The sequence below is a fragment of the Panthera onca genome, chromosome D2, assembly GCF_046562875.1.
Source record: "Panthera onca isolate mPanOnc1 chromosome D2, mPanOnc1 haplotype 2, whole genome shotgun sequence".
NCBI lineage: Eukaryota > Metazoa > Chordata > Mammalia > Carnivora > Felidae > Panthera > Panthera onca.
In genome coordinates this window covers 66,161,561-66,233,649 of record NC_138349.1, presented here as the reverse complement: position 1 = coordinate 66,233,649, position 72,089 = coordinate 66,161,561, and the positions used below count along the sequence as shown (strand labels likewise).

At 39.8% G+C, this 72,089-nt stretch overlaps 1 protein-coding gene across 3 annotated transcripts; it reads right to left on the bottom strand.

Moving 5' to 3' along the window:
* Positions 1 to 16,069: 16,069 nt before the first annotated feature.
* Positions 16,070 to 70,788, bottom strand: SLC16A9 (solute carrier family 16 member 9). 3 transcript variants are annotated; one of them, XM_060642734.3, is made up of 6 exons: positions 70,375 to 70,785; positions 46,145 to 46,377; positions 34,195 to 34,338; positions 22,068 to 22,163; positions 18,601 to 19,518; positions 16,070 to 18,201 (listed from the first exon to the last, which is right to left on the bottom strand). In XM_060642734.3, exons 2-6 carry the CDS (start codon positions 46,338 to 46,340, stop codon positions 18,023 to 18,025), a joined length of 1,533 nt encoding a protein of 510 aa, XP_060498717.1. In that variant the 5' UTR covers positions 46,341 to 46,377; positions 70,375 to 70,785; the 3' UTR covers positions 16,070 to 18,022. The 3 variants fall into 3 exon arrangements, with proteins under 3 accessions (XP_060498717.1, XP_060498719.1, XP_060498720.1); XM_060642736.3 differs by lacking the exon at positions 34,195 to 34,338 and having other exon boundaries at positions 70,375 to 70,786; XM_060642737.3 differs by lacking the exons at positions 22,068 to 22,163; positions 34,195 to 34,338 and having other exon boundaries at positions 70,375 to 70,788.
* Between the last annotated feature and the right edge of the window lie 1,301 nt (positions 70,789 to 72,089).

Below are 72,089 nucleotides of genomic sequence, written 5' to 3'. Positions count from 1 at the left end.
GTGTCACTTATTCCCCATTTGGTACTCCCATTCCCTATTTTTTGTCCTATTCTTTGCCCACCAAGAGGTGGTCCCTGTATACCTCATTACCTAGATTCCCTTGCTGACTGGTTTCCAACTGGGTTTATCCAGTGAGAAACAATGGAAGGGGTTGGAGGGTGGGAGAGAAGTTTGGGTATCTCTTCTTCCTCTGCTTTGGCCCCATATCTCTGGTGGTAGCTGCACTCTTCAACACCTACAGCTCCTGTGTGCAGCCCCTACTCCAGGCTCCAGCACCTTCAGCCTCTTCAGGTCTAGAGATGTACCTTCGACTAGGTTTCCTGGAAACACACTGAGATGGAGAGATGAATGCAGATGGCTTATTGAGGAATGCTCTTTGGATACACACCTATAAGGAAAGGAGGAAAGCAGGAATGGCTAGGAGAAGCTAACATGAAATGCAGTTCAATGAGATCCCAGATGATGCTACAAAGAGCTCTGGAGCTGGGATGGCCCTCCAGAATTGTTCCAAATTGGAAGAGAGGCTGGGCTTTCATGTCCGTATGTCAGATAGTCATTGGCCATGGCCACTCCCAAGAGGGAATATAACCTGAATGAACCCATCCCATATAGAGGGTGAGGGCAGCCAAGTGAAGGACCATTTGTAAGACAACAACCGCTGATATTTTCAGTCTCTGTGAATGGGTGCATCAGCCCTAAAAAGGAGACCTGGGTGGAGAACCTCAGTTTCCACTGTAGGATGGTAGTGATTTCCCACTGGTACTAGTGTCTAAATGCCTCTGACCACACTTCGGTACATGACCCATTCATTTGCCCATCTGGGACAAATTCTGTTCCTTGATGGGATCCTAACACATATACAATATATACATACCACACACACAGACACACACCCTTATCCCCACACTTAATGTGTTCTGAAACACATTCCATCTCAGTCGGTTATTGTCTTTATTGGCTGCAGGGTAACTCACTATATCAATATAATATAATGTAATTAAGTTCCCTTCTTAGACACTGAGGTAGTTTCCTGCTTTGCTCTTACAAACAATACAGCAATGAGCATTTGTGTACATTTTTGCACACATCTACAAGACGAGGATAAATTGTTAATAGGGAAATTGCTGGATCAAAGAGTACATACATTTTAATTTTGATGGATGTTGCCAAATTATTTATGAATATCTGTCATGGTGAGTATGTGAGAGTGCTATATCAGCACTTAGGCATTTTTTTTCCTTTTTTTTTAATATGAAATTTATTGTCAAATTGGTTTCCATGCAACATTCAGTGCTCATCCCAACAGGTGCCCTCTTCAATGGCCATCACCCACTTTCCCCTCCCTCCCACCCCCTATCAACCCTCAGATTGTTCTCAGTTTTTAAGATTCTCTTATGGTTTGGCTCCCTCCCTCTCTAACTTTTTTTTCCCCTTCCCCTCCCCCATGGTCTTCTGTTAAGTTTCTCAGGATCCACATAAGAGTGAAAACAAATGGTATCTGTCTTTCTCTGTATGACTTATTTCACTTAGCATAACACTCTCCAGTTCCATCCACATCGCTACAAAAGGCCATATTTCATTCTTTCTCATTGCCACGTAGTATTCCATTATGTATATAAACCACAATTTCTTTATACATTCATCATTTGATGGACATTTAGGCTCTTTCCATAATTTGGCTATTGTGGAAAGTTCTGCTATAAACATTGTAATACAAGTGCCCCTATGCATCAGCACTTAGGCATTTATGCCTGTTAACTGGATTCATGTTTAGTACTTTCAAAGCAGCCTGTTTGATTTAAGGTCTCCCTAGCACATGCAGTTCTCTTACCCTTCTCTTCCACCTCCCCCCACCCCATCCCATGTGCATGCGCGCGCACGCACACACACACACACACACATATACATACACACGCTTTTCTGGATACAAATTTATTGCTGGACTGGAGGAAGACCTCTCTTAGACTATGTGTGGCTTCACCACCTTATTTTCCTTCTGGTCTTTTTGCCTTTCCTTCACGTAGATTGTCTTATGATACTTGGCCCTCAGGGCTACAGTGGCAGTTGTGATTAGTGGGGGATTTTCTATCTGTTCACTCTCCCTCCTGAGTTCAGGATGTCCTAAGTAATTCCATGAAGTGTCTAGAACTAGAAAACTAGAAGTTAAACCTGTTGTATGTGAATGTTCTTTACTGTGTAATCAGTACTCAGGCCAGTGCCCCCCATTCTGCAGATGTTCAGACACTCATGTGTTTGCTGCTTGAGGATACTAGCAATTTCACCTTGACACCTTTTTAAAGCAATTACAACATCTCAAAGGAGGACCAATCAGCTTTCAGACAAAACTCAGCTTCCTCAATTCTGCCACCTCGGTTCCAAATTTCCCCTTTAATGCCCTCCCATCCAAGCATAACATATAGATATATTTCATTTGTTTTGACTAAGAACATTAGTATGTGGACCACACTTTCTAAAATTAGTTCTGGAACATTCTTGGAAATGGAAGAGAAGTTATATAATTTCAAGAACATAAAATGAAGGCACACCTGTCATTTCATCTAATGCTTTAATCTCTTGGTTTTAAAAGGAGCTGCATTTGATTTTAATAGAAGTGGAGGCCATCCAGCACAATCTTCTAGGCTTGTCACCTCCCATCAAACTGAGTCACAACCTGTGAAAAACAGACAGTCCAAAAGGGCCCAAGAGAGGAGAGCAGAAGTCAGGCCAGAGTCAACTTCCAGAAACTGAGGTGGGGCTGGGCGCTTCTGGCTGTAGAAGTACCATGATGAGGGCTACATGCCATCCTTCTTTCCCTTCCTGTTACCAGGAAGACATGACCCAGGGCAGCAGACCAGCTGCTGCTCACTGGAGCCAAGTGCGGTAGGGCTGAGTTAGCAGCAGAATCTAACTGAATAGGAGATAGGTGGTCAGAAGTTTTATATGTCCATCCCAGCGCTATCCCCTGAAGCAGTCCCTCAGCCAATGGAATCCTCAGTTTCCTCCTCTGTAAAATGGTGATAGCATCATTGTCTGGCCTACAGCATATGGTTGTTATGAGGATCAGATGAGATAGTGGATAAAAATCACTTTGTAAGCCAAGCAGTGCTGTAGAATCAAAAGGGGGTTATTCTGTTCCACACTCACCTATAGCACCTGCCACCCCACAGGCCCAATGGGAATGGCTTGTCCCAATTTGCTCAATGCAGTAGAAATAACTTTTATAGGAAATAAAGCCAGGGATCATCTGTTAGACAAACATTTCAAGTTGTTTTTCCAGGACTGTGGATGAGTTTGTAGTGATCTGTCCACACTCTCTCAGGCCATCCTCAGGGGTGATTATCCTAGATAATCAAAGTCAGTATTTCATTTTTGGCCAGGAGACAAAGCAAAACCAATTGTCCCTGTATTTAAACTTCCCATAGTAACATAAATAATGATTTGGGGCTAATTAGCACCGTCCCAAGTCAGTCAACACAGTTAACAATATTTTCATCACACATAAGAATAAAACTCCTCAGGAGTGATTTGCATTCCTGATCCCCCTCATGTTTCCCCATTCCCTGTTGAACCACTTGAGCAAGACACTCATGTACTGACTGCTCCTCCAGACCACTTATCAAGATCACCAGATGGTGTCCACACTGGGAAAGACGATAACATTTGTGGCCCTCCCCTTACTTGTTACCTCCCCTTACCTGTTACCATCAGTTAGCACAGGTGACTGTCCTTCTTTCCTGAATCACTTTCTCCACTGGGCTTCAGAGATGCCATTCTTTTTCCTCCTATTTATTCACTTGCTTGTTCCTTTTTGGCCTTTTTTCTTGGTTCCATCTTATCTTCCAAATTCCTAAATGATGGAATGCCCAGACCCAGTCTCTGCTCCTCTTCTTTTCTCTCTCTCTACAATGACTTCCTAGTGATCTCACCAGACTTGAGGTTTTACTTTCTATAGGACTGATAATTCCTAAATGCATGGACAGCGACCTTGAACTCCATTCCTGTGTATCAACCATCTGCCCAATATGTCCACTTGGATGTGGAATAGATATCTCAAACAACATTCCGTAGCAGAACTTTGATCTTACAACCTGCAAAATTTCGCTGATTTCAGCAAATGGCAAATCCATCCTTTCAGTTGCTGAAATCAAAAACCTTGGAATCATCCCTGCCTCTCTCTTTAATTCCCCATGTCAAACCTGTCAACAGATCTTCCTGCTCTACCTTCAAAGTATATCCAGAGTATGGTTACTTGTCACCACCCTTGATCAGTTCCAGGTCACCCTCATTTCCCAACTAAATTACTACAATAGCTTCCTGCCTTGTCTCTCTGCTGTTCCTCTAGTCTTCCTATAGTCCATGCTCAACACAAAACCCAGAATAATCCTCTTAAAACATTAATCAGATATCCCTTCCTTGCTACACTCCTTCTTTCCTTCACTCCTTCCTTTCTTTCCTCCTTCTTCCCTTTGTTCCTTCCTTCCTTCCTCCCTCCCTCCCTCATCCTCTCTCCTTCTCTCTGCCTCATCACTAGGTGCTGTCAACCTCATTTAGAGAAGAGCCAACATCCTTGCAATGGCATATAAAGTCCCATATGAAAGCCTATAAGCACCTTCACTCTCTGCTTTCTGGTCTCATGTTCTCACACACTCTACTCCATCCACCAGTGCCAAGCACACTCCTGCCTAAAGGTCTTGGCACTTTGTTCCCTGCCTGGACTGATTTCTCTTAGCCACATAGCTCCCTCTCTTGTTCTCACTATGACTCTATTCACAAGTCACCTAATCAGGGAATACTTTCCAACAATCATATTTTAAAGTTTATTTATTTTTGAGAGAGAGTGAGCAAGCACAAGTGGGGGAGTGGCAGAGAGAGAGGAGACAGAGAATCCCAAGCAGGTTTGCATTGTCAGTGCAGAGCCTATGTGGGGCTCAAACTCACAAACTTGCAAGATCATGACCTGAGCCAAGATCAAGAGCTAGATGCTTGACCGACTGAGCCACCCAGGCAACCCAAACAATCATTTTAAAAACTCCTCATACCCTGGCACTTGCATCCCTCTTAACTGCCTTTCATCCATTGTATGCATGCATATATGTACATGTGCACACACACACATACACACATATGCAGGTAGACACACACATGTGTGCGCATGTGTACCACATGTACCTACACATGTGTACACATATGCACCTACACGTATGTACACATATACATATACACACATATTTACACACAAGATATTTGCTTTTGTCTCTCATCCTTACTTAAAATCTATGCTTCTAAAGGATACTATGTGCCTGGAAGATAGTTGGCATTTGGTTATTTTTATAACAAATAAGACACAAGTATATTTAAGCATTCAATTTTCAACACACAAAAAAAACTGCTAGCATTTCTCACGACTTCTCAGCATTAGATTCATGATTTTTAAGTTGTATTCCATAGTGTTGTCTAGGCTTCAGATGGAAAGAGAAATCACATCTCAGGCTCTCACATGTGGACTTGGTAGGTGTGAGCAATCCAATTTCAAAGTGCCACCTCGCAGGAGTTTACATGAGATCATGAACTTTAAAGACTTGATCAAAAATTCCCATGAGATCAGCAGATTTTTTTCCTCAGTGTTTCCTTTTAGGAACTCTCATAAGAGAGCTGATTAAAAAGATATATTATTTAATAAATAGGACAGTTATTTAGCTGTCCTAGCTGTCCTAATAGCTAGTTATTTAGGAAAAAATAATAAGCTTGATCCCTAGCTCATTGCTTACATCAACATAAATTTTAGGTAGATCAAAGATTTATGTGTAAAAAAAAGAAAAGAAACTGCAAAATTACACACTAGTGATTTCTTCTTTCTCTCTTGCTCACAAAATCCAGAGGATGCTCAGATATGTTGTGATCATTTGCTTCAGGCCCTTCCCAAGTCCCAGGGTTAAATCTTCATTAGTCACTCCTACAGATTTGAGCTCCAAGGCCAGTCATTGCATTGGAAATGAGCGTAAGAGACTGTTCAGACTTGAGACTCACCCTGGGACTTCTGAGAAGTATTTTCCGTATTCTCAAAACCTGAAGTGTGAGGAGGGACCTCCAATGCCTACATCTGTAGTTGTTTGAATGTGATACTTGAAACAGGGGCGACCCTCTGAAGCCAGCCTGAAAGGTCAACTGTTATGATTGGGAAACAAAATGGTAAAAAGATTCTGTGTTTTTGATGACATTCTCGAGCCACAAAATTAATGAATGCTGGGATTTTCATACCTCCAGATTTTTTGCTATGCAAAATAATAAATATTCTTAATATACTCACAACTTTTAGTTTGATATTCTATAGCTTATAGCCAAAAACATCCTGATGCATTTTTCTATCCTCTTGGAGTTGTGAAAGCCTTCCTAAGCATGACACAAAACTCACAAATCAAAGTATTCATTAAGTTCACTCCATAACATAAAACTTTATATTATAATTATAAGAAGTTAATACATGTTTAAAAGCATGCACATAACTAATATCTAAAATGTACAAATTTGTATTTAAAATAAGTTTGGGGCACCTGGGTGGTTTAGATGGTAAGGTGTCCAATTTCAGTTAAGGTCATGATCGCAGTTTATGAGTTTGAGCCCTGTATCGGGTTCTGTGCTGACAGCTCGGAGCCTGGGGCCTTCTTCAAATTCTGTGTCTCCCTCTCTCTCTCTGCCCCTCCCCTGCTCATGCTTTGTCTTTCTGTCTCTTTCAAAAATAAATAAACATCTAAAAAATTTTAAAAATCAATTTGAAAACATTCAATAAAAAAATCTGTCAAATACAAACATAAAAAACTTTCAACAGGACAAAAGATATCATAAAGTACAAAGGCAAATGACAAACTGGGAAAAATCACTTTAAACTTATAGTACAAAGGGCAAAAATCCCTAATATATAAAGAGTTTCTAAAAAATAGAGAATAAAAACACCAATACCCTATAGAAAAACAGTTTACAAAAAAGAAATTTAAATATCCCTTAAATACATGAAAAGATGTTTAACCTCACTCATAATAGGAAGGATGCAAATTAGAATGGCAGAAATAAACCCAACTGAGTAGCAAGTTGGTGACTTCACACAGAGAGGAACTATTTCTTTCTTTTTTTTTTTAACATTTATTTATTTTTGAGAGAGAGCGCACAAGCTGGAGAGGGGCAGAGAGAGAAAGGGAGACACAGAATCTTAAGCAAGCTCCAGGCTCTGAACTGTCAGCACAGAGCCCCTCATGGGGCTCGAACTCACAAACCGTGAGATCATGACCTGAGCCAAAGTTGGACACTTAACCAACTGAGCCACCCAGGCACCCTGAGGAACTATTTCAAAGGACTAAAATATAATAATCTGAGCACACATCTTGAATAGGTTACTTTAGGATGAAATGAACTGAAAAGCAATTTTAAAGTGTTTCAGTAATCATGTTACTAGTAATAATAGTAACATCATTATTTTGAAAATGTTATACACATGATAGGATAGAGCAAATACTATCATTAGAAAATCAGGGTTGTCAACATCAAAGAAAAGAATTTAAGTATAAAATCAATGAAGTTAGGTAAAAAAAAAAAGTGATCCTCAATTTAAATTAGAATTATCAGTATTAACACATGATCCATTTCTGTTGAAAAAACAAAAAAATATCTATTTTGTAGAAACAATCCCCAACCCACTAGCGATGAGAATCCCAAGTGCCCAGATTGTGGTCTAAAAACCATCCCCTTGCTGTCCTTGGAGGAATGGCTAATTCCAGATCTGGGGTAGAAAATGTATGAGTGTGGGGCGCCTGGGTGGCTCAGTCGGTTGGGCGTCCGACTTCAGCTCAGGTCACGATCTCGCGGTCCATGAGTTTGAGCCCTGCGTCGGGCTCTGGGCTGACAGCTCAGAGCCTGGAGCCTGCTTCCGATTCTGTGTCTCCCTCTCTCTCTGTCCCTCCCCTGTTCATGCTCTGTCTCTCTCTGTCTCAAAAATAAATAAACGTTAAAAAAAATTTTTTTAAAAAAGAAAATGTATGAGTGAGCCTAAAACATTTTGTCATATCAGAGGGTAAAGAAACTGGCAAAGACTACTGAGCTTGTGTTGTTAGTGCTTGTCAACTTGATGGGAAAATCTAGGCATCAAAAAACCTCTGTAATTGCTGAAACCTCCCCCTGACACCCCAAAATTTAAAATCCATAAGTTCATAATGATATATTCTCCCAAAGCAGGGAGGGGACTCATTGGTGACATTTGGGGGATGCCAGAAAAAAAACAACTTATTTTTCTGAAACTAATAAAGAGAAAGAATTAAAACAGTAAAATAAGTATCTTGCTCTTCTTGTATCCACTATTCCTTGGGGAAAGTGATAGTTGACAAGAGGAACCTTGTCTTTATAGAAGTAGGTCAGTTAATGAGTGAAGGAATGATGGAATTAGAATATCACCATTTGCAACCTCTAAGTACTAATGGACATAGGTAATGCTAATAACTAGCTACAAAAGTCATTAAATGAAGAAAACATGGGGAAATTTATAATGGATAATCACCCTGCTCAATCTTAACACCAAAAAAAAGAAAGAAAGAAAGACAACCAGACATCTAGTGTGTCTTGATGGAATTACACATCCACCAATTACTTTTTCTTTCCAAAACAATAAAACCTAAATGTGATCAAGCTCTAGATATAACTACTACTTTCCAGGTAATACAGGGTAAATATATTAAATGATACCAGGTGGTTGTAATAAACCAGAATAACTCTGCAGGACAAATAATCTGATTTTTTTCAACAAATAAATCAAAAGAAAATCTTTAAAAGAGACTCAAGATTTATATCAACTAAGTATAATGTGTGTAAAAATGTTTAAATGTGTTTTTGGATAGCAATATCTACAATTGCACTGCCCAATAAATATATAATATGATATATAATCTTAAATTTTCTTATAGCCACATTAAAAAAGTAAAAGAAACAGAGAAAGTTAATTTCATTAATATATTTAACCTAATATATCCCTATTATCATCTAATCATAAAATAATCATTAAATATATAATCAATATTTAAAATTATTCAGTTATTTTACTTTCTTTGTACTAAGGCTGAAATCCAGTATACTGTGTATTTTATACTTAAAACACATCTCAATTCAGACAAATCACAGTTCAAGTACTCAGTAGCCCCACACGTTTCTAGTGCCTACCCCATTGGTAGAAAAAAAAGAAGGTTCTTGCTAATAATAAAGTTCTGGTTACATATGAAATGAATGTTCTAAAGGGACAGGAGTGGTGTCATGAATTTCTGGGTTTAAATAGTGATGCAGAAGAGCTCTGTTCTGGACCCTGGCCCACAGTGTTTTCTTCTGTGAGGTCATGGGGTTGGATCGGATAATTTCCATATGCACAGTCACTTCCCCATCTCCATAAATAGACAGGATCTGGGCCTGGGCCTGAGACACTGGCTGGGTCACCTTGAGCATATTGCTTAGTGTGTTTGATTCCTTGGTTTCCTCATCTGTCTCATGGTGATGGTGACTCCCTCAGCAAAAACCTGCCCATGTAGACTGCCTTCTGAGCAATGTCATTTGCAGCAAGCCTCTGAGCAGACGTTTGCCAGTGGCTCTGACCAGTAGCATGTAGCTGTAGCCTGATTAAATTTAGTAACATATTGGGGAGAGAACAGGGTCACTGTGGTCAGCCACAGTGCATTTGTATGAGGATTGCCATGGGGGCAAATATTGTCTGTGCCCAACTATGCACTGTCTAGAGGCAGTTCCTTAGAGTGGCAAAGTTTGAATGAAGCTGTCTTCTCATGATGCTGTTAAAAACTCATACCACTGAGTGAGCCACCACAGCCTCATCCCAGGAACCTCAAACACCTTCCAATTAGTGGTATTTGGCTTCCTGTGACCTTACCTACAAGGAAAGGGATATGACCAGGTGAACTGGAAAGTCAGGTACTCCTGGCTATTGTATTGCTCATATAAATCAAAATAATTGGCATTTTGGCTTCTATATTCATTCTTTTGGGAATTTTAGCATGAGTCAGAGGTAACAACTCAATTGTGACAACGCTGAAGGGCCATCCCAGCTCCAGAGCTTCCCATAGGAGCTGAGGCTTCTGTTGCAACTAGCTTCAGGCCCCAACAAGCTCCAGGAGGACAGGAACCTTGTCTATCTTATACACAGTTACATATTTGGTGCCTGAGAGAGTGCCCAACACATACTAGGTGCTTGGTTAATGTATGATGGATGAATAAGAAATGAAGTACCTGGACTTCCCACAGGAGAGCCATACCTGAAATGTCCCAAGATAAAATACAGCTTTGTGCCATTTTTGATAGTCAAGCAGCCAGCCTCACCTGATGACATCCAATCTTTGACAGAGTCTGGAAGTTAAATAGGACAATATATAGTTGCGAAGTACCTGAAAGAATACCAGGTATATACAAGCCCTCAAGAATCATGTCTCTGAGGCCCCCATGTGCAGGGCATTATCCCACTGTATTGAAATTACAGGTGTTTTCAGTCAAGTTTCCTTATTAAAAAAAAAAACAAAAAACAAACTATGCAATGGAGTTTGCATGCAGCAAGTTTACTGGGGAGTATTTTCCAGAAAAACACCTGTAAGGAAGTAGGGGAAGTAGCATGGGACAGAGGGAAAAATTGAGATCCTACAGGAAGTTCTAGAGCTGGGATGGCACTCTGGAGTTGTCTCCATTGAGTCAAAGAAGCCATTCATCAGCCAATGAGGCCAGAGTCACTGAAGTCTAGCTTTCCTAGAGGGGGTAGAATAATACCTTCACCTGAAGGCAGTTCCCAGAGCAGGACTCAGCTGTGAGCCCTCAGCAGCCAATCCCAGCCCATGGAGGACAGAGTACCCAGGTCCTGAAGGGCATCTGGGTGGCACGCTACAGTATCTACTATAACAGCAAGCATACATGTATACCTTTTCCTCCCCTAGGACAATCTCATAGAGAGAACTGACCTTAAAGCACAAATACTAGAGTACCATGGGATCTATTTTTTGCTTTAAGAAATCATTGTGGGAACACATGAGTAGCTCACTTGGTTGATCATCTGACTCTTGATTTCAGCTAAGGTCATGATCCCAGGGTTATGGGATCAAGCCCCACACTGGGCTCTGTGTTGAGTATGGAGCCTGCTTGAGATTCTCTCTCTCTCTCTCTCTCTCTCTCTCTCTCCCTCTGCTCATACCCTCTCTGTAAAATAAAAAAAGAAATTAAAAAAAAAGAAATCATTGTGAACAAAAGGACCACATTTGTCTTTCATATCACCATTACCTCAATACCTGTGTATCTGCCACATGGTGTGTGCTAAATGAAAATTTGTTGAATGAATACATAAATTAACAAGCAAATATTTAAAAGTGAGTTCTGCATTTATACTTACTTCAATATCAGTTGGTCCTACTGAACTGTGAGCTTCTCAGGGTAAGAGACTTTCTTATTTATTCTTGTATTTCTGGAATTTAGGACAGCTCCTAGGAGTGATACACTGTTGCCTACCACACCACCACTATGCACACAAATTATTTGCAGAATTGTTTGACAACATGCCCACAACATATACCAGTGAGATTAGAATCCAATCTACCATATATGTTGTGTATCTACTATTTTACCATATGGGATTCACTTTATGGGAGCAGAGGTTAAAAATAATTTCCATTTTTTTTAGAAACACTGGACATTTTGCATCTATTATTTCTAAACCTTCCAGCAATATAGTTCACCAATAACAAAATTGAAGCTCAGAGAATTTAACAAATAAAACTAAGTTTACTCACCTAGTAAGACAGTAGCTAGAGAATCTAGGAAGCCAAGCCTGCTTTGTTGGACTCCAGATCCCATGCTTTCTCCTCTGTGCTGGGCTATTTTCTTGTTAACATCCATCCCTGATGTTCAGCTTATCAGGCCCCAGATAGTTACAACAACCCTTGGTTCTCCACAGATTTCCTGGGGGTATGCTCCTTCTCCCAGAACTGTTCTAGCTGACTAAGCACTGAACTGCTGTCTCCTCCATCACTGAGTCCCAACCCTTCCTGAAGATTTCTCAAGGAGGGTGGAGTTGGGCAAGTTCCCCTAAGGCAAAGTCAAGAACCCACAAAGGAAGTTTACCTCTAGCTTCCTGATGAAGCCCAGCTGAAAGGAGGCTTCCTCTTGCCTAAAAGCAACCTGAAGCTTTTCAATTTTCTGGAAAGACTCGGATGCTTCACATCCTGAAACAGGGCTTCCTGAGATGTTTCATAGCTGTTGCGTCAATGGGTTGTAGGTTGAGGTAATAGGAGAATCTCTCTCTCTGTCTCTCTCTCTCTCTCTCTCTCTGGAACACCCACAGTTTTAGAACTCTCTGTCTCTCTCTCTGTGTCTCTCTCTGTCTCTGTCTCTCTCTCTCTCTCTCTCTCTCACACACACACACACACACACACACACACAAATGCACACAGTTTCTCTCAGGTTTCTCTGGGGCATCCATTCCCAGTTCCATCAGAGCTGCCTCCTGGGGTTCCTTGATGCTTCTGTTGTCACCTTTCCTTGGTTCACACCACTTCCCAGGGCTTTGAGAACAAAGCCCAGGCCCAGCTCTTGTCCCTGCTTATGCCTCTCAGCTAGTGACTGCTAAAATGCCCCTTGGGGATACAGGAGTACTGATGCATAGGGGCACCTGTACCCCAATGTTTATAGCGGCACTCTCAACAATAGCCAAATTATGGAAAGAGCCTAAATGTCCATCAACTGATGAATGGATAAAGAAATTGTGGTTTATATACACAATGGAATACTACGTGGCAATGAGAAAAAATGAAATATGGCCTTTTGTAGCAACATGGATGGAACTGGAGAGTGTGATGCTAAGTGAAATAAGCCATACAGAGAAAGACAGATACCATATGGTTTCACTCTTATGTGGATCCTGAGAAACATAACAGAAACCCATGGGGGAGGGGAAGGAAAAAAAAAAAAAAAAAAAAAAAAAGAGGTTAGAGTGGGAGAGAGCCAAAGCATTAGAGACTGTTAAAAACTGAGAACAAACTGAGGGTTGATGGGGGGTGGGAGGGAGGGCAGGGTGGGTGATGGGTATTGAGGAGGGCACCTTTTGGGATGAGCACTGGGTGTTGTATGGAAACCAATTTGACAGTAAATTTCATATATTAAAAAATAAAAAAAAAAAACAAAACAAAACAAAAAAAAAAAAAAATAAAATAAAATAAAATAAAATGCCCCTTGGAAATTAGAACTGTTTCCAGTCTTGAGCAGAGGAAAGTCCCATATATTATCCCATTTTATCTGACAGTCTATAGTTCCGTCCAGGGACCTGAGCTCATCCTGACTCTGTTTCTCACTGGCAGTCTCAACTGTGCAGCTCAGTCTCAGTGCAGCCCTTGTTCATACTTGAACTTCAGGGAAAATTTCCTTCAGGAGGGGATCCTGCCCAGGAGTTCTCAAAATGGCACCCTCCCAGCAGCCATAGAGACTATATGAAAATGGACTGTTGAGCCTGGCCTGTCATCTTTTAGAGGTTGATATAGCCAGTCGCATCTGTTCTTTGTTGTTATGGTCCTAGAGTCATTTGAGCTACTAAAGCTGTAGGTGGTGAGGGGTTTTCAGATCTAAGCTGGAGGAAAAACAACTTGCCTTAGCACATTAGGCATTTTCCAGGAAGGAAAAACAGTCATGTCCCTGTGACTTTGTAGTTTTAATGTGACCTACAGCAGGACAGCACCTTGACCACAGTTAATTATTCTTTATTGAGAATATGCCATTTACCAATGTTTGTAGACTATCTCTTAGAAAAAAACTATAAAAATTATATATTTTTTTAATTTTTGCAAGGAGAGAGAATAAAAGTAAATGACTCCTTAAAACAAGGAATCCATACAGTAAGAAGCAACTAATGTGACAGACCTACTAGGAACAGAATCCCAGATGAACTGGAATCACACTCTCCCAAGAGTAAGTCTGAAGGATGTCCCGGGAAGGCAGAGGGATGTAAGGGCCCTGAGCCGAGGCCAATTAGCTCTCAGTAAACAAATGAGAGCACTTTGCTTTCTGCCTAATTTTAGGCCCGCCTTCCAAACAGCTCGGGTGATGAGTTCTTAAGGAAATAAATAAAAGTCCAAATTCCCATAGCAATTCAATTTACAAAGTGAGTTCTATTTGATTTGTGGAGGAACAGCTTGTGTTTTGTTTTGTGTCAGAGCCTCTGAATGGCAATTCCAGAAAAAATGTGCTGAGTCATGAATCCCTAAGGATAAAAGATTTTGACAAGAACATGCCTGGGGGAGGGTAATAGCTGTGACAGCTGTACAAGTTAGGGATAACAGAAAGCTCATTCTTCTTCTTCTAAATAAGGCCCTTCAACACAAACATTTAACCCACACCTGTGCCCAGGAACACTTGACACGTCCTTCGGATACTGAGAGGGAGGTGTCACACACTAAGGAACAATGATAACAACAAAAATCATAATAGTTAATATTTACTGAACAGGTGCCAGTAACGTGTATGGGGTTATCTTATTTAATTCCCATAACAGCCCTATGACATGTTTGACAAATGAGGAAAATAAGGCTTTGAGAGGCTAAATGACATGTTCACAATCACCTAGCCACAGGAACTGAGCTAGGATTTGAACCCAGAAACCATAACCTTAACAAGTATATATACTGTATCTCTGAATATTATCCATGTATTCGTACATCTCCGATCACCTTTACTGATTGTGCAAAGGGGCATTTTATTTACCAGCATCCTTCAGCCACAACTGACAGCAGAGCAAAAGGTCCCAGGATTGTTATTAATGAAGGAGAAATTGTGTGGCACTGCTAATGTAAACTGTGTATTTTATGTGTTTAAAATAATACTCCTAAGTAAAAGAAAAAATGAGACATTCTTTCCTTCAAAACAGAGCTCTCCTTTATTTTCCAGAACGTCCTGAGTTAAGATAATCTTAGATTGATTGCTAGAAGTTGAGGCTATCTGAGATCAGAGGACTTTCCAGCCAGCACAACACAACTGACCTACCATGTGGTCATGACCTCCCAGTGCTGCAGCTGCAGGTTCTTGGAAATTGTTCCTCATGGGGCCTTTAAAAGTTGGTGGCTGAAACTTCTCTCTTGATGACATAGTCACCCTCGAGAAAATGAGTTCACCAACTGGCTCCTAGGAGGCTCATCAGAGAGAGAGAGTGAGGCACGAGGGCTGAAAGGAAGAAAGAGGGTCCCTAACAAAGTTTCTTTCCCCAACTCAGCTCCAGCTGCTTGGAGGATCAAGAAATGTCTTTTGAGTCACAAAAGAAAGATTATGTCCTAATCAGTATAATTTCATTATTAAGGATGCTTTTAAAATGCTAATTCTTGGGGCACCTGACAGGCTCAGTGGGAAGAACCTGTGTCTCTTGATGCTGGGATCATGAGTTCGGCCCCTCATGTAAATAAATAAATAATAAATAAATAAATAAATAAATAAATAAATAAAGTTTAAAAAATGCTAATTCTTAGGAAATGGGCAAGCCTTGAATAATTATTCACATACACGTGACTTCTCTATTCACTAAAGGATTGACTCTATAGCAACACATCCTCCTGAGCCCAATTTCCCAGCCATGTTAGAAACCAAAGCATTCACTAGACACTTTTTCATTCGGCTTTTGGAAGTTGCTTATATATTTTGTCCATATCATGACAATTATGTTTTGTACCATACAATGAAGATTAGCATCCTCACCTCACAGAGCTATTATGAAGGATAAATAATATAATGTGCCTAAGAGCATAGTAAGAATTCCACCAATGATTGACAAGATCATCATTAAGGTTTGCAGAGGAATCTGTCCCCTTTTTCCTCAAAAGGATTCTGTAGGAGTGACATGTTAGCTTTTTGGGAGCCAATAGTCAAAATAGTTTAGCAAATTTGACTTTTGAATATGCTGAGGTCCAATCACCAATTCGGGGGTCTGAAGTGAACATGTGATCATTTTTTTTACATTCAAGTGAAATTCACTGTAATTCAGAGAAGGAGGACTCGTTAAGAGAAAAAGCAGCCAAACCAATGCAAAACAAACAAAAAAATATTTTATTGCAACTTAAAATTCATTCCCTAGACAATTGAAAATGCACACGCTGGATGGTATTAGTAGACACGGTGAAGATGCATTTGGACAATTATCAACGTTGATGAACATGGGGATGTCAGGAAAGTTACTTTTTCAGGTTATTGGACTTCCTGAATATAATGTTGGCAAAAAGGAACTTTCAACATAAAAACACTTAGTTTAGCTTTTTAAAATGTCACTTCTTATATTTATTAACCTTGACAGTGACTGAAGAATGAGGTACAGAAAACTTTCCAGAAGTCTGAGTATGGAGAAGTCCAAGGCACTTTGAAGCCCCATTATTGCATTATTAAGTAGGATTAACTCAGTTATGAAATTCCCCCACACTCCAGGTTTATTGCATACAAAAGATCTATTTACGGACCTCACTGAGGTGTTGTGGGGCTTCATGCTTATAAAGTGCTTCAGGCGCCTTTGAAGAAAGGCAACATACAAGTATAAAATCATATATTTCAAAAGAAATGAAGAGACAATTTTGGCACAATAGGAAGAGTGCGTCCTATTTAAAGAACCACAGTTGGCTATTTATAAAAACCCCTCACCTCAATGGTTTATTGTTTTTTTGTTTTTTACTTAAGAGAATGAATGTTTTCTGTTGCCAGTCTTGTAACCCTCATTTTCGACCTGGCTGTGTCGTCAGAATTCCTTGAAGAGTTCGCTAAAAATACAGATGCTTGGCCCATAGCCAAACCTACAGAATTAAAATCTCTAAGAGTAGTACTCAGGCAACCATATTTTTAAAAGGATCTAGAGGATTCTGACACACAGCAAAATTCAAAAAATATTTCTTCAGAAAGATGCCCATTTATTAAACAGTGATTTTCTTTCAAAACATTTTTCTTAAGATTGAATACAGTTGGATCAGAGTATCAATTTCTTATTGCTTTTTTGTCTTCCCATGTCCCACACAGACTCGGAGTTCATCACACACACACGCACGCACGCACGCGCGCACACACACACACATTTTAGTTCTGCCCTTGAATTAAAATCTGATAGTGGTAAAATCTCATAGTAGCAAATAAATGTTTCATCAAGAAGACACACAGGGACTTGCAATTCATCCCCACTGTGCCCAATGCAAATGGATGTTTCCCATTTGCCAGAACGGAATGGTTTACGCATTTCCAATTTGGAAACAGGTAAAATCAGCACTTCCTGGGAAACATCAGCTGAGTGGATGCTGACAGAGAAGAGTGAGTGTGCTTTTGGCAGCCAACCATGAAGCAAGTCTGTGGTGAGTGCTCCAGTTTGGAGACTGCCTGCCTCTAGGCAAACACCTTAGGAATTGAAACGATTTAAGCGCAGTGGATACCAAACATGGGGTGCTGCCTCAAGGTAAATAAAATCAAATAGTGAAAACCAGTGACTGTAATTTAAAATATCTTTGAGGAAAAAAAAAAAAAGATCAGCTTGCTCCACTGCAATTCTTAACGCCATTTTAGTAACCACTTTCATCTCCTGACTGGCCTGAAGTCTTCAACATACTAGCTAGTCTAACATAGAGAAGAGAGTGATTTCGCCCCTGGTGGCCTTCACATATATCTCATCATGCTGCCTACATCAGGTTTAAAATAGAAGAGCTCCCTCTGGGTGCCTTTCAGTGGAACTAATGGATCCTACAGAGAAATTATATTTCTTTACACAGAGAAAGCCTTTCGGGGCTGGCCAAAATGTTTACAATGTCAGGAACTCACGAATAAGGGTAAAACAGAATAGTCCCACTTCTTGGAAAAAGAAAAAAAGGGGGGGGGTTGGTAAATACAGGCGATAGAAGCTACATATACAGTACAAAGAGAATAGGATTTGTAACAAACAAAAAATTCATTCAGAGTCAGCCACAGTGAAATTTCCTATGAGAAAACAGTCTGTAGTTCCTTCCAGTATCCTCTAAACATTAGAGGTAACTTTGTACAGAAAGGTTGTTGGAGCTGGCTTGGGCAGCAGCCTGCTGCATGTATGCCAGGAGGGTAAGGCGGCCAGAAGCAAGATAAAACCTCCCAGCAGGACACAGAAGCCACTGAAATAAAATGCAATGTCATAGGTCTGGGTCCAGTCATAAAACCAACCTGAAAAGAGAGAAAGAAAAAAGTTAATTTGATAGAAATAGTAAGACTTGGAAGCCATCCTCTAATTTTACCAATTTTATATACAGTAAGGATTAGGATAGATAAAACCCCATGTACTCTATAGCAGACTCTTAGGAGTTAGCAGAGGAGACTCTCCCAAATAATCTGGACAAGAATAAGCAGGCATTTTGAGTTTCTCCTGAACACAAAATGAACATAAATCCCTGAGCAAGTATACTGGCCTTTTTATCAAACTGATTATGAGTAAATCATTACCATCAGACATCTATGCAGATTTACTTTGTGCTAATCTGTGCTACTATTGTAATCTGGATTTCTATACCTGGAGATGTTACAAAGAAGAACAGTAAAAATGGGTTGCTTTAAGAAATATCTTACCAACAATTGGTGGTCCAAGGCTATTCCCAAGTCCAGCAAAGAACATTAATATCCCATAGGCATGGGCTAATTTTTCAATTCCCACAGTCTTTGTGGTCACATATGGGAAGATGGACCAGTTACCAGTAAGAAACCCTAGAATCCCAGAAAGTATTGCCAATGTGACATAACTTTTGGCAAATGGAATTGCACACAAGGCCAGGCCCATGATTATTAAGGTAGCTACGTAAAGATATAAGGTATTAATCCACTTGAAGTCAGCCAGTATCCCTAGAAGGAGTTTACCAACTGCTGTCATAATGCCAATAATGGAAATAAGAGGCATAATGAGTTCTTCTTCTTTCACATTTGAACTTCTTGCCACATCTTCCATAAGTAATGAAGGTGGAAATCCTCCAATGTCAAAAAGAAAGATAGCAATGAAAAGTGCTAAAAATACTTTGTTTTTAAAAAGAGCCACAGTCTCTCCACAGTAGTTTTTATATAATTGCCACTTCCTCTTGGCAAGCTGTTTGCAAAAATATGTCTGTTCTGCAACTTTCTTTTTGTACGTTTCAGTCTCTTTTGAATGTGCTATTGTTGTTGGGCTTTTATGAAGTAGGCTCTCCTGTTTCCGGCCACCACTGCCAAAGGTGCTCTTGCATGTTTCCTCAGCACTGTAGCTCTTTCCAAGAATGTTTGTGTTTTCTTCCAGGTCCTTCTCTTTTTCACTGTAAATGGAGTATCTATCTGGTGCACTTTCCAGAGCTGTTTTTTCAGGCAAAGGGCAATCAGAGGGCTGGAGGGGTCTCATCAGGCTGCCACAGGCTAATATATTTAAAGCTAAGGCACCCACAATCAGCAGGCATCCATCCAGCCCATAGAACTCAATCAGCAACCTCTGCAGAGCAGCATATATAAAAAGTCCAACACTTGAACCTAAAAAGAAATGGGAGATGTTCAATCTTAATCTCTTATAATTCAGGGTTCTCAGAACAACCATTATTGATATCAGCCAAAGAAGAATTGCAAAGGAAGGAGCATGGTTATATTCCAATTAACTTTTATTTATGGACATAGAAATTTTTATTTCACATAATTTTCAGATGCCCTGAAATATCCTTTTGATTTTTTTAACTGTACAAAAATGTAAAAATCATCCTTAGCTCATGAGCTCTCTAAAAACAGGCAGTAGACCAGATCTGACCCATGGACATTAGTTCACCAACCCCTGTTAACCATGGAACAAAATTGCTTCCCCCAAAACCTTTGTTTCATGCTCACGTTCCTTTTTTTTTTTTCCAGCAATGTCAGAATATTTCATGTGGGTTTTTTTGTTATTTCTTTTCAATTTTTAAAAAATTCTACTGTGAGGTTTTTTTTTTTTTTTTTTTTTTTTGCTTGTCATCTTTTTCACTGAAGGTGGATGCTATAGGCTGAATGTTCATGTCCTCCCAAATTCACAGGTTGAAATTCTAACCCCCAATATGATGGCATGAGGAAGTGGGGCCTTTGAGAGGCAATTAGGTCATGAGCCCACTGAGCACTCGTGAATGGGATTAGCACCCATATCAAAGAGACCCCTGAGAGCTTCCTTTCCCCTTCCACCATGCACACATGCCACACAGCAAGAAAATGGCAGTCTGCAGCTTGGAAGAAGTCTGTCACCAGAACCGAAGCATGCTGGCATCCTGATATCAGACTTCCAGCCTCCAGAACTGAGAAATACATTTATGTTTTGTGGAAGTCACCTAGTCTATGGTATCTTGTTACAGCAACCCAGAAGGACTAAGTAGATCCACAATTGTCCTTAATTTTGCTTCACCTAGCTCCCTGTGAGTTGAAACTGAAAATTCCTTAATTCTGCCAAATCTTAACTGTCCAGAGTCGATCCATTTTTATTTCAGTGTGCCATGATCCAGTCTCTTATGCCCTCCTTTCTAGGCAGAGTGAAAGCATGTAGCATACAACTTCTGGCATCTTTGGCACACATACAAATTTGGACATTAAGGGAAACCCTAGTTCATAATGATAATATCTCATGCTTTTAGTACCCTGCTATGTGCCTTACATGTATGCTTCTTTAAGATTCCCAATAACTTGATGTGATGAGTACTATTATTATCCCCATTTTACAGTTCAGAAAACTGAGGCTTAACTCAATAGTTAACAGGACTGTTAGAAAGTCTGTCTATTTCCAGACAGCAAGTGAGTGACACAGGCAGGATTCAGACCTAGGTGGTCTGGCTCTGGCGTCTGTGCTTGTTGCTACATTACAATGCCTCTACAAAAATGTAGTGTAGGCAAGACCTATTGTCCTTCAAGCTCATGCCTACCTTCACACTAATGCCTACCTTCGCACTCCATCACACTCACACACCTGTGGGAGATCCTGTAAGGTTCTTTGAACTGCATTCCAACTGCTTTGGATTCTCTATCTCCTGTTTTTGCTATTTCTTCTTCAGTTCTGCCTTAGCCCAGCTGTGTCCTCAAGACTCTGGCCCCATCTCCTCTTAGATCATGATTCCTATTTCCCCCCTGCCAATACTTCCTTAAACCACCTTTGGGAAATATCCAGTTCAACTTAATTCAATCTGGAATCACTTTGTTGCCACTAGATTGATCTCAGGAATAAACATTAGTTTGGCTCCTGCTGCCAGACAAATCATTGTACTTACTCCATTTACCTCGAAGTCTGACCTCCCAGGAACACCGGCTCATTAACAAGTAGCATATGTAAATGTGCCACTTTCACTAAACTTGGCAGCTCTATTTCCTAAGCAAACTGGTAAAATACTGGCCACAGAAAATTTTGATAAGTTCTCTAAGGAAAAGTTTGATAAGTTTGATAAGTTCTCTTAGGAAACAAATCCATCTGAAAAGTGAAATGACACTTTAAAACATCAGAGGAAGTCCAGAAGGCTTTTATATTTACATTTCCCTCAGTGATCATCTCTTGATTATTAAAGGAAGAACAAGAGTGAAGAGTCTGTCGTTTAGATATGCACATGGCCAGGGGAATGCATTCATAAATAAGTACTTTAGAAAAATTGTACATTCCACAGTAAATGGAGATGGCAAGATGCCAACAGCAGGCTTTTCAACAGAGCCCTGGAGTCTCCATTTTCCTGGCATTTCTCCTACCTTTCTCAGGGAGAAGGTGCCTTACATAAGTACAGGCTGCTTCTTTTACTGAAGCTCTCACCAACTTGTGACTCTCAATGTACGGGTCCCATAAGCTTTTCTTTCCTTTAGTATATTGGCCATTGAATGCCCCAGATTTTTTATGTATGCATCCTAGGGTTTTCTGGAAGCACTACTCTTATTTACTGTGGAAAATAAAATTTCCTTCTCAGGCTAGAGTAAAAAAATATGCTACCTAAGTGGTAGCTGGGAAGTGGTTGGTTAAACATATCTGTGTTCAGTAACTTTTAACTTTAATTAGAAAACTGAATAGTGACAATGCTGTACTTATTTTGAAAATGTACCTGTTGAAATTAGGCCAAGAGCAAGGCCTCGGTGGCTGTCAAAATACTGGCACGTAATGGTCACTGTTGCAGTATATAATAAACCACATCCGAGTCCTAAACATAAGAAGACATTACATAAATCAAGACAGGTTATACTACTTCAATGCAAAAAAAAAAAAAAAAAGAAAGAAAGAAAAAGAAAAAATAACATCTCCAGTAGGTTGTTCTGTTACTGATTGGCTATAACTCTTCAGAGTATGGACTCGTAGGTTCTTTGATGTCACTCGTACAGCTCCAATGGACATATCTGTGCAGGCTCAATTTTCACTCCACACCCATAGGGTTGGAATCAAGTGAAAAAAAAGTCCAATTTCTGAAGCATGAATGAATAATGCAAATTTAAATCGCGACATTACAGGGAGATAGAGATAATGGTTAAGTCACCAAATAACACCAAATAGTAAAATTTAATCAAACTTTCCCATTCAGTCTCACTTCCAAGTTCTTGCCCTCAGTTCAGTGTCCTTCCTCCTCAAAGTGCTCTAAATAATTTTAGAAAGTTCCCTTCATTATTCCATGCTATTTTGTGAGAGCTTATAGCTTGCACACCCCCAGTCTGCAAAACAAAGGCCTCTGGGGTTCTCAGGTCATCGCATCACAGTAAAATATATATTTGTAAGTTTCCTCCTTCAGAGATGCAAACTACCTTATTTACAGTAAAATGTATTTGATTTAGTTTGAAATATGTTTGCAAAAAAAAGGAAGCAAATACACTAAAATATTAACAACTGTTAAATTTAAGTGGTGAGCATACAGTTGTTTGCTATACTATCCTCTACTTTTCTGTAGATTTGAAATTCTTTTATAACCCAAAAGAATACCTTACTAAATTTCCTTTTTTTTTTTTAATTTTTTAACATTTATTTATTTTTGAGAGACACAGAGAGATAGACCATGAGTAGGGGCGGAGCAGAGAGAGAGAGAGACAAAGAATCTGAAGCAGGCTCCATGATTTGAGCTGTCAGCACAGAGCCCGACGTGGGGCTAGAACTCAAGGACTGAGAGATCATGACCTGAGCCGAAGTTGGACGCTTAACCGACTGAGCCACCCAGGCGCCCCTAAATTTACCTTTCTTGAGACCCAAGGACTATATTCATCTCCAGATCTTCTCCAAGGCTTTTGTTTGTTAGCTTAATCTTTTCTTCCCTATTTAGCACCTATTAAAGCCAGTTGGTTTTTCATAAAATTTTCCTCTAGCTTCTAACTCATGACTTTTTGCCTTTCTTCTGCAATATCATCTGTTCTTGAGGATCATTCTATAAACAACACATAAACCATAGTCTAAAAACTGGATTTGAAACCACAGCCCATTAAATGAGTTAAGATCATTGTCATTGCCTTTCATTGGCACCTAAACTATGATTAGAAAGAATACATGGGCTTAACAAATATATTACATAAGTGTTTTAGTAAATTAATAATTTAAACAACCTAAGACTCTGAGGATTATGTGTGATTCCATAAAAAGTCTTCTTAAAGAAATGAGATAGACTAAAACAATTATATTTTAAGTAAAAAGATTTTTTTCTCCTTTAAAAAAAATTTTTTTTTAATTTTTTTTTTCAACGTTTTTTATTTATTTTTGGGACAGAGAGAGACAGAGCATGAACGGGGGAGGGGCAGAGAGAGAGAGGGAGACACAGAATCGGAAACAGGCTCCAGGCTCCGAGCCATGAGCCCAGAGCCTGACGTGGGGCTCGAACTCACGGACCGCGAGATCGTGACCTGGCTGAAGTCGGACGCTTAACCGACTGCGCCACCCAGGCGCCCCTAAAAATTTTTTTTTTTTAATTTTAGAGAGAGAGAGAGCATGAACAGGGGAGAGGGGCAGAGTAAGAGAAAGAGAGAGAATTCTAAGCAAGCTCCGTGCTCAGCATGGAACTCAACCCAGGGCTCAATCCCACAACTCTGGGATCATGACCTGAACCAAAATCAAGACTTGGATATTCAACTTACTGAGCCACTCAGGCACCCCTAAATAAAATGCCCTTCATGTTTGATTTAAGGGAAAAAATATTATCTCATGAACTAAAACATGAGTTGCACTGATTTATACAGTTGTCATTACTATTCATATATAGGACTCTTCAAGATATGAAACAAAACTGTTTCTGGGGCACCTGGGTGGCTCAGTTGGTTAAGTGTCCAATTTCAGCTCAGGTCACGATCTCATGGGTTCAAGCCCGGCATGGGGGACTGTGCTGACGGCGCAGAGCCTGGAGCCTGCTTCAGATTCTGTGTCTCCCCCTCTCTCTGTTCCTCTTCATGCTCTTTCTCTCTCTCAAAAATAAATGAACATTAAAAAAAATTTTTAAATGTTTCTGAATAATCAATTTTGAAACCAAAAAATGTCACCCTTGACTAAGACTGTATACCTCAGAAAGCCTTTGGAGGCAGAATGAATTTACTTTTCTGTGATTTGGTTGTCAGGACTCTGTAAAATGTTAGGAATGAGAGACAAAGGGGAAAAAGACATTTCTGATTACTAAATGTCAATGTCAGAAAAGTTGAAACAGCAACTTTTAAATTTTTAGCCTGAAACCAAAAAAAAAAAAAGACATTTTAAAAAATTATTTCAAGGCCCTTCGTTTAATAGTTAATGTTATTTCACTTGTTTTGTTTTTTTTTTTAATGTAGCAGAAATTTGAAATGCTTTCTCCTTAAACTTTTCAAAAAGGTACTACATCTGCATCAGGACAACCTTAAACTGGAAGTTATTAGAGAGGGGTCCCTTGAATCCCCATGATCTCTCACAGAGTCTGTAAATTCAAAACTATTTTCATAATACACTAGTCCCCCACTTTTCTGCAGTTTTGCTTTCCATGGTTTCAGTTACCTGCAATCAACCACGGTCCAGAATGCTCAGATGATCCTCCTCCTGACATATCATCAGAAGGTCAGTAGTAGCCTAATGCTACGTCACATGCCTATGTCATCCATTTTGCTTCATCTTATCACTCAGGCATTCTACCATCTCACATCATCACAGAAGAAGGGTGAGTACAGCACAATAAGATATTTTGAAAGAGAGAGACTACTTTCACATAACTTTTATTGTAGTATGTTATTACTGTACTATTTGATTATTTGTTATTGTTGCTGATTTATTATTGTGCCTAATTTATAAATTAAACTTTATAACAAGTGTGTACATATACATAGGGGGTGTACATATACATAGGGTTCACTATTATGAATGCTTTCAGACATTCATTGGTGGTCTTGAATGGTATCTCCTGTGGATAAATATCCCATGGATACTAATATGTTCTCTGCTTTTTTCACTGTGTTTACAATTATGCTGATGGAGCAAAAGAGATGGTGATAAAACCAGAAGTGCCTTAGCACAAATCAAGGTATTGGTACCAAATTTTGGTATCAAATTATGCTACATAATCATACACTCATAATAAAAACAAACAAAAATATTTTAAAAATTCTTCATTTGGATTACAACAATTGCTGCAAGGAAAACCCTTTACACAATTATTTTAGTAGCCAGCTAAAAGAGCCCCCTTTTTATCTTGTGACCTTATTTTTATTTGAAAGAATATCTGACAGACAAACTAGGGTTACCCAGACTTGGGTATTTGGTAGACACTTTTTTGAAAACAAACTAAGAAGGGAGAAAACTGGCAGTAATTGTTAACAATAATAAAATCCAAAGTTTCCAGAAAAAGAATTTTTGAAAACTGATATCCATTACTATGATTTTGACAGCTTTCCAATAAATAAAGATTTTCTGATGAGTCTGCTGGTGAAAGTAACAAAAGTGATTTTTTGATGTTGTATAATGAAATTTGCCAACATTTAGAATTCTTTCATAACTTAGTGAATCAGTATTTTTCAAATAACCAATTCATGATATTACAAAATTAGGTTTGAATGAAGATCCATTCAAAGTGCAGAATAAACAAATATAAGAGTATGAAAAGTATATTGATGTAGTACCAAGTTCCATATTACAATTAACTTTGGAAAATCATCACTCATCAAGTTTTTGTAAAGTATCGAAGAAGAATATCTACAATTACCTGAAAAGGCTATTAAAACTCCTTTCTTTTCCAACTACATCTTTATGTGTGACAAGATTTACTTCATACATTTCAATTAAAAAAAAAAAAACAGATTGCAATAGATTGTGTACAGAGCAGATACGAGAATCCAGATGTCTTCTATGAAGCCAAACATTAAAGAGATTAGCAAAACTGTAAAATAATGCAACTCTTCTCACAAAAATTTGTTTTTCTTTTGGAAAGTAGAGCTATTTTTCATAATAAGTACATTATTTATGTTAACATATATTAGGTTTGTTATTATCTTTAAATGAATTACTCAAATATTTTCAAATTTCTTAGCTTTTAATAGTTAAACTTAACAGAACAAATATCAGTAAGTATAATCCATATATTCAAAAGCTCCTCGGGGTCCTAAACAAAAGAGTGTAAAGGGTCCCAAGGCTGTAAAGTTGGAAACCACTATCTTAAAGCATCCCTTGACCAAGGGATTTGACCAATCATTTTTGACCATTTTTTTGACCAATCACTTTTTATCAAACACCTATCAGTGGAAAAAATTCTGACCATCAGCCTGCAGTATAAGCATAATGATTATTAAACTAAATACCTATATTACTAACAATTCAAAGCATAAACATTAGTATAATATTATTGTTTCCCTTTACTTAAATAAGTAAAAACTAAATATTTTTACATGTTCTAACATTTCCTTTCCACATCTTATGTTCCATTTCACACATCTCTGGGCAAGATCACAACTTCAGAGGCCACTATTCCCTCATCTCTGCCCATCAAACCAGGCAGAAGCTCTTTATCATACCAACTGCCTAAATTATCAACCTCCCTCCGTCTTTGCACCACCACTGCCTCAGTTCATCTCATGTTTTCTGAGCTGAACTCTGGCTTCCTGATCACTGTCTCAGCTTCCAGTACTTTTTCCAAAAATCTATCTTCTAAGCTGCTGCCATACAATTCTCATCACATCATGCTCCTACAGTAAAGTCCATATAAAAACATTTTGTCATCTGGCCTCTGTTGCATGCCAATCTTTGATGTATTTGCACCTATTCACATGACTTCCTCAGTCCTTAACAAATACCTATAAAAATACTGTTATCAGGGCATCTGCGTGTTCAGTGAGTTAGTGTCCAACTCTTGGTTTTGGCTCAGGTCATGATCTCACGGTTCATGAGTTTGAGCCCTGCATCAGGCTCCGTGCTGACAGCACTGTTATCCATGGCACCTCACACCTCAGAGCATTTGAGCTCCCACAATGTCCCCCTCCCACCCACTCAACTCCCCTTCAAAACCCATTCCCATCTGACCACATCCTACCTGTCCTTCCAGACTCAGCTCAAGCATGAATTCCTGCATGAAGCCTGCTTCAGCACCCCTCTTCCCACAGGTATGTGGTATATCAGCACAGGATGTTGGTTTCATTTTATCAATGCATTTATTTTGCTGTGTTACGTGTTATAAATTTACACGTTTATTCCTCCAACTAAACAGCGAGTTCTGAGGGCAGGTGGCGTCTTATTCATCCAAGTATCCTGGTTCCAGGTCTGAGCCTGGCACAGAGTGAGTGTTCTTAAAAGTCTGTTGAATGAACCTCCCCACAGAAGTTATCCTACTGCCATTCCCCGTAAATCTCATTTGAGTTCTTGCATTTTTCTCTTCCTGTCTATGTCTCTATTCATATAACAAACACAAACACACTTATATGTATGTATGCGTGTGTGTATATATATTTTTAATAATATCTTTATACCTACTCCCCACTTAAATGATGCTAATTTTTTTACTTTTTACTTTAGCCAGAAACTAAATCTTAGCTTTAAAAATATTAAAGATTTTTTAATTTCGTAATAATTTACGAAGATAACATCATTAGAAAGACAGAATTAGAATTATATGGTTTGAAAAAAGATACAACTAATTTACAAATTCTATGCATTATAGGAGGATGCTTTGGGCAAATCACACTAAACTTCCTCATTTTCTCATTTTTTCTCACTCTTTACTGATAAATCAAAAATGCGTAGATCAATTAAACTGGTAAGACAGTTATAAGGAGAAAATGTAACTGAAGTAAAACACTCTGCTATTAAAAAATGCTTCTAATTTAGAATACATAAAGCAAGCATCTCTAAAGAACTAGCATGTGAATAAAAGCATGCAAAGTGGAACTTTGATTTATTTTAGGAAGACAAGCATTAAAACATTTGAAATCGTATACATATTTTTAGATGTCTATGAATTCTTTTAAAATACCCTTTATTATATACATATATTTGTGTGTAAGTGAATAGATATCTATCAAGCTCCTACATCTGTATATGAAACTTCTCCCTGAATATTATTTTTAGGAAAAGGAAACATTTAGTAACAGTGCATCTTAGCATGGCAATCTTAAAAAGCAATATGGGTGAAGCTATAGAATCCAGATTCTGTGTGGGGTGGGGATAGGGTACTGCCCAGGACATTCCCGGTTTGGCCACTAAAAGTATCAGATCCTGGGAAACCTGTTAGCCCTGGGAAAACGAAGACAGTGGTCACTGTAGTGTGGGGACCTGTCTGTCAGTCATTTGGGAGAATTCCCCTTATGTATGTTTTAAAGCAAGTATTTGAATCACCTCTTAGAATAGTTGAGTCAATATGGTTTTTTAACCTAAACTTGGGTTAGGATAAGCTATTACATATAGTATTCCAGAAATATCTACTTCTAGAAATGAAATTGTGGGAAGGTAACTTAGGATGCCAAAAAAAGATAAGTAACTTTAGCATATCCAAATGCAGTTACTTTTATGTTTCTAGCTTCAAACATCTGCGTGGAGAGTTAAGAAGTGCAAGCAATTGGCTAGCTTTTTTAATAAACTGGCTCTGACTTTTGTATGCTTAGCATGAGTACTCATGAGTACTCTGAACATGACATTGACTAGTTAAGAGCACAGGCTTGGAAATCAGGCTTGGATTCAAATCCCAGCTCTATCAGTTACTGGCTAGATGACTTTGGGGATTAGAGAGTTTACTGAAAGTCTCTAATTCTTAGTTTCTTTATCTTTAAAACAATCTCACAAGACAATTGTAAAGATTAAGAGACATAAGTGTGCCTGGGTGGCTCAGTCGGCTAAACGTCCAAGTCTTGATTTTGGCTCAGGTCATGATCCCAAAGTCATTGGATCAAGCCCTGGGTCAGGCTCCATGCTGAGTGTGGAGTCTGCTTGGAATTCTCTACCTCTCCCTCTCCCCCACTCACTCTCCCTCCCTCTCTCTCTCAGAAACAAACAAAAAAAAAAAAAAGATTAAGAGACATAAAAAATGTAAAAGATTTAGTATCTGTGCCTGGAATATAATAAGTACTAAAAAAAAATAACGATTATATTGATATATGTTTTCACTTTTCACCTGAGTATTATGACATTATGTCGATAATAGCTTCAGACTAATTAGAAAATCATAGTTCCTTATTACAATTGAACATCTATGAGAGAAAAAAGACTTTCTTTAATGATATAACCATTAAAAACAAAACAAAACAGGGGCGCCTGGGTGGCGCAGTCGGTTAAGCGTCCGACTTCAGCCAGGTCACGATCTCACGGTCCGTGAGTTCGAGCCCCGCGTCAGGCTCTGGGCTGATGGCTCAGAGCCTGGAGCCTGTTTCCGATTCTGTGTCTCCCTCTCTCTCTGTCCCTCCCCCGTTCATGCTCTGTCTCTCTCTGTCCCAAAAATAAATAAACGTTGAAAAAAAAAAAAATTTAAAACAAAACAAAACAAAACAAAAAGGCTTATAAAACTCTAACTGCTAAAATGAATGCCAGGAAATGACCTTTATCTCATTTGCCATAATTGCAGTAGGAGAATCAGACTCTGCAAATGTGTTTTTTTTCCTCCCAGTCTCAATACACTGTGCAGATTCAGTCCATAGGCAGATATTACCATGAAAACAAAGTTAGAGAAAATTGAACTTTTCCAAAATCCAAAAGGGAATAGCAAGCAAACACTAACCAGGTAGCTAAAGAATAAAGTCTGAAGAAAAGAGAATGTAAGACATTGATCTTGAGTTGTGCTTTCCAGAAAAGCAAAAGGAAATTATTGGGGAGAAGCCTGAGCTCATTAAGCACTGATTTCCTGCTGGCCCCCCTGCACTCCAGCCTCCCACATCATACTTTCTTTTTCCTGATTTGGTAAAGTAGTTGAGAAAATAGAAGCCTGAATTACCAGGATTGGCAGTGTGGCTTACAGTCCCTTGAAAAAGGGGAAACTTCCATTTTATGTTAGCTACAAAAACTGAACAAGATAACATCGTATTTTCAAGATGATACTTTTTAAAATATCAATTAAGGGGTAAAACAGAATTATGCCAATTAATAAACTTTAGTATTCTTTTTGATATTGTGTATTATAACTAAACATACTAAAAAGCTTTAATTTCTCTTTCTATCTTCCCAATCTGTTATACAAATATTGCTGATTCAATAAAGCTTCCTCATTAGCAAAAAACTGCTGCTGTGGTCTTGAACTAAGTGGTCAGCAAGGAATTTAAGGGAAGGGAAAAACATGTATGAAACACCTCTTTGTGCCTCTGTAGATACATTTGCTCATGAATGGGCATGATAGCTCTGTGAAGTCATATTAGTCCCATTTGATAAAAAATAAAAACAGAAGCTCAGAGAGAATAAATAATTTTCCAAGGTCACAAAACTAATAATAATGGTAATGCTAGCTAATATTATTGCATTACTTCATCAATGCACAAAATCCCAAGGTGGATGTCATTATTATATGTAGTTTTAAAAATGAGAAAACAGAGGGGCACCTGGGCGGCTCAGTGAGGTAAGCTATGGGCTCTTGATTTCAGCTCAGGTGATGATCTCACGGTTTGTGAGTTTGAGCCCAGCATCAGGCTCCACAATGAGAGTGCAGAGCCTGCTTGGGATTCTCTCTCTCTCCCTCTCTCCCCCTCCCCCACTCGCACTTTTTCTCTCTCTCTCAAAATAAATAAATAAACTTAAAAAAAAAGGGAAACAGAAGTTAAATAACTTGTCCCTCTGCATATTGTCTATCTTAAGACACCATCTAGTTCATTCTAGACAAATGAAAATGCTTAGTATACAATTCAGCACAGAAGTGGTGCTCAGTGAATGTTATCATCAGACTGAATCTTTCTTGCTATTTCTAAGAAATTCAATACTAAAGAGGAAAATGAGTTTAGACAGTAATAATTTCCTGTCACTTCCTTTTCAACTGGATACTCTAAAATGGTGACAGAATGGAAATATCATTGTTCACTATTATCTCACTTATTTATCCCACAGATATTGTGAGCCCTGTATTATAAGCCGAAAGAAAGATGAGAGAAGAAAGAAAGAAAGAAAGAAAGAAAGAAAGAAAGAAAAAGAAAGAAAGATGACGTCAACCATGGTAATAAGTATTAATTGTCTGCTGGCTAGGAGTAGCTCATGGGGCCCCAATAGATACCAGAGAGAGTGATTTTTTTATTAACTGAAATCCAACTCAACTCTTTTTACTTATTTTTTTTTTATTTTGCTTGACTTCATTTTGTCCTCACAAAACCTGTGTGAGGTAGGTTTCCCAGCCTGCTTTCATAGATGAAGGAACACCATTTGTGATCAAGTGTACTCAGGCTCATAGAATCTATGTCTTCTGACCGTAAGCCCAGCACTCTCTCTTTGAGCTCACAATTTCTTCTCAGCTGCAGGGATTCAGAACCTATGACCAAATCAGAGTCTTCAAGAGCTGAGTCTGTTTTCTGACCTACAATCCACTAAGTGAAGGAGAGGCTGGGATTCCAGGAGGAAGGACAAACACTATGACAAGTATATGGATAACAGTACCCTAAACATTTCCCCAAAGACAACTATGGCCACTTATTTAGGGAAAGTGGGATACCTTTAGAGCACTATTGGACACAGAACATGAGCTGGCATTATTAACTAAGGGCCTGAAGCATTTACATGCCCTTCCCTTAGAGTGGTCATATGGGGGCCAGGTAATATATAGGATCATGCCTCAGGTCTGGCTTACAATGGATCCACTGAGTCCATGGATGCATCCAAGTTCCTGATATTTCATTGGCTCACATATACATGGTGGTTGGTATAACTCCCTACATTGTTCCTTGGCCAGGGTGAGAGTTATCATAGTGGGGAAAGCCAAGTGGAAGGCCTGTAACACCACCACCATCACCACCACCACCACGAGCCAAAAGGGTAAGTCAGACCAATCTCAAATCCTATCTGATTAATTAAAGATCATGGATTCAGGAGGTCAGGAGTCATGGTTAGTTATCAAAAGGTTCCAACAACATAAATCAAATCAAAATTAACTTCACAAGTTGATAAAGCTCCCTCCATTGATACAGAAATTTTGAAACTTAGTTTTGGGAGTTAGTTAATATTGTCTTTTTTTTCTATACATCCTTATTCTTCCAACACAGTCAATTGTATATAAATCCTAGACATTGCAAGCCAAATTTTTCTTCCTAAAAATTCATTTTTATATATAGGTAACGCAAATGCTATATATCACTCACTGCTCATCAATTTTTAAGTCGGTAAAAATTTTGTATGTCTAGATTAACCTTGAAACCAGGTGAAGCAGTAAAATCTTATGCAATTTTAAACATGTAGTCCAGAGTTTGAACTAGATCATATCAATGGCATAATGATTCAATTTTCTATGTAAAAAGGGATTTGTCCTAAAGGGAATAATCCAATATTCATGCATAAACACAGATACCTACATTTTTATTTTTATGATTTTAGACAAGAATGCAAAATGATTATCAAATGAAAACTCTCAAGTTTACACCAGAGATTAATGTGTTTGTACCCACAGGTCCAAAACTGTATTAAGCACCACAGGGAATATAAAATATCAAACATACACTACATGCTCTCAAGGAACTAACATGGGGCTTGCTTATTTAGATTCAGGTCTCAGCAGTATTAGGGTATGTTGTTGCATTTAACAAGACACTTTAAGGGTTCTAAAAGCACCAAAAATAACTACAAAAATGTGAAAGAGTTTGGGATCTGACTCAGGTCAGGTCAGACTGCTCTGACTCAGGATCTGGTGTCAGACTAAGTGCATTCAACCCCAAATCTCCTTTGTAGCTTCAATCCTCTGAGCTTCACTTTCCCCCTCTGTAATATGGGTTCTTGTGAAGATTAAATAAGGTCAGATAAAGCATTTAGCATAGAACCAAGCACATGGTTAAGTATTCAGTGCATATTAGCCACTATTATTTCCATTAGGTATTATTCTGGAAATAGTCCCAAGCGAAAAAGAGGAATATTAATAGCCAACAAAATTAGGTTCTTCCAGACGCTAAGAAAAACTTGGAAAGCTGGAATCATCTGTTTCAAATTCCCCACCAACCGCCCCTAAGAATAGTCTGATCATGTCGAACACCAAACACAATTAGTACAACACATCACAAAGGCCACAAAGGCATCTACCCAGAGCCGTCGGTGCTGTCAGTCACCCTCTACTTTTCCTCTCGTGTAACCAGGATCACCATCAATTATCCCCACCACTCAGTTTTCTTCACCTGTGCCTTATCTTAAAAAAAAAAATAATGATTGTGTGTTTTAAAATCTACTTTTTAATTCTGCTGTAATTTTGTGATGTGGGCCCTAGAAGCACAGGATGTTTAGAACACAAACAACCCAACAGAGCCCTGCTTAGCCAGCCAGAATGAAAAGGACCACTTCTTAAGTCAGAGAGAAGTGACATCAGCCTCAGACTCCCTCCTCTTTCTTTTCCTTTGTGTGCATTAGAGACCAGCACTGAAATGAAAACCCTTCTTATGCCTTGTCGGAGAACTCAGTGTGTGTTGATAAAACATGTTTATCCTTTCAAATATGTTGATTCGCTGGGCAGACATGTTACTAAGGCAATAATTTTTGGTGAAGTGGTCATTGAAAGCAAATTATTTTTTATCATTTTCACACCTTATATTAACTGAATAATAAACCTGACATTGATAAAATGATGTTTAACTCTTGAAGCTTAGAAGAATTTTAGTGACCAGATTTCTTACCTACAACAATGCCATAGGAAAAAAACAGAAAGTAGATATTGGGGGCAAAACTGCTCAACATCAGGCCTCCAGCTACCATGAAGCCACTGAAGATTGTCACAGGTCTTGCTCCAAAAGAGGAGACACAGAGGCTGCAGACAGGACCTAAAATAATAAATGAAACCTTCACTTATTTAACAGTAACCTCCTTCCCACAGTCCTAGGATCCATCCCATCATAAATTTAAAATGATTCTTTCCATCATACAATAACAACACTAACAGTAAACATCTACTGTGTATTTACTATGTGCCAGACACTCTATGAGATACTTCATAGAAACAATCTCATTTCATTTTAATCTCCCTGCAGCCCTGAAAGGGCTATTAACCTCACTTTTTGATAAGGAAATCAAGGTTTCAGGATGGTAAGGCCATGTAGGTAAGAAACAGGCATTCTGGAGTCAGGCTTTATTCAAATTCAAGTTCTACCACTTGCTGGAAGTTCGATCTTAGGCAGCTTATCTGATGTCTCTGGGCTTCAGTTTCCTCATCTGCAGATTGGAATAATAATCATACCACCTTGTGGTGCTACAGGCAGGACAAATGAGAGCACAGGTGTCAAGCTGATCACAAGGCCTGGGACAAGGAAGTCTCTGATCTGGTCCAGCACCTCAGTGACAAGAGCAGCAACAGCAGCCACCAGAGTGGTAACAGAGAGAGAAGTAACAACCCAGGCAGTCTGACTCCTGAGCCCAGCGTCTTAACCACCATACTATTCTGAGGACTTTTCCTCCTGCATTTTCCATGCATATTTCCTCCCCAGCGCTCCTTCTCAGCACGGAGCCGGTCAGGTAATTGATGAGGAAAATAAACTTGATGACTGACTGACCACAACCAGTCGCCACCCTGTAGAGTGATGATGTGGGGGTGGGGTGGGACCAATGGAGGTGGGACCAATGGAGAAGCACCCTACCCATTCCAGCACGGGTCTGTCAGTACCACTGTCCTACATCCTACATGTAATCTGGAATTTGGGGGGTGAAGTGCACTGTTGAGTGGCAGGCTACAGTGACCACTACCTGGATCTGTTCTATGCATACGTGGGCAACTGCCCATGTAACGGGATTTAAGTCATAGTGAAATTCTCTTCCACTAGCAGTGTACCTACAAAGCATGTAACTACAAAGCATGCATATCAGAAACAAAAGGACATTGGGGATTATTCAGCACATTAGTCTCATTTACACGAAGGAAACTGAAGCTCACAGAGGTTGTCCATGCCCACGGTAGAAGGAAGAGCCCAGGTTTCAAAAGCAAAGAGAAACCCTAGTTAAGTTGACAACCTTAAGTTGACAACAACCTTTCAAGGTACAGATTATTATTCCCAATTTTTAAAAAGTATAATCACCAAGATGGCTAAAGGCAGACAACAGTGAGTGTTAGCAAGGATATGGAGCAATCAGAAGTCTCCTAAACTGCTGGTGTTTTCTCCTAAAGCTGAACACAGCACATGGTTCAGAAATTCTGCTTCCATGTATACACTCAATAGAAATACCTGTACCAAAAGTACATAAATGTTCGCAGCAGAACTACTCATGGTAGCCTAGAACCCCAGACGTTCATCAGCAATACAATGTGTAAGTGAATTCTGGTGTAGTCACACAGTGGACTATTGAGAATGAAGGATCTATTGCTACACATATAGAAGTGTCTCATAAACCTACGTGGAGTGAAAGACAACATGAGAAAGTATACATTACATAATTGCAATTATAAAAAGTAAAAAAACAGGCAAAATTAATCTATGATTAGAAGTCAGAATAATGGTTATCTTTAGTAATGGGTAGGGAGTTGTAACCAGAGGGAGCCCAGCCCAACTTCCTAGGTAGTGCCAATGTTCTGTTTCTTGATGTGAGTGTGCTTAGTACATGGGTATAATCTGGTTTGTGAAAAATTCATCAAGTAATACTCATGATATGTACACTTTTATGTATATATCTTTTTTAATGTTTATTTTTGAGAGTGAGGGAATGAGCACACACATGCGTGAGTGGGGGTGGACAGGGGCGGGGTGCGGGGGGGAAGAGGATCCCAAAGTAGGGCTCAAACTCACGAACCATGAGATCATGTCCTGAGCTGAAACCAGAAGCTCAACTGACTGAGCCACCCAGGCACTACTGTATATATCTTTTATTTAGATTTTAAAACATTTTAAGTAACCTCAAACTGAGAAATTAGTTAGTAAGTGATAGAACCAGGATCTAACCACCCAAGTCCAACTTTCCTGCCAGGACCAGAGAAACTCTCAAGTGCATTCTTAAGACCAGGTTATGACCACTAAGATACTACATAGCTCTCAACATGCACAGCTCTCCCACATTTCTCCCTGGTCATGAACTGGCCCCTGACATTTCAGGCCTTCTATGTGAGCCAATACAGAAGAGCAGGCTGATATATTTACATGATAAACAGAGGGGAATATTCTGTGCCAGTGTTTTAAAAGGAAAATAAATTTGAAAGACCAAACTTATCATCCAAGAGTTGAGCTGCCTATATACCCAATTAGAAATACTTAGATACTTCAAAAATATAAGTGATTTTAAGGGCCAAATTTCATAAATGGATATCTGACATCATAAAGGCATGACCCTTCTGTGTTGTTTACCAAACTGCACTGACAGAGAATCAGCGTCAACAAATTTAACAGGCACAATAGAATTAAAACAGAGATTATTGCTGGCATACCTGAAAAGTTTCAAGTTTCACCCTCAAAGTAGGACTTTAAATTTATGCTCCTTAATGTATAATTATTCCACAAGGAGACGCAGAGTTTGGGAAGCTAGGGGTAGGGATGGAGGGTCATAATTTTCATAGCATGTACAATAACACTGTAACTATTACATGCTAAAAAGTACATAATTATTATCAATTACATGATAAGTTCATAAATTATTTTGTGTAATACACAATTCACAGAAAACAATCAAGCTTAAAGAAGAAATGAGCAGAAATTCTTTGACCAATAAAAACAGTAAATTGAAAACTCTTTTTAAAAAATTCTCTACTTTCATACTGCCATCTGCTGCTTACTTAGAGAAAAATATCTTGATGTCAGAGATTGAAAACAAAGAATTTTAGAGGAAAGAGGCCTTGGAGAGGGTCCAAACACCTCATTTTAAAAAGATAAAACTGGAAGTCAGAAAGATCCTGCTATTTGACCAAACATTCATAGCCAATCAATGACAGGGCTAAGGCCAAAGTCAGCTTAGCATTCTTCCGAATAAGAACTATTTCAATTGATGCCTTAATTTTTTCCTAAAAATCAAAATATTAGTAAAGAACACCAATGTACTTTTGTTAATATGTTACAACTTAAGCAGTTTTATGAATTGATAGCAAATGAAAGTATAACATTCAAGCTCATCTTCGTGTTTAAAAGTTTAGGGAAAATAATTTTTTTCCCATCCTCGGAACCAGAGTATTTCCAGATTGTATTTACATAGATTCAAACCACATTAGCCCCATATTTCATCAATAACAATTACGGCAAAGTATAACTGGAATTGACCATTAAGTCACATCCGTAAAACGTGACACATTCACATGTTTAGCTCTTTGTAATAACAGGCAAGTTTTCCAAGATGATAAACCATGGAGTACTGGACTAGTTTCAAGAGATAAATTCAATAAAAAGACTGCTCTCAGAGGAGATTTCATATAATGCTTCAGGTCTTATGCTTTGCAGAAGGGGCTTTTGGAACAAACATTAGTTAACTCATAATAAGCCAGTGATTCCACTTCTTGAAAGCTGTAAAATTTTAGAAAAAAAAAAGCAGAGAGAAAGCTTCACCATCTGGTTGCCAGGTTTTTGTTTTAACAAGTAAGGTCATTCTTTGAATGTAACAACTCTACAATATCGCTGCCGTTTCATTAAAGAGCAAGAAGGAATATTTTAATAAGGAAGTAATGAGCAAGATATAATTTCAGAATAAAATGTAAGATAGTAAGAAGATAGTGGGAACTTTATACACACACACACACACACACACACACACACACAGTATCATTGCCTTTATATTAATTTCGCCTTCAGTGAAAACTTTTCTTGAAATTACAGTTGTAAGTATATTGGTGTTTGGGAGCCATTATTACTATTACTACATTCTGTTGAGAGATTAATATTGACTGGTTGGTTGAACTGAAAGTCCTCAGCTGAGTGTTAAGTAGCAAAGCTTGCAATAAGCACAGAAGAAAGCTCTAAGGATGGTTAGATGGCAATGTGGGGCACTAATTGCTGAACAGCTCTACCCTTTCCAGGTTATGGTATGCAGACCTCTTAAGAGATATTCTGTTCTCTTGCACGGGGGCCCTGGCAACATTTTTGGCACAATGGGGACACATTCACTCAAAAAATGTAAGAACCTGTGTGTTAGGGAATAACTCTACAAACCAAAAGAAGGAGCAAAGAAAGAAAGGAAGATAAGAATACGATTTTGAGAACTGCAACCTCTTAAATACAAAATGAAAAAAAATATGAAATAGTTTCTTAATAATCATCTGCACATCAGACTGATTGGGGTAATTTTCATCCAATGAAGGGAATAAAAAGGGAAATGAAAATGAACATTCTAACTGAAAAAGTGTTTTGTTATGATCATGGGTAAATTTAAAAAATGAGAAGAATGAGTTGTTACAAGGAAGTCAGAATGATCCACAAGTAAGTGATGAACTTGTTTCCTTGAGCCCTCAGGGTACTATAGGAAGAAACAACAGAACTAAATTGTTGCTGGCTCTTAAAATTAGCATGGAGGAAGAATATACTTCTTAAAATTTAGAAGTATGTTAGTAACGTTCTCTTTAGGTCTGCATTAATCAAACAAAAAACAAAATATTTGATCACTGTCATTCCTTCACTATTGACCAAGTGTCCAGTAAAGCAACACTCCACAATAGAAATACAAGGAGTTACACATGTGATCCACATATGGAATTCTAAACTCTCTAGTAGGCACATTAGAAGAATAAAACAGGTAAAATTAATTTCAGTGATACATTTTATCTGACTCAATAAGCCCAAACATTATCATTTCAATATCATTAATGAGATATTTTACATTCTTTTGTGAATGAATCCAGTATGAATTTGTTGCACTTCTAGCATGCCTGAACTTGAACTAGCCACACTTCAAGTGCTCAATAACCACATGTGACTGGTGGCTGCTGGTGGGACAACATAGCACTAGAGTCTCACTCATATTGTGGTAGAAGACAGAGGGCACACAATCCAATACCTAAATCGCAAGGCAAAATAAACACACAAGAGTTAAATTAAAACCCAAGGTCACGGGCAAGAGGCACCAAAAGAAAGGTTCAAATCATATGTTTTGAGATTTCAGAAAAGGGAGAGCACCATGGGTCAAGAAACTGCACCTTGACCTGATGGACCATAAAGGGTGGTTATATCAGTGAAAGGAATGGAAATACATTCTAAATGGAAACAGAAACATAATGTGGTTTTCCCCAATTTATAATTATTATAAGATAGCTTTGGGTAATTATTATAAGATAGCTTTGGGTAAGAAATGATGGAAGGGGCATGCCCCTTCATGCACTTATTTCCCCTAAAAAGTTTCAGAATCCCAAGAGTGGTAGGATGGCCAGGCCTACTGCACTGAAACCATAAATAGGCTGACAGTACAGTGAGAAATAAAATATAGCAGTAACCAGGTTGTATGCCTGCAGCACAGCAAGAATTTCCTAATAGAGCAGATGATGGGGCCCATGAGAGTCTTAACTCTCTACCCACAATGCATAGAGCCCAGCGAACCCTTGTAGATTCCTCACTCCTTGCTCTTGCTGAGACCAGAATTTTAAGTTCATCTCCCTACGGGAAGAGAAAGGCCACACCCACTCAGTCCTTGATCTCATGAATATTGACTAGCTTGCTTGTTGGTTGGTTTGGTGAGATATAGAGAGTAGGGAAAGCTTAACCAAAACCCAGAGTTATTCTCACCAATCCTGGAAAAGCCTACCACACTGGGAACTAGCCAATATGCAACAGAATCCTTGTAGGAGGCAGAAATTCAGTCCTACTTGCAGGAGTTAACAGGACTTGAGAGTAAAATTGTACAGATATCCTCAAATACAATTCTGCCAGCACTCACAACTCACCCAGCAAGCCCAACTGGCTATAGTGACCTACTCCATCAGCCTGGGGATAGATTTATTGACTCATTATCAATTTGAAGAACTTTGGAGGAATTAAGGAGAAGGGGGGCACTGTTAAGTCTGCTTATAGTACAAAAATATAGAACAAAAGGTCTGCTTGTTTCAGCAACTCTGTTATCTGAAAAAACAGCCCCACCTTTCTTGAATTTGAAGAATGACATCTAACTGTGCTTTAGCTCAGCTGAAAACAATGCAAGGCCACGACAGCCTGTGAGTTCACTTAAGTTCCATCCCTCCTGTATCAGTCACATTTCAACCAGAGAAACAGACCCAGAAGTTTTGTGTTAAAAGATTTATTGCAAGGAATTGGCTTCTGCGATTATGAGACCTGGCTAGGCAAGTATAAAACCCACAATGCAGCCTATCAGGAAGGGCAGGTTGAAACTCTCTGGCACGGGCTGACCATACAGCCAAAACATGGAATTTCTTCTGGGAAAGCTCAGTTCCGCTCTTAAGGCATTTTAAAGGATTGAATCAAGTTCACCCAAATTGTCTAGGATAATCTCCCTTATTTAAAGTCAGTTGATTATGGACCTTGAGCACATCTATAAAATATCTTTACAGCAACACCTACACTAGTGTTTGACTAACTGGGGAACATAGCCTAGCCAGGTTGACACTGACCATCACATCTCCCAAAGCAATGCCTCCTTCTCCAGCCAGATATACTCTTCCAGAATGCAACCCTGTGGTGCAGGCTCCAGGCCTTTGCATGGTGCCTGTTCCCTGATGGTCTACCTTGCACAGCCCATCCTCCCATCTAGCCCACCTCACAACCTATCTCTATAAAACTCCAGACATTGCTTTCCCCTTGCCTTTGTGAAGTCTCAAATTATCAGTAAGTCTTCTTTCTGTCTCTTCCCTGAAACTAAAATCCCTTGTAAGCACAGATGATGTCTTCTGTGTTGGAATCCCAAGCACAAAGGACACTCTATGGATGTATGTAATGTTAACTTATATAATGATAGTGAGCTTGTATAACCCAAATTCCCAGCTTTATTCATCCCAAAGATCAGCTGTATAAGCAAATAATTCAGACAGAGGAAGAAGTATTTTCTCTTCAATTATTCCAGTTTCAAAGAGAAGGAATGAAGAATTAAGATTATGAAGACTATAAAGTGAACATATGCATGTCTTGCATTGTTTGCACGTTACTGTGAGCTACCATTCAAATCTCAGTTTGCCAGAGACCAGGGGTGTGCCTTTAAATTCGAGATGCTTAGGCACAATCTCAGTAAAGTTCTAGTTTTCCCTCCAGCCCATCCCCCTAGAAGTATCTTTGTCTTTCATTCTGAAAGGTCTCATTTTTTTGTGGATTCCACAGTTTGGTTGCAACTGCTTGGGAAAGTAATTTTATTTGTGGGTGATTCTTGTTCTTTAATAGCTAAGGTTTGTTGAGCACCTACCATATAGCAAACACCATCTCAATTACTTTATACAACAATCATATAAGGTAGTACTTTTATTGTCTCCAATTTAAAGATGAAGAAACAGGCTTCTCAGGTTAGAGAAACTGGAGCTTGGGTGCCACTTCTCCTCTTAGAGAATGTGCTTTATCTTGGGCTGCGTCTTCATGTGGGCATCCTGGGCACTAAACTTGAGGACAGTAATGCCTACCTCAGTGCACTGTTGTAAGGACCATACAATCTGTATGCTGCTTGGCAAATAGACTTACTCTTCCATGCCTTGCTCAGTTATAAAGCTCCAGAGTTTGGATCACAGAACTGAGACTCCTACTACGTCTTCTGTGAACAAAACTGGGTAAAGACAATAACTCATGTTTCTCAGATATAATACAGCCTACCTGCATCATAGTCATCTGGGCAGCCAGTTAAAATGAAGACCCCCCCCATCCCCACCCCACTGCACTGATAGGTAGGAAATTGTCTTTTTAGACAACCTTGAGTAATTCGTATATAGTCCTGAATGTAAGAGCAAATACACACATGCACACACACACGCACATATACATCTATATGTGTATATACGTATGTATAGGGTATATACATATGTATATATTTATATATGTATGTATGTATACATATAAAGCTGATCTTTATCAAAAAGATGTATGAATATAGATATATATACACATATGTATAAACTATATTTTATCAAAAAGATGCAAAGATGTCCACTTATGTGGTTTTTTTCCACCAGAATCAGAGTCACTGGACACTATTTTTCATGTTTTACATGGCACGAGCAGTGCTACAACCAAGCCAAAAAAACCTACAGCAGTCCCTTTTACAAGTGAGTCAAAGCAAATCACACATTGGAGAATTATCGACAAGTGCAAGATTAAAATCTAAGTCAAGAGGTAAGCCAGTGGTGGTTCCCAACTGAAAATCACTTTTTGGGCTTTAAAAAAATTTACATATGTGGGCCTCTTCATAGACCAACTGAATTAGAATGTCTGGGGTCAAATAGAGGCCTTTAGATGCTGAACTGTTTCTATAGATGATTCTAACTATCTTCCCAGTTAAGAATTGCTGATAACCATTTGGGTCACCAACATGAGACCTACTTTTCCCATTTCCAAGGTAATATTAATCTGTTTATTTCTCTGCAGAACAAAGTTGTCAACAAAGGGCTGATGTGGCTCACACATGCTAGACACATCTTGCGAATACTTCATTACCATTGTTTTCAGGATCTGTCTTTTAATTTATGCTATGAAGAGCATAGCATATGGGAGGCCAACATCACACGTGTCCAGCACACACATGCGCGCGCACACACACACACAAACACCTGTAAGTGGTAGCTGTTCAGCCATCATTTCTTTCCTATCACTTTCTCCTTGTTTAGCCCTCTGTCTCTTTATTCTATGGTTATCTTCACAAAGGGTTTCATTAGCTGGGTGCAAGTGCCTCCTCATCTAGCAGATGAAACTGAAGTTAAGTGACTTATACAAGGTAACTCAGCTAACTAATCTTGATGCCAGGACTTAAATTAGCCTCTAACTTCAACCCAATGCTCCCCCCCCCCAGTACTTGTTCTCCCCCCTGAACTTTGGTGAGATGCTCTATTTTCCCAGCCCCTGCAAGCAGAGCTGGTTTCAGGGCTTGAGTGCCACACACTTGATTTACTGCTCTGCTGTCTCTGTCTTAAAATTCTTAAGTTTTAACAAGGGTCCTTGCATTTTTATTTTGCATTGGGACCTGCAAATTATGTAACTGGTCCTGCTACAAGTTAAGGGGGAAGCTCCTGGTCCTTGAAGCAGTGGGAACTTGGAGAAAGTGCAAGCTGCTGTTCAGACCACCAATGTCCCATCCATCCCGAAGGAGCTCTCAGCTTCTCTGAACCCTCAATGCCCACCTGGACGGACTTAGTGATAAAATTTGTTCTCTGAATATGTGCTATCATTTCAAATGTCCTTTGACTCTTGCTGGAAGACAGGGTAATTACCTTTCTGTTTAAGTATTTGCTAATAGAAATGGTGACTAATTGGAGGACATTTAAAAAGATGCTGTCTTCTTTGTACCACATCATTTTGTAGAAATCAATGCTTGCAAACTCCTATATTAACATATCAATTATCCATTTGTACTTTGACAGCTTTGGAAACAATCCACATTTTGAAACACTCTTTGAAATAAGTCTTGAGCAAACTTTTCCTGTTTCTCCTGAGTTCCTAATGACAGTATTATTTTCATTTGTTTAGTTATGTTACTTATCTTATCTGACATGGCCACAGTATCCACTATTGTGTTTTCAAGTCTTGCTTTTAATTCAGCAAGATAATACATCAACTGCACATGAAAAGATGCTCAACATCGCTCCTCATCAGGGAAATACAAATCAAAACCACACTCAGATATCACCTCACGCCAGTCAGAGTGGCCAAAATGAACAAATCAGGAGACTATAGATGCTGGCGAGGATGTGGAGAAACGGGAACCCTCTTGCACTGTCGGTGGGAATGCAAATTGGTGCAGCCACTCTGGAAAGCAGTGTGGAGGTTCCTCAGAAAATTAAAAATAGACCTACCCTATGACCCAGAAATAGCACTGCTAGGAATTTACCCAAGGGATACAGGAGTACTGATGCATAGGGGCACTTGTATCCCAATGTTTATAGCAGCACTCTCAACAATAGCCAAATTATGGAAAGAGCCTAAATGTCCATCAACTGATGAATGGATAAAGAAATTGTGGTTTATATACACAATGGAGTACTACGTGGCAATGAGAAAGAACGAAATATGGCCCTTTGTAGCAACATGGATGGAACTGGAGAGTGTGATGCTAAGTGAAATAAGCCATACAGAGAAAGACAGATACCATATGTTTTCACTCTTATGTGGATCCTGAGAAACTTAACAGAAACCCATGGAGGAGGGGAAGGAAAAAAAAAAAAAAAGAGGTTAGAGTGGGAGAGAGCCAAAGCATAAGAGACTGTTAAAAACTGAGAACAAACTGAGGGTTGATGCGGGGTGGGAGGGAGGGGAGGGTGCGTGATGGGTATTGAGGAGGGCACCTTTTGGGATGAGCACTGGGTGTTGTATGGAAACCAATTTGACAACAAATATCATATATTGAAAAAAAAAAGATAATACATCAATTGGAAACAAATGATTTTGTTTTGTCTTAAGAAGTCCCCTTTAGATATCAAGAAAAGACAGCATACTTAAAAGAAGGAACAGCTAATGTATTTTGTGTTCATGAAATCATTTCAGAGCTGAAAATTACCTTTCAAATCATCACATTCAATGTCCTTATTTTCTCCTTATGTTCCTACGATGTCTGTATATCCCCACAGAATAGAGATTGTGATTTTCTCAATGAAGCAAGCCAACCTCATAGCATACAGGAAAAGACCCCAGGGATACTGACCCTAAGAAGTCACCATCTTAGCACACCTGTGCTTAAATAGTTTCAAGTAAATCAGATTGATGGTCACTAAACATTACTGCAGATTTCAAACTATTACTCCAGAAATTGAAGTGCCATAATGATTTTCATCCTTTAAAGGTAAATGAAAACCCCTCTACTCTTCTTTCTAAAGATGAATCTAAGATTTCATTCTAGATTCATTCTAAAGATTCTTTCTAAAGAATGAATCCCTACTCCATCATATGTAAACATTTATCAAGAATATTACTTATGGAGATATTATACAAAGGCCACACAAAATTCATCACATCTATACTATACATAACACTGCATTAAAATTCTAAATAGTGTCATCATTGTGAGATGGGACTACCTTTGCCATGTCAAATTTTCCTCATGAAGGTGACACAAATGTAGTTCATGCAATTTGATCACAGTGGACCTGAATCAAAGAGGAGTAATTTCGAATCGAATAGAAACTACTTACAGGACAGTGAACATCGTGTGGTCCTTTGCTCACCAGCATACACTGGACATGCCTGGTTGGATGCCTTCATCTCCCTGTATCAATCTTACTCATGGAAGCATGGGTGTCTCTCACTAGACTGTGAGTCTCTTAAGGCAGGTACAGCGTGTTTACTGCTCATCTCTTTATATCTAGCATCTAGCACACTGCCTGGCACACAATGGCAAATAAATGCATCAAGAAATGAATGCGTATCTTATGGAACCCTGTATTTTCACATAGATTTATTATAATCTCAAGGAAGGCAGGAAAATATGTGCTAGTTAAAAAAAAAAAAAAAAAAAAAATAGCCTCCTATGCCTTGCACAGTGTTGGCAATGCAACAAATCTAATTAAATGATAAAGGAATTAGGAGAAGCATAGATTTATCCACTTACTTGCAAGCAAGCCAACTCCACTTGCAAGGGATCCGACCCAGGCTGTTTTTCCTTTTCCTTCACCAAAGGCATCCAGCCATTCTATGTACAAGACTCCAACAGCCAACGGTGATCCGTAACACAAAAACTGAGTGAAAAAGGAGACAAGCACGATCACCCAGCCCCATCCACCATCAGGTGACTTTTTAAATTCCATCGTAAGGTGAGATCAAGGAGGTGTTCCTCTGTTGGGCCTAAGCAAAAACAAAAGGAAAAGAAAAGCATATTTAGAGTGTGGTGGGGCACATTATTTTGGATTAAAAATATCTTCTAAATTAAATCAAAAAGCTTCTCTAAAAATATACATGGAGAAGCATAAAAATCACTGACATATCAAGTTAACTTTAAATTTTGTGCTGATGATTTGAGTAAGTAATATTTCCACATGGATCAAAAAAAATTTTTTTAATTATAAAAAGACACAGAGTGAAAACCTTGTCCCCATTCACTAGGTCTGGTTTCTTGTCACATGTTGGGTTCCCCGGGAGGCAGACTATTAGTAAGAAGGAGGTTTATTAGGACTGTTCTCTTCCTATGGAAGGTAATAGGGGAGAGAAAAAGTAAGCTGCCACGTGGTGTTAAGGAAGGGGACTTCTAAAGCTGGGATAGCCCTTCAGAGTTGCCCTGAGTTGGGCATGAAGAGTTGCCCTGTCTTCCCCCAAGTTGCTCTTTCACTGGATTTGGACCATCCAAGAAGAGTGCATGACCTTAGGTGAGGCTGTCATTCCTGTAGGACAGTCAGCTGAAGCCCCAGCACCCCCCACCCCACCACCTGCCTTGGCCAGCACTCTCAACAGCTGGGGCAAGGAATCTCTCATTCCCAAAGGGGTCTGGGGGGGAATTGGCAGCACATCACCATGTCCACCAACTTAAGTATCCTCCCAGACTTTGTTCATGAAGGTACAAGCAAAACCAAGCAAATAGTCTTAGATTTCCCTCTTTCTTAAAAAAAAAAAAATTTTTTTGACATTTATTTATTTTTGACAGAGTGAAACAGAGCACAAGTGGGGGAGGGGCAGAGAGAGAAGGAGACACAGAATCTGAAGTAGGCTCCAGGCTCCGAGCAAGCGTTCAACACAGAGCCCAACATGGGGCTCGAACCCACGAACCATGAGATCATGACCTGAGCTGAAGTCGGTCACTTAACCGACTGAGCCACCCAGGCGCCCCTAGATTTCCCTCTTTTTAGACAGAAAGCAGCATATTGTACAATCTATTCCAAACCTTGTCTCATGCATTTAATACCCTCAAGATTTTTCCCTGTCAATACACAGCTTCCTTAGTCTTTTTTTTCTCAATAAGCACAAAGTAGCTCACCATAAGGCTGCACACATGTTCGTTTATTCATTTATTAAATAGGCAAAATATTTACATGGTTCAAAACTGAAAAAGAAGGACCAAAGGTATACAGTCCATACCTATTTCCCACCTAACTCCCATATCCTCCACAGAAAACCAATACTTCTTGTTTCTTTTATATCTTTCTAGAGTTGGTTTATGTATACATTGTTCACTCAAATATAGATTTCCTCTATTTTTTACACAGAAAAATATTCTGAATGCATAGCGACCTTCCTCATTCTCTTGTTTGTGCTGCATTGTGTTTCATTATAGGGCTTTCTCTTAATTCAACCAGTTCCCTGTGACTTACAGTGAAAAACAATGCTGCGATGAATAATCTTACATATCCATAGACCTTTTTGCACATATGCATATCTGTTAGATAAAACCCAAACGAGGAATTGCTGAGTCAAAAGGTAAGAACATTGTATCTGTAACTAGTATTACGAAATTGGCATCAAAGGATTAAACCAATTCATATTATCCCCAGCAATTTGGGGTGTGTCATAAAGCTTTTGCATTTTTGCCAATTTGGTAATGGTAAAACAGTATTTCATTATAGATTTAACTTGCATTTCTCAGCTTTCCCTGAAAGTTGTGTGTCATTACATAGATAAAAAGCAATTTGTAATTCCTATCTAATTCTTGGGTATATATGTGTGTATTTCTGTAATTTCCATTCTGTTCCATTGATCTGCCTTTCACTCAACATTACAATAGCTTAATTACTAAGTCTGAATTACATTTGTAAGTTGACTTAAGGAAAATTGATCCTTTTGTGATGTTGAGTCTTGCCATTGAAGAACATGGTGTGCTTCTCCGTTTGTTCAAGTCTACTATTCTTAATAGAAGATATTAAGTGTTCTTTATGTTTAAAGTTTTCCCTAACATTTCTTTTTATTTTAAGTATTCTATCCTTTTTGTTAATATTAAAATCAGGGTTATTTCTTTGTTTTGTTTGTATGTGTAAAAGTTATTGATGTCTATAAGTTAATTTTGTATCCAATTACCCTACTACATTCTCTTGTTTGCAGTAGATTTTTGGATGATTCTCTTGAGTATATAAAATATATAATACAATAAAGTTACACAATCATCTACAAACAGGGATAATTTTACGTTCTTATTTTGAATTTTTATACTTCAAAATGCTTTCTTTTGTATTTGCATCTAACAGGGCATACAGAATAATGTCAAATAATAAGAGTATATGTCTTTGGTTCCTAACTTAGAATACCTTCAAATGCCAACGTGCTGCCTCTGGAGCTTAGATAGATTTCTTTCACAAAGAAAACATTCACATTACTCTATCTTGAGTGTTACCATAAAAAAAAAATGCTTACTACATTTTAAAAGAATTTGAAAATATTACTTTTTTTGAAGATCTGAAACAGTTTACATGGCAATAGATTTAGAGGCCCAAGCCTTGACCTTCCTGCCCCCAACAGGGCCATCCACTTAATGTATGCTTTTTATATCACTACATCATGTCAGGTTTACAGTCAGTTTTAACTGAGTCTTCTTTGACCTCAGATTTTTCCAAGCCATTCCCTTGGCTGTGGTTTTATCAAATAATAGGTAAAGACAGTAGAAAATGTCATTCATCCATTCATGCACATCTCTAATTGGATGACGGAGCACTTGGCTACCTTAAGAGAGTCATAGTTACACCCATCAATTTATGTGGGCTTCACTGAATTTCTTCACTTTGACATTCAGAACGCTAAGGCAAAATCACGTCATGACCTGCCACAGGCCTTTAAAGTGTATAAATTAGCTTTCATAAAGTGTATAAATTAGCTTTTAGTATTTCATAACTGACAATTGAAAGCTTTCAATTGAAACTGACAATTGAAGCTTTCATAAAGTGTATAAATTAGCTTTTAGTATTTCATAACTGACAATTGAAAGAGGTTACAATTTGTACACAGAACTGTAGAGTCTAAAAGCCAGTCTTTCAGACCAAATGATTGTGTTAGCAGACAGAATACTCCAAATTTCCAAATATCTAAATCCTTTGAAATAATCAGCTATGTCTCTTCTTTAGAAGTCAACTCTCTCCAGTACCTACTCTAATGTAAAAGTAAACAATATCATTTTGGTCCTTCGAATGACAATTTAGTCCTTTGCAAATTTCTTGTTCAAAATCCCTTTTAAAGAAAATATAGTCTTAATTCCCTAAACTAGATTACTATACGATAGCAACAGCCAAACATCTAAAGAGACTAAAAGGCTGTATAAGAACAAATGCATATAAGATTGTCCTTCAACTAAATCTTCAAATTATCGCACTTCAGGAAAAGTACACATTTATATAGGCAAAGCACCAGAATCATGAAGAAAGCCAGTATTTTCTGAAGGGTCAGGGGAGGAAAAGGGTGAGGAGTATCTCCCTTGCCAGTTTGCAGACCTAAGTAGACAGAAGTGCTTTTATACACAAAATACCTTGGCCTTGCTTCACTTTGCCTTGCCTTGGGTGACATTTCAACACACAGGACAGGAGCCAGAGAAATTCTTCTCACAGTAAATATTTGGGAGAACAAACCTTTGAAATACAAAGTTCCCATATATATCAACTCTGACTAGAAAGACAAGTTTTTATAAAGAGTTGGCTAATAGCTTCTAACTTTTAATTGTCTCACAGTTTGATGTACATGTAGTATACATAGAACATGGTGGAAAATACCATTTAGTGATGTCTTGTTTTCTGTCAGGGTAACTAATACCTTTCCCCTATAGTTTCTTCTATTCCTTGTTTCTCACCTGCTATTTCTCTGACATTATATATTCTCCAAGGTGATTTCACAAATAGACTAATCTTCATTTTCCCCCTTTTGTAATGGTACCCAATTTCCTTTGGGGGACTTGGGTCTTCTCTATGAGTGGATAGGTGGTAGGACTGTTGATCAAGGTTCTTTAATCTTGACCCATAGAGTAGTATGTGATCCAAGCAAAGCCAGCAGGACCTCTTTCCCAGGACTCTGAATTTTGACTGAAATGCTATAAGGAAATATATATTTGAAGTTTACTGATTTCAATGGTAGTACATTGAAGAGACCACCTTGACTACCTTGGGGTATACCCAAGATGGGTTTCTCCAGCCTTTCATTTCACAAACCTGTTTGTTCCTGTGAACAAACCCAGGAAATTATTTTGTTAATTTGTTTTTGTTTCTTGTACTTGGAACAGAATAAAATTTGAGTGTGAAGTAATTTCAAGTTGATTATTTTACCTTTCTATACCCCACTTGGTCTCATTTGGGCCAAAAGGGTAGGTTTAGGAGCATAGTCTATGACTGCACAATATGGGAAATATAGAATAAGCCATATCTCTTTTTCTTGAAATTTCTTATTATCCCTCCTTCTTCACATCTTATGATTCAATATGATAAAATCTCTTCTCTGGCATTCTTTTAACTAAAAACTTCAAATTAACTGAAATTTCCACTAAGTCCACTTATACTAATATTTAGAGAAATACAGCATTATAAAAGTGATCTTTATTCAAGTTTTATGATCACTTACAAATTAAAATATATTGACTAGATACCAAGAAGAAGAAGAAATAGCAGAAGAAATAGAAAGCATGGCTTTTGTTCCCTAGGAGCTTATAACCCAGTTAAGATGTAAGATAGCATGCGAATGAGTGCCAAAGAGGTGGCTGGATGTGAAACGTTTGAGAGTCAGAGGGAAAGGAAAGCAGGAGTGGAAGGCCCTGTGAAGTAGGTTGGTCCTAATGAACAATGGAGAGATTCAGGAAAGCATGGCTCTAGTAAGAGAAACAACATGAACATGGGTGTGGAATCAGGATAGGCCTGCTAAATTTGGTGAAAGTAAAGAAGGCAAGTCTTAGAGGGATCACAGAGGAAAACAAGATTGGAAAGATGGTACTCTCAGTTGAAATTTAAGAAGAAAATGTCTCAAGAATCCTATACTTACAACGCCAAGATATATTATCTAAGTGATGGATTTTTCTTGTCCTAAAAAATAACAAAATCTGTAAGTATCAGAAAGTGTTGTTTTGTTTGGACTAGTGTTCCATGAGTATACTCAAAATTGGGGGCTCTTAATCATATAACTGTATAAAAATATGCTTTTAGGAAACACACACATTCTGGTATATTCTGGTACATTCTTTGAAATTTTGGAAACTTAAAAAAAAAATTTTAACATTTATTTATTTTTGAGAGAGAAAGAGAGACAGAGCATGAGCAGGGAAGGGGCAGAGAGAGAGTCACAGAACCTGAAGCAGGTCAGGCTTTAAGCTGTCATCACAGAGCCTGATGCAGGGCTTGAACTCATGAACTGTGAGATCGTGACCTGAGCTGAAGCTAGCTGCTCAACCGACTGAGCCACCCAGGCACCCTGGAATCTTTTTTAATCAGAGTGTTCACAAACCCAGACTTTGCATGATGAGACATCTTATCAAACTCAAAATTGCAAGCCATTTTGAGAGACCATTTGAAGAGCCCTATAATTTAAGGGCAGTTCTGTCACAGCACAGGATCTAATGGAACATTACAAAATTAACTTTAACTTATAATTTAAGTGCATATCTTATTTTTAACCTAAACATTAAATATGTTCTACATATTATAAACCTCCCTTGGAGTGGGGAGAGATATCATTACTCAAGCAAATGAGATTATCACAGTATGAAGGATAGCAGATCTCTTAAAGCTAGCATTTGTTTTGTGAAAGGACAAATTACAAGACACTTTCTTTGGAAATGTTGATAGAAGTCTACATTTTACTGTTGATTTACAAAGTGATTAGACTCCAATAGTCTATGCACTTACTTCTACTCAAATAATGCCAATCCTCTGTTATTTTCTCAAATCTACACTGGCTAAAAATGTCTATTCTCCACACATAGAATGCTAGAATTACATATTTGACGTTTATGAACATTCAGTGTTGACACAGAAGTTTTCTGTCTCTGAGGTGTATACATACATATTACACTATTTTTTGCCAAATTGGGAGTGATTTACAGTTTACCTTCCTTTCAGTTGATGGTTCCTCTTGCCTTTTCCCCCCAATAACAATCATTCTCTAATAACCCTTTTTGACTGTTACCTATATCTCACTAAAGATTCCTAGGTGCATTTTTCACTTGAATCATAGGAGGTAAAAACAGAACTCTTTTTTTTTTTTTTTTTTTTTTTTTTGAATCTCAGTCACTGCCAAATTATCTGGTGCTTAAGCACTTTATTTTTATGTCTTCTCTTTTTTGTGTGTTTTTATTGAAACTCTAATTAGTTAACATACAGTGTAATATTAGTTTCCGGTGTATAATATAGTGATTCAACACTTCCATACACCACCCCGTGCTCATTACAAGTGCCCTCCTTCATCCCCATCACCTATTTAAACCTTCCCCCAACCCACTGCCCCTCTGGTGACCATCAGTTTGTTCTTTATAGTGGAGAGTCAGCTTCTAAGTTTGTCTCTTTTTTTTTTAACCTTTGCTCACTTGTTTCTTAAATTTCACATATAAGTGAAATCATCTGGTATTTGTCTTTCTCTGATTGACTTATTTCACTTAGCATAATACTCTCTAGTTCCATCCATGTCATTGTAAATGGCAAGATTCCATGCTTTTTTCTTAATTTTTTTTAAAGTTTATTTATTTTTGAGAGATAGAGACAGAGTATGAGCAGGGAAGGGGCAGAGAGAGAGGGAGACACAGAACTCAAAGCAGGTTCCAGGCTCTAAGCTGTCAGCACAGAGCCCGATGTGGGGCTTGAACCCACAAACTGTGAGATCATGACCTGAGGTGAAGTTGGATGCTCAGCCAACTGAACCACCCAGGTGCCCCAAGATTCCATTCTTTTTTTTCTTCTGAGCAATATCCCATCAAAGCACTTTATTTTAACTAAGGGCCTACGATCATGTGATTACATCCTGGGGAGGTGGGGGCAGGAAATGGTTGATTCCATGTTGATTTTGTCTTGACCTGGTCATCCACCAGGTGTGTCAAAAGTCAAAATCATCCTGGGCTTTGTGAACTTCCTTCAGTTACATTTATGTATCCTGTTAAATGGAAGGTTCCAAACCAGAGGCCAAGCTGAAGAAAGCTGGAACGCTTGTGTGCTGCTGGTGGGGATGAAAACGTGGCAGCCACTCTGGAAAACAGTTTGATAGGTGGGCATGAATACGCACAAGGTTTTTGTTGAGGTAACAAAAAGGTTTCTAAGTTATTTTTTATGGTACAGTTTGCACAACTCATGAAAAAAAAATCCACTAAACCGTTCAGATTAAATAGGTGAACTCCAGGGGTACCTGGGTGGTTCAGTCGATCAAGCGTTGGACTTCAGCTCAGGTCATGATCTCGTAGTTCGTGGTTTCAAGGCCCGCGTCAGGCTCTGTGCTGACAACCCAGAGCCTGGATCCTGGTTTGGATTGTGTCTCCCTCTCTCTCTGCCCTCCCCCTGCTTGTGTTCTGTCTCTCTCTCTCAAAAATAAATAGACTTAAAAAAAAGTTTTTTAATAAAAATAAATAGGTGAACTTCACCACATCTGATTTATATCTCCAAAAAGTTGTTAAAGTAAAATGCATTCAAAAGCTACTGGAAATTATGTTTTGGTTCTGACTCTAACATGGGTAACAAGTTTTATAAACTACAGAGCAGACCCATTCTGCCAGAAGCAGTTCTAGCACTGATACTGCTCTTTCCCTCCTGTGACACTTGCCCTTCCAAACATGTATCATGCATCCTCCACCGCTGACTGCGGTTTGGGTCAAGGGATGCTAGGAATTGAGAAAAAACTGGGAGGAATTCTCATTTAAAAATGTAGGTAAACAAATCATTCTTTGTGAAAATAAAAAATAAGCAAATAATTATTTGGGAATTCTAATAAAATACAGGTAAAAAAATACCCTTTAATACACACAGAGACTCACGATTCAAATATAAGTTAATTAGATTGCATTTAATGGGAGACAAGCAGCATAGAGGCCGTTCTGATGTACAAGTAGCCACAGCTGTTGCGGGGGCTGGAGTCCGCCTCTACCACGCTACCACTCAGCTGGTACTTTCACTTTCCTATGTCTGGAGGAGCTGCGTTCCACAGCGCGCGCCAAGTAAAAAGTGCAACACGTGCGGTCACTTGCCAAAGAGTCAGCATGGCTGTTTGTTGACCATTTACGGGTAGCTTAAAGCTTTATAACAGTGTCAGTTCTCTCTGGGTCAAAGATACAAACTTCCAAGTGAATCTGCTCCATTTGTTGTTTCGGATATTGGAAAACACACTCACATGAACACCAGTGTTACTCCTTTAAAAGTTATAGACACTGGATTAATTTTGTCCTTTTCCAGTGATATTATTTCATAATGAGTAGAGTTTATGATTTCTCTTCTGAAGCAAAATAAATTTTGGTATAGATCAATGTCATTTTTAAAGGAAAAGAAGAAGAACCCAGCCCCTGTCCTTCTTATAAACTATTAAAACTCTTCACAAAATCACACAAAGAAATCCTTGTTTTATATGTATACACACACACACACACACACACATATATATACGTATACACATATACGTGTGTGTATATATATATATATTTTTTTTTTTTTTAAACCAGTTTTTGTTTTAGAGAGAGAGTGTGTGCACACAGCATGGGAGGGACAGAGGGAAAGAGAGTCTTAAGCAGGCTTCACACCCAGCGTGGAGCCAATCTCACAACTGTGAGATTATGATGATCAATAATCATCATAATTCTAAAACATTTTCATCATCCCCAAAAGAAACCGAATACCTATTAGTAGTCACTTTCCATTTCCTCCCAAACCTCCTAGCCCTAGGCAACCACTGATCTACTTCCTGTCTCTATAGATGATCTATTCTGGAAGTTTCATATAAATGAGAATCATATAATATGTAGTCTTTTGTGTTTGACCACTTTAATTTAGCATAATGTTTTTAAGGTCCATCATGTTGTAACATGTATTTGTATTTCATTCCTTTTTTTTAATGCTTATTTATTTTGAGAGAGGTTGAGGTCACCATGTGATCACCATGTGATTTTGAGCCAATTACTTAATGTCTCTAAACCACACTTTTCTTGTCTTAATATGGGATAACAGTGAATTTCAAGTGCAAAGCTCAGTGCCTTGCACACAGTAAAAAGCTTTAATAAATGTTAGTGGGGCACCTGGGTGGCTCAGCTGGTTAAGCATTGGACTCTTGATTTTAGCTGAGGTCATGATCTCACAGTTGTGAGATTGGCTCCACGCTGGGTGTGAAGCCTGCTTAAGACTCTCTTTCCCTCTGTCCCTCCCATGCTGTGTGCACACACTCTCTCTCTAAAACAAAAACTGGTTTAAAAAAAATAAATGTTAGTTATTACTTTAAAAACCATAAAGGATTTCTGGTAACTTGATAGCCTCTTTAAGAAGTAGTTACTACTCACACCAGAGTTCTACAGCAACTAGTTACTGAATTATATATAAACCTAGGGTTTCTAAAACCTTTTAATCTTTAGTTATTTCTTAATATTTAGAAAATGTAAACCAAGATCTGGATATTTCCAGATTCTAGTTTGGAATAATTCAAAACTCATGTTTACTGCTAGATTTGGTTTCCTTTTATTTTGGGTTCAAGGCTTATGTATTTTTAGTGTGTTAGGAATCACAGAAATCGGATTTTTTAAGAATCACCCTGTGATTCTGACCAAGGTCATCCACAGATACACTCAAAATGGTTGCCCAACCACAATGGTTCTCCAGCCTGAATGCGCTCTGGGGAGCTTAAAACATCTCTGATTGAGGTCCCACCCCAGACTGCTCTGGGGTACAGCCTGACCCTTCCTGTCACTCGAATGTGCAGCCAAGGCTGAGAATCACTGTCCTACAGGAGAGAAGGACCACCTCTGACTAACTGTCACATCCTCTTTCCCAGTGGAGAAGGGACACAGGTGAGGAAAGGAAGAGGCTAAGAGTTGGGGATGAAGTGGGGACTGGAGCATGTGGGAACTCATCGCCCTGAGCCCACCCACCCCAGTGCAGCTGCCAGCACTGTGCTGTCCTTTTAACTCAACCCTGTCATCTATAATATGGTCAAGGACAAAGCTTATTACCCCTAAATCTCCACTGATCAAAGCAAAAATTCCTATAGGAGTGATAACCATGACAAAAGCTATTTTCTTGATCTTCTATAAAATGAGAAAATGCAAAGGGGATCATTGCCTGTGATACAAAATTTAAAAGATGATTATTACATCAATTTATCTGAAGATTTGCAAAAGTTGTTTTTAATGCAAATAGGAGAAAATGGTGTCAGAAAGTGTATTAACTCAAAAAACAACTTGCAACATGGTAATGTGCCCTAGTGAATTGGAAGCCTATAGAAAAGTAAGCATCTCTCTCCAAAGAATCCTAACTTTACAAAACAAGAGGGCAGAATAAATGGACCTTCTCAGAAGAGCATGACTTTTATTTTCTAAGCACCCTGGAGCACAGACAGAAAACAAAGGAATGGACGGTTGCCTGCTCCCTCTTCATTTGTGACATTTGGCTATATCCCCACTGGTGGTGGCAATGCTATTAACCCCACACTTTGATGTGGCAACCCCCCAGAATCTGTTGGCTGGTGTCCAGATGGAGGAGCCCAGTTCCACCCCTGTGGCTCCAGAGAGAGCAAGTACACACCATTGCCAGCCAGAGGAGAGAAAAATCTTTCCCTGTCTCTTTTCCATTGTCCCTAATGGCCAAGCCTAGGCGCTCTACTTCTAGAGAATCATCCAATCGCCCATAATGTCATCCTTCTGCTGTACAGCAGCCCAGGAAAAACCTGGGGAGAAGCAGCTCCAAAAATCTCCAGATAGTCAATGCTAAAATGGTCACTTCACCTCTCCAGATCTAGGTCACATGCCCCAGCCAGCCTCCATAGTCCCCAGTGGAGCAGGCATGCAGCTGGCAGGTAAAACTCTAAGAAGATTTTCATGATCATGATAATGCTGCTGCTGATGGTGATAATTATAATTATAATAAAGCTGTCAATATAATGATGGAGCCACCTATTAATTTGTTCAAACTAGCCAAACAATCTCTGAGTTTGGGAAAGGTAGTGAAAGAGAAGTCAGGATCTTCTAGTAATGGTATTATGTGGTCCCAAAGAATGGTTGATAGGGTTTCCACTTTTTTGTTATGTCAAAAGCTATAGTTTCATACAAGTACATACACAGATATTTATATCTATAAATATGTGAAGATATCTGTTCTAAAAAACTGAACATAAGGAATAAGAGTATGAGCTTGGGTCCTAGATAACCTGAGTACACGTCCCACTTCTGATACTAGCCAACCATGTGACCTTCAGCAAATTACTGCAATATCTCTGGGCCTCACTTTCTTCATCCAAAAAGTGAGGGAAATGATATTACTTACCTCATCAGACTATTGTGCTATTAGTACAGTGCCTGGCACACAGTAATTTCAGTGTAAATTATTTCTTATCTTTTAAACATAATTGTCATAAAAATATTCTTTTTATCTTGGCAGAGATCCTCTCAAAATCTCAAACCAGCCTCCCTACAAATACAGCTGGCCAGAACATCCACGACCCCCCTCCCTCCCTGCCACAACAGTGTGCACACGCACACACACCTACACACACACATACTCTGCTATGAAATTCCTCCCTCCAAAAAAAAGGGGTGATATGGAAGTGACATTTTTTTTTTTTAAATTTTTTTTTTCAATGTTTTTTTATTTATTTTTGGGACAGAGAGAGACAGAGCATGAAAGGGGGAGGGGCAGAGAGAGAGGGAGACACAGAATCGGAAACAGGCTCCAGGCTCTGAGCCATCAGCCCAGAGCCCGACGCGGGGCTCGAACTCACGGACCGCGAGATCGTGACCTGGCTGAAGTCGGAGGCTTAACCGACTGCGCCACCCAGGCGCCCCTGGAAGTGACATTTTTCAAATCTCAGATAATTTCCTGATAGTAAGAAAAAGTAAATGGGAAGAGGGAAGTCTCAGTGAGGAAAGAACATAAGGACAAGGACAGTCTACTCTTAGGTCACCAACAGTCAAGAGAAGACAAATCCAAACGAGGGTTGCTTTCATCTTGCTTTGAGGGTTGCTTTGTTCTCTTTCTCCCTTTCATTGCCATCCTTCCTTTTCTTCCCAACTCAGGAAACCACACAGCTTTCCAGCACCTTCCTAGCCACCGGATGGTTCATAGGGTGCCCGTGGGTAGAACGGTGGTGAGCATTGATCATCAGAGTTAACAAGGGCTACAAGTGTCCTTAAAAATCAACTACTTTGTCTCTTAAAGTGCTACATGAACTCAAGCTTCTTTCTCTTTGTATTTTTCACACCCCAGTTTTCTAATCTTCCCAGTTCAAAGAACCCCTTTCTTATTCCAAAATCCCCGAAGATCTTCCTTTCTAAACCAATTCTCAAGAAAAGGTGGTAATTCAATGTGCATCAGAAGGGCAAATGAAAAACCCCGTTTTAAGGTTGTATCTCCACATGAGCTTGTTTCTAATCATCAGAGCATATTAAGCACGCTTCCTAAGCACATACTTCTATACTAAGCACTTAGCACACTAAGACTTGCAGGGGATTGCAAAGTGGATTACACGGTAGAATCAATCACTTTGGGAGGTTAAAAATCCCTGATGTCTGGGTCTACCCTACAGCAATGAAAGCAGGATGTTTGGAGGGGAGGCCAGGCTATTAGAGCACTCCAGATGATTTTAACATGTGGTTACTGAGCAGAAGGGGACAACAGCACTACAGGTCATCTTAAACAACTTCACGTCCTAATATACAGTCATAAATTGAAAGACTTGGCTGCCCTTAGTTATTTAAATTAATTCTCTTTTTTTTTACCCACTCCAATCATGGCTATAGAAAAATATTTCAAGTGTCCTTAAACCCCAATAATGATGTCATGTTTTCTTAGGAATTCCCTAAACAGTAGAATTAAGAAAATTTTCTAAGGTTTAAATGTACTGTTATTTAGCCATATCATGAATAACTTCTAATTACCATTTTTTATGAACACTTTCTGTATATCAGACACAATGCCAAGGACTTTCAAATGTTATCTTTTTAATCTATGTACAACTCTACATAAAACCTAGGTAGGTATTGATAATTCTCATTCTATCCCTGTGTCCCTAGGCTTTTTGTTAGATTCTACTTCAAACTCTCTCCATGTAACCCAAGGAGTGACCACCTAATGCAGGTTCTTTCTTAAGTGGTCTGTATAGTTGCATTGCTTTACTTTGGGAAGTTGATGGTAAATTTTTTTAATGGATACCCTTTCATTTTAAAACTTTTTTTTAAATGTTTTAAATGTTTTTATTTACTTTTGAGACAGAGAGAGACAGAGCATGAGCAGGGGAGGGGCAGAGAGAGGGGGAGACACAGAATCCAAACCAAGCTCCAGGCTCCAGGCTCCAAGCTGTCAGCACAGAGCCCAACACGGGGCTCGAACTCACGGACTGTGAGATCATGACCTGAGCCGAAGTCAGACACTCAACCGACTGAGCCACCCAGGCACCCCCATTTTAAAACTTTTTAATGGATATACTTTAAAATGACTGAACTTGCTGACGTCACCCAAGGGCTTATACTAAACAAACTGATATCTAAGTAATAATATTTTGACCACCTCAGGACCTTTGAGAAAAATACACAGAATATCATGGTCTTAAATCTCCTTTGACCTTTATTCTTTTTTTAATTTATTTAAATTTTAGTTAATTAACATTCAGTGAAATATTGGTTTCAGCAGTAAAATTCAGTGATTCATCACTTAAATACAACACCCAATGCTCATCACATGTGCCCTCCTTAATATCCATCACCCATCTAGCCCATCTTCCACCCACCTCCCTCCATCAACCTTTGGTTTGTTCTCTACCATTAAGAGTGTCTTGTGGTGTGTTTCCCTCTCTCCTCTTCCCCTCTTCCCATACGTTCATCTCTTTGTTTCTTAAATGCCATATATGAGTGAAATTATATGGTGTTTGTCCTTCCTCGATTGACTTATTTCACTTAGCATAATACATTCTAGCTTCATCCACACAGTTGTAAATGTCAAGATTTCATTCTTTTTTATGGCTGAGTAATACTCCATTGTGTGTGTCTGTGTGACACAACACACATAAACACACACCACATTGTATATATATATATATATATCCATTCATTAGTTGATGGACATTTGCACTCTCTCTATAGTTTGGGGCCTTTATTCTTAAAAGTCTTTGCCAAATACATTTCTATTAATTTCATAAAAGTTTTTTAATGTTGTCAAAGCACAAAAACACTAAACACTACTAGTCAAATCAATATACATTTAGAGCCAGCATTAATCACTCTATGCACCCATGATATATTGCTTATACCTCTCTTTTCTTATTTCATTCTAGTATGCATTATAATTAGGCATTTACTTGCTTTCTTCCCATCCTTTTCACTAGCAGAAAATTCCTGGGATCAAGGCACATCTTATATTCTTTATGTTCTTTCCACATCTATGCATATAGTGGGCACTCAAAAAATGTTTTGTTGAATGTAATAGAAAAGAGTATTAAGCTCTAGTTTGGGAAGCAATGCAAAGCAGTGGGCTAGAGCAGTGTTGTTCAAACTCCAATGTATCATGGGTCATGAAATCAACTGTGGATTATGAGTAACATTTTTTAAAATTGGAATTTAGAATAGAATAAATTAGATAAGCACCAAAAATATAAGAATACTTCCTGCATGGTCATAAGGCTTCAGTACCATTGTGTGAATCTGTGCTTCAGTGTTTGTATGTGTGCCTGTGTGTGTGTGCACGGCCAGGTTCACAAACACATATTACTGCACGTCATATTCTAAAACACTGAAAGTCCCTGGTCTACAACATGAACCCTGGAGTCATTTCTCCTGGGTTCATGATCGAACTCTGCCATCAGCCGTGTGCCTTTCAGTGAGTTAACAACCTTCTCAGTTTCTTCATCTATAGAATGGAAATAGTAAGAACTCCTTCCTCTTAGGATTTTTAGGAGGAATATAGGAAATCATCTCTATGAAACACTGGGCATGGTGCTCAGCCTAGAGTAAATGCTTGCAGCTGCTGTTACTGTTGTTGCATCTTTCAAAGGTCTTAGAAAAACTTGCAAGAACACTCTCCCTGCCTCTGTTTTCTCACATCCTGACGATTCCTCAACTGTTCTCTGGTTTCCATGCATCCAACAAGAGAAATGTTCTTATTGTGGAGCCCCCACTGCCCTATCACTGAGTCAGTTCAGGCCTGCATTCAACCGCCATCTTGACACTGTTCACCTCTCTCTTCTCTGCAAACCAATGGCCCCCCGTGACATTCCTGAGCCCACTCCCACAGGACCCCACCAGCTGTCTCTAGCCTCACCAAGTGATTGCATGCATGCAAAGGAACGAGTCCCAAGTCTCCATCCGCAGGCCTGACCTCCCCTCAGAACTCCAGACCCATATGTCCAACCAATTTCTTACTAATTTTTATGTCAAGATCCCACCTGGCTGTGCTCAAGACCCTCACAATTAACACATCCATAATTCCTCCTCCTAAATTTCATCTGGAGAACAAACACAACCAGACCTGCAATTGCCCAAGCAGAAAGCCCCTCTCTCCATCCCCTCCCTGTTCCTTCTTCCCAACACCCATGTGAGCCAGGACCAGGGTCCTGACAATGAGCTCTGCAGTCTGACTCTTCCTCTACCTCTTCTTTGCAAATCTTTGCACTATCACAGCCACCTACTCATGGACCCCTCTGGTTATGCTCTCTTCCTGCTGCCATTCATCTGGCAGGCTGCTGCCAAACCATGCTTCTCATCTTCTCCAATTCCACCTCCACTTTTCAAATCTCTCAGTGGTTCCTCACCACCCACAGTGTATCCACTAGCAGAGGGGAAGTTTAATTCATTATTATAAGCGTATAAGAAAACCAAAGATAATTTTTCCTGCCTCATGGAGCTTATAGTTCCCCATCAATAATGTTATTCAAAAATTATAAATGAAAATGAAAAATTGGTTTTACACAACCATGTTTTGTCTATATATTCAATATTTAGATCTTTAAATACCCAGCAAGTTATTGAATTCTGTTTTTTTCTCTAAAGATCTGCAACAATCCATCCCGCAACTACACCTCTGTAGGATGTCCCAGCAAACCTGTGGTCCCCAAGCCACTGCTGCAAGTCAACACGTGAGCCTAGGGAGAGGTTGTAATGCCTGTCTCCAACTTGCCTACCGACAAACTCCTGCTTTTCCTTTAAGACTTAGCCTAAAATGTCTCCTCTTACTTGATGCCATCTTGACTCTCCAATGGTCAGTCATTCCTCCTCTAAGATCTTACATCAGTTTGGGCAATCTTGCTATTATAACATTCATCACAATATATTGCTACTCCTTGTTAAGGTGTCTAACCTCCAAGCCCATCTCACATCCCTAACACTAAGAATTGTGTTTGGTGCATAATAAGAGCTCAATAAATCTTTATGAAATTAATGAATATTGGAAAAGCTACTTACCTAACTCTCCTGTATATTAAAATGATTAATCAAACATCTCTCATTCAACCAAATGAATTAAGTGCATTTAGAAGGCATCGTGCATTTTTTTTAGAAGAAAATGAATGGAATGCACTTAGAAGACAATGCGGTCCCTACATTCGCGGAGCTTGGAGCCTGTTTTCATCATTGAATCGGAAGGACTAGCCAAATACATGGGTAAAAATACAGAAGTAGAGTTTTTTTATTCAAATTTTTTACCAGTATAACATCAAATGGTATGTCTTTAATGGTCAGACAGTAACCTGGCTCTCTCAGATTTGGTTCTAAATGTTAAACATCCAGAGATGCTTCACACACTCTCTGAAGTGCGGGGAGGTGGGGGGAGGCAGGAGGTTGACTCACTACTGGAGCCAGAACAAGGACAAACTGTGGCTGAGAATTGTCATCCAGAGCCTTCTGTTCATTCTCTTGAAATCAGCTCAGTCTCAAGAAGATATGTGGTTTCTCTAAACATGACATTCTTGTTTTATTTATTCAGACACTTCCTTCTCATTGTCAACATCTGCTCTGAACTTTTCAGTTAGAGTCAGACTCACCTGTTTGTAAAACAGCTCATTGACGTAAAGTGAGGAACACATCTTAGCAAGTCAAATTCAATAAATGGAGCTTTTAAAAAAATTATACTAAAGAATTTCACTGCGAAAGAACCAGTGTTATTAAAAATAATCTGGGGTTGGGATCATATGCAAATCTGTTACTTTGGGGCCCATATAAGTATGCTTTCTTAAAAAGAAACCTAAAGTCCTGTATTAACACAACTCAAAAGCCAAACCCTTAATTCAGTTTGCAGTTCAAGAATGTTTTTCCCAGACACTTCCAAGTTTAAAAAGAGAGAGAGACTCCATGGTGAAATCTTGGCAGGGTAAAGACGATGAAGATTTCTTTGAGCACCATAAGTCAGGCTACAAATATACCTTGTCCAATTGGGAACCAGGATCGATTTCCCAACTGGTTATTATCTCCTACTGGGGTGAGAAGGAAGAGCAGAAAGGAAAGTGTTTAGAGAAATAATTCTGGGCTCTGGAATTGAATCACATTAATTGTCCCTGAAAGGGATAATTAACACAAGTACTTAATTGCTACAGCCTATGAATTATGAAACCAGCATGGCCATCAAAAAAGGACATCCTTTGACCAATTAAGGCCTTACAGATCTATCATAGTTCAGCACTTGCCAAAGAACTCCTCCAAAGCTAAGTTATCCCCAAAGCATAACTTAGATATGGTGAGTACCAGGCTATGGTTTAGCAAAGTAGAAGAAATAGGTTAGAGATAAAATGGATTCAGTGTAGGATCATAGAAGCCTGAAGCCAGAAGGAGGCTTGGAAATCATTCAGCAAATTGACAGCTCTCAGGCCAGATCTGATCTTTAGATCGGTAGTATTCTGTTTGGCCTGCACAATTTTTATTTTATTTTATTTTATTTTATTTTATTTTATTTTATTTTATTTTACTTTTGGCAATTTTGAATGAATTGCCACTGATTTAACACTGAAAGATTTCACATAAAAATCTGAATTTTTTGATTCTTTTAAAAAAATCAGAATCTGGTGACACTGGGCTCTTGTTCTTACACAACAATTGGCTGGAACTGAGTAACATTCACCCTCATCGAATGGACATGTTCTCTCCAGTTCCTTCTACTCCCTAAAATCTCCCTGACACAGGACCAAGGTTGACCTGCATTTAGAGTTTCACCTGTGCTCTCCCTTCCCACCACCCCTTATTACTTATTTATGATGCCTGTCTCCCCCGGGTGAACCCTGTGAACTTGCACCACTGATCTCATCAATGACTCAGTTGCTTCGTCTATATGAAGACACTGAGGTTTAGAGATGTCACTCTAGAGGAAAGACCAGTACCAAGGTCCCTCACTGACCAATCCAGTGAAAGGTCATTTATTTCTAGTCCTGTTCTCAGGCTCAGAAGAGAAAAATAGCAGAATTTGTAAACCACTCAGAGCCTGAAAAAAGATGAAAACATCTAGGTTTAACAATTAAATATAGGCAAAATGAGGGCCAGACACTTCAATACAAGTTGGTATAATCATTTCCCTGCATCCATCCCATACTCTTGCCACGTTCCCTATGCTGCTGGGCTCTTGCTTCAGCTATTCTCTCTTCCACACAAACCATATCACTCACAGCCTGGCCCAAGTAGTAGTGTTCTGAAAGAAATCTATGATGATGCCATCTACACTGGTGTGTTCTTTTGCTTAGTATATGTTTTGCATAATTTGTACATGATTATGTGGAGTCTAGTTTGTTGTCTGAACACACACGAGTATATTGTGTCCAAGCTAGTATATTGCTATATTACTTTCAGAATAAAAAGACACAAGGCAACATTTCCAGGATGCTGGAATACAAAAAGATCTAGTGCATTTGGGGGTGGGGGTTACTGGGAATAATGACAAGAATATTTGAAATTGACACCCTTCCAGAGAATCTGGAAGATCTAGCCTTTGTATTTGATGCTGTCACTCTCGCTAGAGTTTTTCTCATCCATATCCCATCTCTTCTCAAAAAGCTGAAGAGTTTCTTTTGAGTGGATACTAAAAGCACAAGATCATATAATAGTTTAAAGATGTGTTAAAACATTTACACGTCTCATTGTTGATTTGTAGTGTGAAATTAATCAGAATGATGGGTAATGTACAGTATGAGGACTATAGTTAACATATTATATCTTATATTTGAAAGTTGCTGAGAAAGTAGACCTTAAAAGTTCTCAATACCAAAAAACAAACAAACAAACAAAAACCTGTGTAGTGATGGATATTAACTAAACTTATTGTGGTAATCACTGCACAATATATACATATATCAAATCATTACATTGTACATGTAAAGGTAATACAAAGCTATATGTCAATATTAACTCAATAAAAAAAATAAAATAAAACTGGGGCACCTGGGTGGCTCACTGAGTTAAACATCAGACTCTTGATTTCAGCTCAGGTCATGATCTCATGGTCTTAAGATCTAGCCCCATGTCAGCCTCCTAGCTGGGCATGGAGCCTGCTTAGGATTCTCTCTCTCCCTCTCTCTCTGCCCCTCCCCTGCTTGCACCCTCTCTAAATAAAGAAACAAACAAAATCAAAATAATGGGAATGAAGGTGAAAATTTAAAAACAGAGAAACACTTCTACAGTTAGCAGGCTCAATTTCTAACTTCTTTTACTTTTTTAAAGTTTATTTATTTTGAGAGAGAGAGAAAGCAGGAGTGGGAGAGGGGCAGAGAGAGACGGAGAGAGAGAGAATCCCAAGCCCAATGTAAGGCTCAAACTCACAAACTGTAAGATCATGACCTGAGTCGAAGTCAGATGCTTAACCAACTGAGCCGGGTGCCCCTATAACTTCTTTTAATTTTTTTTAATGTTTATTTATTTTTGAGACAGAGAGAGAGAGCACAAGCAGGGCAGGGGCAGAGACAGAGGGAGACACAGAATCCTAAGCAGGCTCCAGGCTGCAAGCTTCAGCACAGAGCCTGATGCAGGGCTGGAACTCAGGAGCCATGAGATCATGACCTGAGCCAAGGTTGGACACTCAACAAACTGAGCCACCCAGGCACCCAGCCCCTCTAAGTTCTTTTAATAAGTTGTCATGTATTATGCCCTTGTTACATGATAGCACAATAGTTCAAAGAATAAGCTTTTGAGAGACACTTCTTGGCTTCACATCCTGGTTCCATCATTTACTCAGCTGAGTGACCTCATTAAAATCATCAGCCTAAGATCAAAATGATGCCTCCCTAGATGAAATAAGGCATGTGGCTTATATGACATATCACATTTAATAAACAATAATAATAGTCATTATTATTATTGGCAATTGAAACAGAAGACAGTGGCTCTACTCTGCATATTGCCCAGGAACGTGGAGGTGTTTTCCTATACAAAGTTTTCATCAAACTAAGAGTTGGTATACCATAAGACTAGTATACCTTAAGTCCATAACACTGCAGACTTGGGGGGAAAAAAACTGTTGGACTTAAAGCATTAAAGGCTATTTGAAATACATTACTCTTTTACAGTAATGTTTACAGGAAGCAAATACCATTGAGATTTTATCCATTTATTTATTCTAGGATATAAACAGGGGCATCTGGGTGGCTCAGTTGGTTAAGCATCTGACTTCGGCTCAGGTCATAATCTCACTGTCCGTGAGTTTGAGCCCCGTGTCAGGCTCTGTGCTGACAGTTCAGAGCCTGGAGCCTGCTTTGGTTTCTGTGTCTCCCTCTCTCCCTGCCCCTCCCCCACTCACACTCTGTCTCTCTTTCTCTCTCAAGAAAAATATTATTTTTTTTATTTTAGTGTATAAACAAAATTGAACTTTAAGGTATAAACTACAGTTAAAGATGCTGTAACATTGGTAGTATAAATACAATAATAACGTTCAAGCACATTTTTAATTTCTTCACGTGGCTTGTTATATTCTCCACAATCTAGCCCCATCCTACCTCCCAGCCTTATCTATCTTAAATTCCAGGCTCTAGCCACTCCAAACTATTTTGCTTCCTTTGGACACATCAGACTTCCAGGACTCTGTGCTATTTGCTTCTTCCAGTGAGGATCCTTTCCACGGAGAAAATCTCTTCCTTCTTCAGATCCCAGGTCAAATGCTCCACCTGCCACATAACTTTTTTTAGTTCTTAACCTTGAATGAACCTCTCCTTTTCTCTGCCATTCAATAGCACGCTATTGATGTTACTGCCATATGACTCCATCTATATATACTATCTTGTACTGTAGATATTTGTAAACATACCTATCTTTCCCACCAGACTAAACTCTTTAAAAAAATTTTTAAGGTTTATTCATTTTTCAGAGACAGAGAGAGACAGAGCATGAGCAGGGGAGGGGCAGGGAGACAGAGGGAGATACAGAATCTGTAACAGGCTCTGTTACACTGAGCTGTCCACAAGAGCCTGACGCGGGGCCCAAACTCATGGACTGGAAGATCATGACCTGAGCCGAAGTCAGATGCTTAACCAACTGAGCTACTCAGGTGCCCCTAACTAGACTAAACTCTTTAAAGGTGGGGACCATGTGTTCTTTGCTTGAACTCACTTGTAAATTCTAGTTCAATCTCATTATCTACAAGGAATACTTCGGTATCTGCAAAGAACCCCCCAAAGAAAAAGCCAACTAGCTCAAAATATATGCATTCTTTCAATCTTTAATTAAAAGTGAAGTCACTAGGCAAACTTTCTTGAAAAACTATAGTTATACAAGCAAGTCATTGTGGCTTTTTGCACTTCCCACGGTTTTTTATACTCAATTTCTTTCTATAAATTAAATTGAAGAGATATCTCACTTGAGAAAAAGACCACAAAAATTAGGGGTCAAAATATTGGAGTGAGGAAATAAAACTTGAAAATCTGGGAGCACCCGGGGAAGGTTCAGTCTGTTAAGCCTCCATCTCTGGATTTGGGCTCAGGTCATGATTCAGGAGATCAGGCTCCTCCTGGGGCTCTGCCCTGACATCACCACACCTGCTTATGATTCTCTCTCTCTCTCTCTGCCACTCCCATGCTCTCTCTTCCTCTCTCTCTCAAAATAAACAAACATTAAAAAAAAAAAAAACAAGAAAATCAGACCACATGTTTCTAACTGTCATCCTCTAGCTCCAGTTTCATGACCAGATCCAACCCAAAAGCACTGTATCAGTCTGCTCTGACACAGATTCAGCCACCACCCAACACACACCATCACCTCCATCTCTTTAGAGTCACAGCCAGGAGCTGGAAGAGGTTTTCTAGTGTCCTGATGCACTTCCCCATGTCACCTGTCCTTCCCTGTATTCATCCTATACATAGGAAAGGTCCTGGTTCCCCTTAAACACAAACGGGAAGCAACAGAGAAGGATGTTCTCAGTCAGTGGTGCTAAAATTATGAGTTGTTGCAAAATGGCAGGTTAAACTATTTTATTATGTAATTTCCATTTTCTAGGGTCTTGAAACAAAAAACTTTTTTTAGCGATGGTATGGATACTAACCCTGTTATCTGCATTCACATGTTAATTAAAAGAAGGTGTGATCGGTCAATGAATATGGGTACTCTCACCTCAGAATCTTCTCTGGCCAGAACAATTTCCCAGAGCTAAAGCCAACCAGAATCAAAGAAACTGTTAGGACTACCACCTGAACACAATGTGATGGAACAACTAAATATCCTACTCCGGGAGTAAAAATCCATCTATAGTCTGAACTACTATCCAGATAATCCAAGATTTAAACAAAATAAACTACTATCCGGATAATCTATCTGATAACAGAAAAAAGAAAAAAATACACTACTATCCAGATAATCCAAGATGTTAAAAAATACACCCAAATTGTAAGCCAGGAAATTGGCCCAAAAAACTGTTATATCAAATAACTTACTGTGTAAGTAACATATTTAGTGTAAAGCCTGCCTAAACCTGCAGGATGGATTGACCTGTGCTGAATTAGACATGGGACCCCGAGAAGCATTGCTTTGTTTTTTTGATGGCCGAGCTTTTAAATAGTTGTCAGCTCTTTCCAAAGCCTCTGGGTGCTGCTGAAGCCAGAGTCGGCTACCTGGGACGAGCCACAGCTGCAGCGTTAAGCACCAAGTTCTCCCGAGGTCCCGCTCGGCGTCCAGGCGGCCCAGGTGCCCGTGCCTCCAGAAGCGGTCGCCCGGACTGACCCGGTGGTGCTGAACCTGGCGCCGCGGCTCAGAGGCCTCTAGCTCCGCGCGCCGCCTTCCTCCCAACCCTGCAGCAGCGGGGCGCCCCAGCCGCGACTCTCCCAGGGCAGCTGCGCGCACCGGCTCCCCACCCGGGCACCTGGAGGCCTCGCCGCCCTCTGAGGAACAGGGGCCCACCTGGTCGCACTCCCCACAGCCCCGCTCTGCCACCAGCAGCCCCAGAAGCTGTCTTGGGAGTTCCAGGACAGACCACTGCCCCGAGCCCAGCCCGTGGGTACCGTCCTCCCTCTAGGACCTCCTTTCTCTCTCTGTATCTCTGTCTCTCTTTGAGCTCCGTGCAAAATGCCTCCCTCGGATTCCTGGGGAAACTTGCCCACCGCGGAGAGGCACCCCATCAAAAGGGGAGGGGGGTGTCCAGGGATGGGAGCACCGAGGACGCTATCGGCTCCCGGTACACAGCCCAAACCAGAAACCCGTTCCAAAGTGCTGGCCGCCAGTGACAGCGTCGTCGCCGCCGCCGTCTCCCGCTGCTCCGAGCCCAAGGAGTCACTTCTCGCCTCCGGGAGGCGAGGCAGCGCGGGTGGCCGCCCAGCGTCGGCGCCCTCCCGCGAGCTCCAGCCCTTTACCTGGGTAGCGGCCTCGGCTGGGGGGCTCCGGGGCGCAGCACCGGGCGCAGTGCCCCGGGCAAAGCCGGGCGGGTGGTGCGGGGAGGACCGCGGCCGCAGCTCTCCCCTGCTCCTCGGGGCCCGCCGGGCTGTATTTATCCGGGGCCCGGACCTGGCCCCGGCCCCTGCCGGAGTATTGGGCAATCGGTCCCGCTACGCGCGACCCCGGGAGCCGCCGCCCTCTGCCCCCGCCGAGCCCCGCGGCGGCGGCGGCGGCGGCGGCGGCGGCGGCCGCGTGCAGGGAGAGGGGGATCCGGCCCCCTCCTCTGGGCTCCACCTTCTCTCCCTCCTCCTCCTTCCCGGGAAGTTCTTCCCCGCGGTCTGGCCCCTCTCTCTAACTCCTTTGCGGGGCACCCTGGCCAGTCTGAACCGGTTGTGACTGCGCGGGTGGCTGGGGGGAAGGAGGAGGAGGCGGAGGAGATGGAGGCGGAAAAGCGAGCGGTAGGGGCGCTGCTCCCGCTCTCGAGGCTCGGGCCGGGCTCCGGCCGGCGGGGCGGAGGGAGGGCACTGCCGGGGCCGCGGTCCCCGCCCGGCCCGGGGCCACCGAGGCCTCAGGAGAGCTGGGCACCGCCGGCCAGGCGCCCTGTTGGTGCGCACACGCGCGCGTCCCCCGGCGCCGCCGCGCCCCTGCCGCCCACCGCGTGCCCGCACCAGCTCGCCAAAGACCCAGCGCACTTGGTTGGGAGCCGGGGTGTAGAGATGAGTGCGAGTCGCCCCCGGTCTCCCAGGCTCCTGGGGCCGCCGGGCGCCCTCCTGGCCGGAGCTGTATACCCAGCTGGCAATGATCCCAGAGAAACAGGCACCAGAACTTTGTGTAGCCGGTGCTCCTGGGCTACAGGAGTGAGGATGCCAAGTGCTGTCCTTTGTGACAGCTCCATGGGAAAGGAGGGCGCTCCGCAGTGCAACACAGCGGGCCGAGAGGGAGGGCGCATCTAAACACAAGTTCACACTGTCGGGCATGGGAGCTGAACTGGACGTGTGCTGTAACCCCACAGAGGGTCACCGCGGCAGACTGGGGACAGTTTGTAGGTACCAGAGGCTCACTGGGTGAGGGGACGCTTAAAGTGATATGCACTTTTGGTGTTCCCATGTCTGTACATGTTTCTGGGAAGGGGCACCGTAGCTGGTACTAACTTTTCAAACAGGCATAAGGCCATCCAACACTGGAATGAGAATTCCGTTTATAAACCGAGGCCTCTGGTGCTGACCTAGACAAAGACTCTACACCTTGCATAAAGTTGCTTTCTGAAGTCCAAATTAAGCTGTCTAACCTTCCTGAACCTCTGTTTTCTCATCTTGCCTGCATGGTAGAGTCGATGTGAAATGAGAGTTCCAAAAATCTTAAGGAGCCTGATCACGCATGTCAAGTTTTCTTACAGATATGAAAACTGTGGTTCATCCCCTTCTACCGAATTTACTGACTTTCAGGTTATGGGAAAGGGAATGGCCAGAGCTAGTTGATATTACATATTTTGTTTTGTGTTAAGAGGAAGAAAGATTTCGGGGTGGGGGGTTGGTGGGGATGAAGGTACAGTAAGAATGAGAGGGAGGTGTTCCCAGGAAAGGTTTCTGGAAGGAAAAATGGAGGGGTGATGCTGTCCACGCCATCAAAAATTTACTTCTGAGAAGGACAGAAGATAAAAAAGGAGGTTCTCATTATGTTCTATTTTTGAGCT

Coding starts and splice junctions, on each gene's coding strand:
- SLC16A9 (XM_060642734.3), bottom strand. CDS start 46,340: ATGGAATTTAAAAAGTCACCTGATGGTGGATGGGGCTGGGTGATCGTG. Junction 34,339..46,144: donor TGGAGTTGGCTTGCTTGCAA/GTAAGTGGATAA, acceptor TTATTATTTTAG/GTCCTGTCTGCAGCCTCTGT. Junction 18,202..18,600: donor CCTTGGACCACCAATTGTTG/GTAAGATATTTC, acceptor CTCTCTTTTCAG/GTTGGTTTTATGACTGGACC.